Source organism: Polypterus senegalus, chromosome 13 (genome assembly GCF_016835505.1).
Source record: "Polypterus senegalus isolate Bchr_013 chromosome 13, ASM1683550v1, whole genome shotgun sequence".
In the NCBI taxonomy this organism is placed as follows: domain Eukaryota; kingdom Metazoa; phylum Chordata; class Cladistia; order Polypteriformes; family Polypteridae; genus Polypterus; species Polypterus senegalus.
Window position 1 is genome coordinate 11,721,337 of NC_053166.1, and position 58,101 is coordinate 11,779,437.

At 40.1% G+C, this 58,101-nt stretch overlaps 1 protein-coding gene across 1 annotated transcript; it reads right to left on the reverse strand.

The window, feature by feature from the left end:
* Positions 1 to 28,628: 28,628 nt before the first annotated feature.
* On the reverse strand, positions 28,629 to 49,880 carry LOC120542769 (protein Wnt-8-like). The gene is made up of 6 exons (XM_039775424.1): positions 49,813 to 49,880; positions 49,599 to 49,632; positions 49,282 to 49,420; positions 48,204 to 48,329; positions 31,326 to 31,468; positions 28,629 to 29,572 (listed from the first exon to the last, which is right to left on the reverse strand). The coding sequence occupies exons 1-6, from the start codon at positions 49,878 to 49,880 to the stop codon at positions 29,006 to 29,008; spliced, it is 1,077 nt and encodes a 358-aa protein (XP_039631358.1). The 3' UTR covers positions 28,629 to 29,005.
* Positions 49,881 to 58,101: the final 8,221 nt, after the last annotated feature.

Sequence of the window (58,101 nt, forward strand, 5' to 3'; positions counted from 1 at the left end):
ACCCAGTCCCCTCTGGGCAATCTACCTAACATAACCTTCAGTCTGGTAATTTCTCAACAATGAGCTCCCTCACCACTGGATCGGCCTTAAAGGAGCACACGATTTGGCACTTCACTTGAGCTCCCAAGATTACCAGGTCTCACACCATGTGACTTTTTTGTGGGGACTCTGTTTATGTGCCACCCTCCCAACAACACTGGATGATCTCTGAAATCTCATAGACAGAGCCGTGAGTACAGTGACACCAGACATGCTCGATCGAGTATGGGATGAATTTGACTATCGCGTTGATGTTGTCCGAACAGCTGGAGGAGGTCATACTGAGCACATAATAAACTTTATGCTTAAACCATTTACAATGTACCGCATTGCTCTGTGATGATTTACAAGTGCAAAATCAAATAATTTTGAAGTCGGTTGAATCTTTTTGAATCACCAATATAATAACTAAGATTCTCTGTTCTGAGTGAAACTAAGACTGAACTGTTTGGTCTTTTGTTCTTAGCCATGTCTGGAGGAAACCAAGCAGTTTTCATCACCTGTGCAATGCCATTCTAGTGGTGAAGCATGGTGGTGGCAACCTCAAGCTGTGGGATTGTTCTTCAATGGTAGGGACCAAGAGATTAGACAGAGCAGAATACAAAAATATTTACCTCTGTCTGGACCAAGGTTCACCTTCCAACAGGGCAATGACCTAAGCACAAATAAAAGACAATTCAGGACTGGCAGGCAGGATTGGCACTCCAGCCACTGTAGAAAAAAAAAAAAACCTCATACTGTTCCATTCCATTCAAACTACAGTAGTGTGGTGCTGAGGTGTCACCCATTGCACAGTCCTAACTGGGATCTCTCTTCTTCCTGTTATCTCTAGTCATCGTTGCGATGCGGACTCATTTTTCAAGCTACCTGGAATGTTTTGACTACATTCAGTGGTTTTGACTACGTTCAGTTTATTCTCGACAGTAATAATAAATTATAAATCTAACAATCAACAATAAACAATTAACTCAAACAATAAATACTAACACTAATGTCCAAAACAGTCTAGATTAGCAAGAGAGTTGATGACGGATATGTGAATGAAAAAACCCCGTGAACAGCCTTCCAATGCAATGTAAAGTTTCATCCTACCAGGATCCTGATGCGATGCGGGGTTTGAGATGATTGGGAGATGAATCCCTCTGATGAAGATGTAGCTAATCAGTTCGAGCTCACACAGCGTTCACTCCAGCCAGAAAACTGTAACCCAATCGTGGGTTTGAGATGTATTCACAAAGTGACAGATAATCACGACCCCCACAGCATTATTAAGGTTCCTTTTAAAGATCCTGCCTTTTCAGTTTCTTCCCAGAGGCCTTGTGCCCTCCGAAGCTGTCCAATAGCGTTATACGTGGGGCTGATAAATAGTGCTACTACAACTAGGGCTGGTTTACACTGCAAGGTCAGAACACTTATATGCATGCATCATGGCTGCCATTGCACATTGTAATGGGCTGCCGAGTCCCATGCCCGGCCGGGCCCTGCTGCATATGTTCGGGGGGAAGCCATGGGCCCCCAGCACCTTCGCTGGGATGCTTGGTGGTACCCTCCTGGATGACGTTTTGGTGCCTCAGGTTCGCAGGGTCCATGGGAGATGGAGTTCTCCACAACCCTGTGGGGATCTGGGGTGGCGCCGGGGTGCTGCATGAAGCGGAGCCTTTGGACACCTCTGCACCCGCCCAGAAGTGCAATTAACCACAGGTGATCAAGCACCTGGAGCACTTCCGGTGGGCCATAAAAGGGCCAGCATCCACCACTCAAGGCTAGAATCGGAGGAAGAGGACGAGGTTGCCTGGGAGAAGGGTGGTGCAAGAGGAAGATTGGTTTTGTGGTAAAGTGCTTTGGGATGTGTTGGGCCTTTGGGGCACGGGGGCGTGCCCCAGGGTGAAGAGAAAATAAAAAGTCCGTTCATTTGAAATGTTCCTCTGCGCCAGTCTGTGCCAGGTCAGGCGCAATATAGTGCCTTTTCAGCGTCTCCTGAGTACATTGTTGCACAGTCAAACAGTCCTCTTTGTATTTAGGGTTTTCATGGAAGGACCTGATGATGATGGTCACGTAGACTTCTGGCTTTCAGTCCATCAATATATATATTTAATCAATATATATATATAATATATGGAGATGAGAGAAACTTCTGGAAGGAAAACCACCACTGCAAAACTCCACTAATCTGAACTGTATAGCAGTGTGGCCAGACGACACAGTAAAGCCTGCTTGAAGTTTGCAAAACAGCACCCAAAGGACTCTCAAAGTACAGGGTGATTCAAAAAGATTGCCATATTTTTTACAACCATGAGGTGCCTAGGAACCAATCACATACCAATTGAAAGAGGGGGTCATAGAGTTTCTGATTGTCATCCCTTCAGTCTGGTAATTTCTCAACAATGAGCTCCCTCACCACTGGATCGGCCTTAAAGGAGCACACGATTTGGCACTTCACTTGAGCTCCCCAAGATTACCAGGTCTCACACCATGTGACTTTTTTTGTGGGGGACTCTGTTTATGTGCCACCTCTCCCAACAACACTGGATGATCTCTGAAATCTCATAGACAGAGCCGTGAGTACAGTGACACCAGACATGCTCGATCGAGTATGGGATGAATTTGACTATCGCGTTGATGTTGTCCGAACAGCTGGAGGAGGTCATACTGAGCACATAATAAACTTTATGCTTAAACCATTTACAATGTACCGCATTGCTCTGTGATGATTTACAAGTGCAAAATCAAATAATTTTGAAGTCGGTTGAATCTTTTTGAATCACCACGTATAATAACTAAGATTCTCTGTTCTGATGAAACTTAAGACTGAACTGTTTGGTCTTTGTTCTTAGCGTCATGTCTGGAGGAAACCAAGCAGTTTTCATCACCTGTGCAATGCCATTCTAGTGGTGAAGCATGGTGGTGGCAACCTCAAGCTGTGGGATTGTTCTTCAATGGTAGGGACCAAGAGATTAGACAGATTAGAATACAAAAATATCTTTACCTCTTTCTGGACCAAAGGTTCACCTTCCAACAGGGCAATGACCCTAAGCACAAATAAAAGACAATTCAGGACTGGCAGGCAGGATTGGCACTCCAGCCACTGTAAAAAAAAAAAACCTCATACTGTTCCATTCCATTCAAACTACAGTAGTGTGGTGCTGAGGTGTCACCCATTGCACAGTCCTAACTGGGATCCTCTCTTCTTCCTGTTATCTCTAGTCATCGTTGCCGTATGCCGTGACTCATTTATTTCAAGCTACCTGGAATGTTTTTGACTACATTCAGTGGTTTTGACTACGTTCAGTTTATTCTCGACAGTAATAATAAATTATAAATCTAACAATCAACAATAAACAATTAACTCAAACAATAAATACTAACACTAATGTCCAAAACAGTCTAGATTAGCAAGAGCAGTTGATGACGGATATGTGAATGAAAAACCCTGTGAACAGCCTTCCGAATGCAATGTAAAGTTTCATCCTACCAGGATCCTGATGCGATGCGGGGTTTGAGATGATTGGGAGATGAATCCCTCTGATGAAGATGTAGCTAATCAGTTCGAGCTCACACAGAGTTCACTCCAGCCAGAAAACTGTAACCCAATTGTGGGTATGAGGTGTATTCACAAAGTGACAGATAATCACGACCCCCACAGCATTATTAAGGTTCCTTTTTAAAGATCCTGCCTTCTCAGTTTTCTTCCCAGCAGGCCTTGTGCCCTCCGAAGCTGTCCAATAGCGTTATAACGGTGGGGCTGATAAATAGTGCTACTACAACTTAAGGACTGGTTTACACTGCAAGGTCAGAACACTTATATGCATGCATCATGGCTGCCATTGCACATTGTAATGGGCTGCCGAGTCCCATGCCCGGCCGGACGCCCCTGCTGCATATGTTCCGGGGGAGAAGCCATGGGCTCCTCAGTACCTTCGCTGGGATGCTTGGTGGTACCCTCCCTGGATGACGTTGGTGCCTCAGGTTCCCGCAGGGCTCCATGGGAGATGGAGTTCTCCACAACCCTGTGGGGATCTGGGGTGGCCGCCAGGGGGTGCTGCATGAAGCCCGGAGCCTTTTTGGACACCTCTGCAGCCCCGCCCAGAAGTGCAATTAACCACAGGTGATCAAGCACCTGGAGCACTTCCGGGTGGGCTATAAAAAGGGCCAGCATCCACCACTCAAGGCTAGAATCGGGAGGAAGAGGACGAGGTTGCCTGGGAGAAGGGGTGGTGCAAGAGGAAGGATTGGTTTTTGTGGTAAAGTGCTTTGGGACTGTGTTGGGCCTGTGGGACACGGGGAAGGCGTGCCCCACGGCTGAAGAGAAAAATAAAAAAGTCCGTTCATTTGAAATGTTCCTCTGCGTCAGTCTGTGCCAGGTCAGGCGCAATATAGTGCCTTTTTCACAGCGTCTCCTGAGTACATTGTTGCATGCGTAAGTTGCATTACTAGAAAAAATATGGGTGGCGTGTGTTCAAGCTTTGGTACATGATATCAGCATCATTGTGTATTATTAACATGTGATGGCAAGCTGTAATGCAGCTCCAATCTGTGTGCTTCGATGTTTGATGAATGATTCGATGTGGTGAGGCAAATCATCAAATTCAAATGCTGATGTGTGAATGTAATCACGATTGGAAAGAATCCAATTCTCATTTGGAGGATCTGTTCAAAACGTTTTTAAAACCTGACAGAATCTAATCAATAACATTTTAAAATAAGCATTTACATTGGGGAGAAAGAGTACTTTCTCTCTTTACTACTGTCAGAAGTTTTGCTCAGGCTGTCGGCCTTCCTCTCTTTCCCACGGGTGAATGTTGAATTGAATTTAGTTTTGATAAAATTGACTTCATTGTATGGAATCTTGCTTGCTTTTAATAAATTAAATAAAAGATAAAAAAAATATCATGGTGCTTTCCTTCATCCATTTCCCACACAGGCCATACAAGCCTTGCATATTCCCCATCGTAATGATGCGATACATTTAAAGGTCTCACACACCATCTTCTGTGTCACTGTTGCTTTTTTGCACCCTTCACAACAGAATCAGGATGCAAATCATTTCCATCTTTCTTCCTTCTTCTCACAACACAGCGGAACTGGATGGTGTTTTCTAACCGTGACGATTTCTCGGTGGAATCCTAAAGATTTGCTTAAAGTACGAGTGCAAGTATAGTCAGGATACTTGGAAAAATTAAATCAAAGTAAGTGAAAATTATTTATGTCATTGCATTAAATCTCTGTGTGCAGAGAGAGTGTCGACCTCGTCGAGAGGTTTACTTACCTTGGCAGTGACATTCATGACTGAGGTGACTCTTCCTGTGAAGTCAGTAGACGGATTGGGAGAGCATGGGGGGTCGTGAGGTCGCTGGTAAGGGTTGTGTGGCGCTCTCGATATCTCTGCAAAAGGACGAAGGTCCAAGTCTTCAGAGTCCTGGTGCTCCCTGTCTTGCTATATGGTTGTTAGACATGGACGCTATCCAGTGACCTGAGACAAAGACTGGACTCCTTTGGTACTGTGTCTCACTGGAAAATCCTTGGGTACCGTTGGTTTGACTTTGTGTTGAATGAGCGGTTGCTCATGAAGTCTCAAATGAGGCACATTACCTGCATTGTGAGGGAGCGTCAGGTACGGCACTACGGCCATGTCGCGCTTTTCCTTGGAGGTGATCCGGCTCGTAGGAACCTCATTGTTGGGGACCCAATTGGCTTGCCCAGGCCAAGGGGTAGCCCACGTAACACTTGGCTGCGGCAGATAAAGGGTCATTTCCAGGGGGTGAGATTGGACCACGTGTCTGCCTGGGGAGTTGCCAACTGGGATCCCGAGTTGTTTCGTTGTGTAGTGGGTGCAGCAACGAACTGTACCAGTGCATGCTCCCCAACTTGACTTGACTTGATTAAGTCTTGTTTTTCTTATTGTAAGACTTATTGACTTCTCAAAAAATTTATATTTACAATTTTTAGCTTACTTTAAGAAATCTTGTAAAGTAAATTTTGCTTACCCCATTGGCAGATATTTTTGCTAAATAAAAACCAAACCTTTGAAGCTGGGTGGCATGGTGGCGCAGTGGGTAGCACTGCTGCCTTGCAGTCAAGAGACCCGGGTTCGCTTGCTGGCACCTCCCTGCATGGAGTTTGCATGTTCTCCCCATGTCTGTGTGGGTTTCCTCACATGTCCAAAGACATGCAGGTTTAGGTGTGTGTGTGTGCCTTATGGTGGGCTGGTGCCCTGCCCGTGATTTGTTTCCTGCCTTGGGCCCTGTGTTGGCTGGGATTGGCTCCCGTGACCCTGTAGTTAGGATATAGTGGGTTGGATAATGGATGGATGGACATTTGAAGCTTTTTTTGTCTAGTTTTTGTACATGCACTTTTTGCAATGTGGCGGCACGGTGGTGCAGTGGGTAGCACTGCTGCCTCACAGTTACGAGACCTGGGTTCCTATACCGGGTCTTCCCTGTGTGAAGTTTGCATGTTCTCCCCGTGTTCCTCCAGGTACTCCGGTTTCCTCCCACAGTCCAAAGACATGCAGGTTAGGCACATTGGTGATCCTAAATTGTCCCTAGTGTGAGCTTGGTGTGTGTGTACACCCTGTGGTGGGCTGGCGCCCTGCCCAGGGTTTGTTTTCTGCCTTGCGCCCTGTGCTGGCTGGGATTGGCTCCTGCAGACCCCCGTGACCCTTTGTTAGGATATAGCGGGTTGGATAATGACTGACTGACTTTTTGCAATGTACACTGATTGTGTAGCAGCAGCATTTTCAGATACACTTCACATAGCAAGTATATCCACGGCCTAAGGGTCTTGTTTGAATACATTGTGACAGGCTGCCACTGCCATTACCCGGCTGGGATGGCAACTGTACGGAAGGACTGAGGGAGAGAGCATCAGCAAGGCAATACCTTCCCTGGGACGCTAGAGGGCAGCCCTCCTGGGGAGCTGTGGCACCACCGATTCCCGCTGGGCATGCCAGGTCTTGGAGTTTGGTGCAGCCCTGTTGGTTTCCGTGGTGGCCACCAGGGGGAGCTGCAGAGCCCTCTAATGGAATTCCATCGCACCTGAAAGTGATTCCAGGTAATTCTAATGAGCCACCTGGAGGCCTCCCAGGAGTAGAATAAAAGGAGCCGCCTCACTCCAATCGAGGAGCCAGAGCCGGGAGGTGGAGGACAAAGCTTGCTGGGAGAGAAGTGGAGGCGAGAGAGAAAGAGAGAAGAAGAAGAAGAAGACAAGAAGAAGAAGAAGAAGAAGGGGCTGAGCATTACCGCTGGTGCTTTTGTAATGTGCTTTGTAGTAGGGAGCGGGGAATAGTGCTGCCCCATGAGAAATAAACGTGTGTTACCTTGGACTTGTGTCTCTGTGCCCGTCTGTGTCCAGGTTTGGGGAGCTGTACGCCCCCAGTATTCCATATACAAGTCCATCTTGCATCCAGATCGCCTTGCAACCATTTTGGTCAGAAACAAACTTGATCGTAAGTCGACGATTATCTGTGGTATGTTCTGATATGTTTTGTTATATGACACAATTTTTGAAAACACGTTCATAAACAAATTAAACATTTTTACAATAGTAAGGTGATGTACCGTGTTAGCAGTTATGGATGCAATGTGAATAGAAGCAAAATGACACCTCTTATTAGCTAGCTGAACAGATTACAACATGAAAGCTTTCATGGCAGCTCAGGCCCCTTTTTCAGGCAAGTTGTAGTTTTGTAATTTTTTACGATACTACATATGTACTGTATAACACGTCTTATTGACATATTTTGCATTTTGGCCCTCAAACTCTGCCTATCACTGCAACATAAAGAAATGTGAAGAAGTGAAGGGGGTCTAAATACTTTCTGAAGGCACTATACAATGGATAACTTGGGCAGACCTCCTGAAATGTATCCTTACGTGTATTAGAGATTAGTAATCTCTAGAATGTATTTTGCTATAAAAATGAGATGATCATTTTTGTTATGCTATTTGTAACTTGCAGAGACCACACTCATTAATTCTGTACTGATGTTTTTTGAAGGCTTTTGAATTGTTAAACTTTCCTTAAATATCTGAGCTTTTACTTGGCCCACATAATTCAACAAATTTCAGAGTCCACGCTGATTCATCTTTAAAAGAGTCCATTCAGCTCTCTCGCTTGTTAACAATGCCACCGCTAGGTTTCACAGATCTGTCACAATGCCAGGAAGGCATGAATGTTCTCCCCTTCCTAAACTGTCCAGTCCTGAAAGCAGGGATGACATAATTAAGAGATAAGAGTGACTGCTCTCTGGCCTGCTGCTGAGCCAGATAAATTGGCTAATGTGCGTTAGAAGCTAAGTACAGCCATCACTCATCCATCTGCCATGTGCCTGCCTCAAGCCCTATCAGTTCCAGTGGTCTGCTCAGCAGGGAACCAAGGACTGGTCCTGACCACTGTCTGCGATGCAAGGAATCCTTATCAGTGGGTGGAATTGCACCAAGGAGTCGGCCAGCAGGAGACCTCAATAAAGTTCCTCCCACAAACCGGCCTACACTGAGTGACCACACCAGTGTCACAGTATGCATGGCATGGGGCCATCTGCTCAAACATTTTTGTGTTGTATAAATTTAGTGCCTGACTGATCCAAGTAATAATCTTCACTCTTGTCATTTTATGTTCTAGAAGGAGAGGGTGATATACTGGAAACCTCCTCCGTCACAGCGCTTACTGTTTTACGACTGGTAGAGGATTGCACAGGCCTTAACAGCAGATTATGATAAATATGGCACATATGTCGTGAAAATAAAAGTGCTGAGCTAATTTAAACTCATCCCTGTGACATGTTAGGGACTTTTCAAGTTCTGAAATTATCAGCAGTTGGCTTATTCTGCAGATTTGGGCCCAGCCAGCACTTGGTTTGGAGACCATCTAAGAAAAACTTGGGTTGCTGCTGGAAGAGGTGCTGGTGAGACCAGCAGGGGGCGCTTACTCTGTGGTCTGTGAGTGGATGCCAATACCCCAGTGCAGTGACGGTGACACTGTGCAGTACAAATGGCACCCGTCCTTCGGATAAGACTTGAAACTGAGGTCTTGACTTCTCTGTTGTCATTAAAGGTCCCTGGACATCTTTTGAAAACAGTACGGTATATTCTGATGTCCTGGATGGATGGATGGATAGATAGATAGATAGATAGATAGATAGATAGATAGATAGGAGAGACTTCAGCCCATCGGTGGCTTTCTGGTCAGGAAACTATAATGAGCTTTTCATCCTCATTGTTTTCATACAGGCCTACATTCCACAGAATAGTTCATTAAAAGAATTGGAGTTTGAGATAGATATGAAAGGCACTATATAATAGATAGATAGATATGAAAGCTACTATATGATAGATAGATAGATAGATAGATAGATAGATAGATAGATAGATAGAAATGAAAGGCACTATATGATAGATAGATAGATAGATCATCCTTATCTTTGTTTTATTAATTGTTATATTGTTAAAGAAGGTTGTTTATTATGAGTTAATCGATTGTATGCAAAGGGCATGAAAAATCCAGTGTGAGAACCATAGAAGAATCAGCTTATCAGTTACTTAAACAGTCAGTCAATTTATTAAGGAAACATACTGTATGTACAAATGAACCAATGAAACCATTAATCAATGAATAATTGGTTAATGATCCAGCCATTCAATCAAGTGCTTTAATGTATTTATCAGTTGTAGATGCAATGAAAACTGAAAAGCATAAAGGGTCAGAGAGCCCATTGGAAAATGCAAACAATTAGCCACTGGCACGGTGACAAAAATAAAAATAAGGAGTATTTTTGCTTAAAAACACTTCAGCCCATCGGTGGTGAACACTTAGCTTTCTGGTCAGGAAGTATAATGAGTTTTATAATGAGATAGATAGATAGATAGATAGATAGATATGAAAGGCACTATATAATAGATAGATAGATAGATAGATAGATAGATAGATAGATAGATAGATAGATAGATAGATAGATAGATAGATATGAAAGGCACTATATAATAGATAGATAGATAGATAGATATGAAAGGCACTATATAATAGATAGATAGATAGATAGATAGATATGAAAGGCACTATATTATAGATAGATAGATAGATAGATAGATAGATAAAATATGAAAGGCACTATATTATAGATACAGAACAATTCAAAATGATACAATTAACTTCAAAGCAGAATAAGCACTGAGCCAAACCATAAAATAATTCAAAACTGCAATAATTACTACACTGGCACCCGCCATTTGCTTTGTTTGGCTCCAGCTTCCTTCAGCTCTGCTTGGAATAAGCAGGTTTACAAAATGAATGGGTCATTTTAGAGCACTAAAGGAAGTTTGCAAGATTAGTATAGACCAATATAATTATTAATTGGAAAGAGTAAGCATATATATATTCTCAGACCTATTTAATACAATTTTTCAATTATTAACGCAGTTTTCGGAATTAACAAAATGAAAACTACCTGAGGTAAAAGTTAATTCAGTTCTGGAAAATGAAAAGAAGCTTCAAAAACAGCATTTTAATAATCAGAGCCTTTGTCGAACTGAAATTTGCAATTAATGTCAATGACAAAAAAACTCTTCAGAAAAGAAAAGTATAAAAATGACTTTCCCTTTACCTTTACGAAGGGAAAAACAATTTGATGTTGTATCTGCTGTAATTGCTTTTAAAAGGGTTTATGTTCAGTCATTACCTTAATAATGGAATTTAATCTGGCAAAGCCTTCTTTTAAGTGTTATCAAGAGAAACGCATGCACACCTTATCTCCTAAGTGACGACTTTACAATAGGTGTGCTGGTGGAACGCATCATTACTTTCAAGACGTTTTTATTACTTTTACACTTCGGTGCAACCAAACTTCATGCTCTGTGAAATTTACATCTGGATGTGAAATTATCAGTAATGTTCCATATCAAATGCTTGACTATTGACCAACCCCTGGTTTCAGTCGATGGGAAATCCCTCACTTGGAGTCTTCAATCCCTCAATTAAGTCTTCAAAAGGTCATCAGTGTGCTTGCAGTTTTCTTGGAAAAACATTTTACTGCCATTACAGGGTTAAGCAGTGATGTCTGAGTTGGCTCTGCTGACTTTTTTCACTTTATCTATTATTATTTTTTGAAGCTATACAGTGTTCCAATGTCTGGGACAAGGAAACATTTGTTCCTTGATTCCCCCTTTCTGTTTCCCAGTTTACAAAATTACAAATCAAACAAGTCAGATGTGATTAAAGTGCACATTGCAGACTTTCATTTAAGGAGATTTGCAGACATTTCGGTCACACCATGTAACACTTTTCCTACATGCCAATCCATTTCAGGACACCCTAATGATTGGAGCACAGCAATGGCAGGTCTATTAAAGCAGTTGTCATATTTAGCTTAGCATGTAGAATGACTGCTTTTTCTAACTTGACCAACCCCCCCAAATACAGGGGATGTGCCCTGATGTTTGGCACACAGCAATGGCAGGTCAATAAAAGCCTTCGTATTCAGTTCTTTGTCGCATATCCATGGCATGCAATGACTGCTTGACATCTGCGATTCATAGACACTACCAGGTGCTGAGGATCTTCTCTGGTGATCAGGGCGATCTTAATAGCATTATAGGCCCCTGGGCAAAGCAGGGCACTGGAGCCCATACTTACACAACCACTTAGCAAGTCACAACATACATAGATTGGCATGGGGCCCCCTATGCTTGTGGGGTCCAGAATGCCCATGCATTAAGACAGCCCTGCTGGTGATGCTCTACCAAGCCTCTAATGCAGCCATCTTCAGCTCCTGCTTGTTTTGGGGGCTTGTCCTCTTACGTTTTCTCTTTAGCATATGGACGACCTGCTTAATTTGATTTCAACTGAGTGACTGGCTTGGCCATTCAGGTATGTTCCATTTTTTAGCTTTGAAAAGCTCCTGTGTTATCTTAGCAGTATGTTTGGGGTCATCATCTTTTTGTAGGATGAAGCATCGTCCAATGAGTTTGGAGCCATTTATTGGAACTTGAGCAGATGAGATGTTTCTGTACACTGCGAAATTCATTAAAAAAGTAAAAAATATGCACTATATAATAGATAGATAGATAGATAGATAGATAGATAGATAGATAGATAGATAGATAGATAGATAGATAGATTAGAAAGACACTCTATAATAGATAGATAGATAGATAGATAGATAGATAGATAGATAGATAGATAGATAGATAGATAGATAGATAGATTTGAAAGGCACTACATAATAGATAGATAGATAGATAGATAGATAGATAGATAGATAGATAGATAGATAGATAGATAGATAGATAGATAGATAGATCTTTATTGTTCCTGGGGGAAATTTAGATTTTCTTTACAGAAGCTCTTTACATTATACACTTGTTGTTTGATCATTTAGTGGATCCTATTTTTCCCAGGATGAGATTCTTCACTATGACATCCTGTATTCTCATTATCTGGCCAAATGTATTTTAACATTTCTTTGACAATGAAGCCTGCCAATTAGCAATCTGGTTGTATTTCTTCATAAATAGATAATAATAATAATAATAATAATAATAATAATAATAATAATAATAATATATTTTATTTATATAGCGCCTTTCCCATGTTCATTGCACTTACAGAATATAAGAAAGAATGGCAGGGTATACAGTATATAGCATTGTACAAACCAAATAAATAAATAAAGAAGATTAAGACAGTAAATTCAGAGAAAGCCTAACAGACAACAGAATTGATGATCTAACACACACACAAACATACAGGTTACATGAGCATCTCAACATAGAGGTAAACTGAGAGAAGGGGAATGAAGTCAAGTAGAGCTAAAAGCCTTCTTGAACAGATGAGTTTTGAGTTGTTTTTTAAAAGAATTCATGGAGTCAGCTGACCTGATTAATTTCGTTAGGTCATTCCAGAGTCTGGGCGCTATACATGTAGACAGATAGATAGATATGAAAGGCACCATATTATAGATAGATAGATAGATAGATAGAAAAGGCACTATAGGGTGGTCCAGATCTAATTATGCAATTTTCATTACACTATAACATATTAAGTTTATTATCAATCAATCAATCAACATTTATTTATATAGCACATATTCATACAAAAAATGTAGCTCAAAGTGCTTTACAAAATGAATAGAGAAATAGAAGACACAATAAAAGATAAACATAAGTCAACATTAATTAACATAGAATAAGAGTAAGGTCCGATGGCCAGGGTGGACAGAAAAAACAAAAAAAAACTCCAAAGGCTGGAGAAAAAAATAAAATCTGTAGGAGTTCCAGACCAAGAGACCACCCAGTCCCCTCTGGGCAATCTACCTAACATAAGTCAAACAGTCCTCTTTGGATTTAGGGTTTTCATGGAAGGACCTGATGATGATGGTCACGTAGACTTCTGGCTTTCAGTCCATCAATGTTGGTGCATCATGATGCTTTGAGTAGGTGGTGGTGCAGGCCGCCACCACAAAGAAACCGAAAAAGAAACAGAAGAGAGAGTAGAGGTCAGTACGGATTTTGGAGCCACCATGAATAATTATTATGATGAATTGAACATACAGAGTATCAGTATTAAGTTAAAGTGAAGTTATAAAAAGGTCATGTTAAAGTAATGTGTCTTCAGCAGTTTTTTAAAGTGCTCTACTGTATCAGCCTGGTGAATTCCTATTAGCAGGCTATTCTAGATTTTAGGTGCATAACAGCAGAAGGCCGCCTGCCTCACCACTTCTTTTAAGTTTTGCTTTTGGAATTCTAAGGAGACACTCATTTGAAGATCTAAGGTTACGATTTGGAATATAACATGTCAGGCATTCCGATATATAAGATGGAGCAGATTATTTAAGGCTTTATAAACCATAAACAGTATTTTAAAGTCAATCCTGAATGACACAGGTAACCAGTGTAGTGACATCAAAACTGGAGAAATGTGTTCGGATTTTTTTTTCCCAGTTAGGATTCTAGCAGCTGCATTCTGCACTCGCTGCAAGTGATTTATGTCTTTTTTAGGTAGTCCTGAGAGGAGTGCGTTACAGTAATCTAGTCGACTGAAAACAAAAGCGTGAATTAATTTCTCCGCATCTTTCAATGATATAAGAGGTCTAACTTTTGTTATGTTTCTTAAGTGAAAAAATGCTGTCCTAGTGGTCTGATGAATATGCGATTTAAAATTCAGATTACAGTCAACGGTTACCCCTAAATTTTTTACTTCCGTCTTAACTTTCAATCCTAGTGCATCAAGTTTATTTCTGATAACCTCATTGAATCCATTATTACCAATTGCTAAAATTTCAGTTTTCTCTTTATTTAGTTTGAGAAAATTACTATTCATCCATTCAGAAATACCAGTAAGACATTGTGTTAGTGTATCGAGAGAGTCGGAGTCATCAGGTGCTATTGATAAGTACATAGAAAATCACCTGGAAAATCCTGGACCATCGAGAAGTGTGCGAACTGAGGACATGAAGAATTGTCCCCACATAAATCAAAGTCATCCAGACGATCTGGATCTGCATAATTAGATTTGGACCACCCTGTATATTATAGATAGATAGATAGATAAGGCACTATATAGTAAGCATATGGCCAAGAGATTTAAAAGTTTTTAGTTAAACAACACTTATCTGATCACAAAAAAGAAATTCCCTTGTTCCAGCAACAGCATTTAATATAAAATGCATTATGCATAAAAGTGTAAACTTTTAAGTATAGCAAGACAACAATAACTGTATAAGGCCATACCACCTGCAGCCAAGCATGTCCAGGCCCGGCCAGTACTTGGATGGGAGACCATCTAGGAAAAGCTTGGTTTGCTGCTGTAAGAGGTGCCAGTGAGGCCAGCAGGGGGTGCTTATCCTGTGGTCTGAATGTGGATACTAATGCCACCAGCACAGTGACAGGGGGACACTGTGCTGTAAAAATGGCACCGTCCTTCAGATGAGACATAATATCAAGGTCCTGACTCTCTGTGCTCATTTAAAGATCCCTGGGCATCGTTTGTAAAGTGTAGGGTTTATTTGGCCACTATGGCCTAGACCTTCTGGCCCCCTAATCATCCCCTGTCTCTCATTGGCTATCTCTCTCTCTCTCTCTCTCTCTCTCTCTCATCTCATCACTTCACCTAACAGCTAATGTGTGGTGAGCGTACTTGCACTAAAATGACAGCCTTCACAACATCCAGGTGGATACTGCACATTCGTGGTGGTTGAGGTGGCTCCCCACTCACTGAATTACTTTCAATAATGAGAAAAGCGCTCTATAAATGTAAAGAATTCTTATTAGTACCACAAGATACATCCAGTAACTGTATATAAAATATCATAATGAGTTAAAAAAATGAAATAAATATTGCCATTTTGCCAATTATACCTGGCTAGGGTGAACACAGGCATGATGGGAGGACTCAGTATGAAGTGTGATGGTCATCTGGTTCTGTGTAAGCATTTGGTTAGTAGAACATGTGTTCTCATTCATTTGGTTACTTATGCAGCAAGTGGACAGTCCTAAGAGTTTGAAACAGCTGACAATGTCCGGTGGAATCCGAAGCAAAAAAAGAAGCTACGCTAATTCATCTGAACTGACAGGTGAAGTGAATAACATTGATTATCTCAATCAAATGGCACTTGATATACCAGAGAGCAAGTGAACAGTCAGTTCTTAAGGGTGATGTGTTGGAAGCAGGGACAATGGGTCAGTGTAAGGATCTGAGTGACTTTGACAAATTGTGATGGCTGGACGACGGACCCATCCATCCATTCATGAAACCTTTTATTATTATTATTATTATTATTACACTACATACTTACTCTCTTTCACTTAAGCACCCCTCAATGACTTCAGATTTTCTAACCCACGTATCTAATTCAGGGTGGCAGGAATATGGTGGCTGTCCCAGCAAGACTGATTGTGAGGCAGACACCTCGCCGGACACAGTGTACCTTAGTATAGTTTGCATTTTATTACACTTCATATGCATTCAGTGCAACTCAAAGTACCCATAAGGTTACATTTAAATTTCAGGCTATATCATTTATTTGAATTACTCATACATGATGGAGATAGGTGGCTTAGTCTTTTCCTGTTTGCTTTAGATTGAGCACAACATGGAACTGAGTCATGAAAACCAAATAACATTGCAGATAAGTGTTGTTTATTCAAAATGCACTTCAAAAGCCCAGCAGTGTGTACATTTTGTGTATTAAACTTACACTTCAAGAGAATTAAGAGTGTGACGGCTGTGGATTATCAATCGTATTAACCCCCAGTCAAAGGAAAGTGTAGCCACCTAATTGACTTAAACTTGATTGGGTTGTGTTTTCAGTGGTGTTAACAAGGGTTTCACTTCATTGTGTTAGTTTGTTTTGGTTTCAAGCTTATGTTATTTCCACAAGACAATCGATTATTCGGCAGTTCAGCAGCCTCACCTCAGTTCTCACTTCTCACTATCCAAATTCAAATTAATAGATAGAAGTTTGTTTGTCCTCATGGTGAAATTTAGCTTTTCACAGAAGCTCTTTAAATAAATAAATATATAATTAGGTAGAGAAGTAAATACATAAATAAATAAATACTAGCCGTTTCCCGGGGTTCCACCCGTATAATAGTGAAACAGGAGAAACTTTAAAAATCAATAAGCAAACAGCTATCACTACCTAAGCGGAGGCAAAGTACGCTCCAAAACGCAGAGGCAGACCAACTCCCCACTCCTGACGTCACGCATCCCTCTCATCTCTGCCGACGTCTTCTGTCTCAGATTAGCACGGATCTATCGCTCCTGCAAGAGAACTATGATTCTTACCTTGATGAGAGAAGTCTCAAAATGTTCAAACAAATTCTAGAATTAAACCCGAGCTAAATCCGTTAAGTAGTTCTCATGTTTGCTAGCTAAGCGTAGTAAAGATGCGCCCTGAGGCTGGCCCACTGCACCTCTCTTGGATCCATGCAAACAAATCGGTACCACAAGCGAACTATGATACTTAGTGCGATGAGAGAAGTCACATAATCAACTGGAACGTTCAAGCAAATTATAGAAAAAATGCCCATCAAAATCCATTAAGTAGTTCTCTGGTGAAAAGCACACAGACATACAGACAGACAGACATTAGATTTTATATATATATATATTGCAATAAGAACACTATATATATATACTGTATATATATATACAGTATATACTGTATATATATATATATAAAGTTTTTACTGTCAAATAATGCAAAGCGTACTCTTTGCATTATTTGACAGTAAAAACTATTTCAACCATTCTATGATCTGCTTCTCGCAACTGAAAGAGGGCACCGTGGTGGACGTTAGCCGACTTGCTGACCAACCACAAGCATTACCTGGAAGGTAACCACCCACACAATTAGATTGTGATTCAGACTATGAATGCCTTGAATATATATATATATATATATATATATATATATATATATACATATATATATATATATATATATATATATATATATACACATATATATATACACTCACCTAAAGGATTATTAGGACCACCATACTAATACGGTGTTTGACCCCCTTTCGCCTTCAGAACTGCCTTAATTCTACGTGGCATTGATTCAACAAGGTGCTGAAAGCATTCTTTAGAAATGTTGGCCCATATTGATAGGATAGCATCTTGCAGTTGATGGAGATTTGTGGGATGCACATCCAGGGCACGAAGCTCCGTTCCACCACATCCCAAAGATGCTCTATTGGGTTGAGATCTGGTGACTGTGGGGCCATTTTAGTACAGTGAACTCATTGTCATGTTCAAGAAACCAATTTGAAATGATTCGAGCTTTGTGACATGGTGCATTATCCTGCTGGAAGTAGCCATCAGAGGATGGGTACATGGTGGTCATGAAGGAATGGACATGGTCAGAAACAATGCTCAGGTAGCCCGTGGCTACTAAGGGGCCTAAAGTGTGCCAAGAAAACATCCCCCACACCATTACACCACCACCACCACCAGCCTGCACAGTGGTGACAAGGCATGATGGATCCATGTTCTCATTCTGTTTACGCCAAATTCTGACTCTACCATTTGAATGTCTCAACAGAAATCGAGACTCATCAGACCAGGCAACATTTTTCCAGTCTTCAGCTGTCCAATTTTGGTGAGCTCGTGCAAATTGTAGCCTCTTTTTTCTATTTTTAGTGGAGATGAGTGGTACCCGGTGGGGTCTTCTGCTGTTGTAACCCATCCGCCTCAAGGTTGTGCGTGTTGTGGCTTCACAAATGCTTTGCTGCATACCTCGGTTGTAACGAGTGGTTATTTCAGTCAAAGTTGCTCTTCTATCAGCTTGAATCAGTCGGCCCATTCATTCTCCTCTGACCTCTAGCATCAACAAGGCATTTTCGCCCACAGGACTGCCGCATACTGGATGTTTTTCCCTTTTCACACCATTCTTTGTAAACCCTAGAAATGGTTGTGCGTGAAAATCCCAGTAACTGAGCAGATTGTGAAATATTCAGACCGGCCCGTCTGGCACCAACAACCATGCCACGCTCAGGTTCGCTTCCCAGGTCCTCCCGACCAGGAGGGGGGATGGTTTCTTACCCAGGTGGGAGCCTCCAACAGGACAGACAGACATCGCTAACAAGAGGGAGAAAGGTGCCAGAGCCAAAAAGGACTTCTTGGGAGGATGGATGGATATCCCGACCAGGAAAAAAGATTCGGGCGGTACAGGGGCGCAGTGGGTAGTGCTGCTGCCTCGCAGTTAGGAGACCCGGGTTCACTTTCCTAGTCCTCTCTGCATGGAGTTTGCATGTTCTCCCCGTGTCTGTGTGATTTTCCTCCCACAATCCAAAGACATGCAGATTAGGTGAATTGGCGACCCTAAATTGTCCCTAGTGTGTGAATGGCAGACCCCATCACCCTGTAGTTAGGTTACAGCAGGTTGGATGATGGATGGCTGGAAAAAAGATTCCTTGCCCATGTCACAATTCTTCCTAATCCACTAACAGCTGTGTTTGGTGTTCTTCCAGATGGGCTTAAAGTGGAGAAGGACAAGCAATTTTTTTTTCTTCTCCATTTATCTTTATTCACTTATTAATTCATCTATTTAATTAATTTTACTAGCTTTAAGTTTTACTCTGCTGGCCTAACTCTCTTTCTTAGTGGTGGCGGTGGGTTTGTTTTTGTTCCTATGTTTGTAAAAATGGATTTATTTGTATGGAATGTTGTGTGATTTCAATAAAATCAATAAAATAAAAAAAAAAATATATAAAGCTTGCTTCTCATGCTGCATTCCATTTGAAGTGGTACTCCCCCTTAAGTTGTTTTTGTATCTCAGAAACTCGGGGCTGGTCTGTCAAGCCTGGGTTTGTGTGACTTCAAGTCATGATGTCTACCCAAAGTGGTGACATACACCACAAACATCAGTGAAAGCTGTTGTGTTATACTGTTTATTAGCACTTCTGTCTATTTGTGTTTCATTAAATCAGATGTTCACACAGTACCTTCTGACCTCTGTCTATGGACATTTTGGTATGATAACTAGATGTAAATAATACCGCCTAATGTGTTGTTATTGACTGATGTTTATTCTGATGGAGTAAGCACAAGAAAGGTTTTTCTGAACATGCTTATATTGGTTTTCCCGGAACACAGTCAACTTGCGTATGATTTCATTCCCAGCTCCGAAATCCAACTTCTGAGGTAAATGAACACAGCATCAGATTCTGTCCTTGCTTTTATAAGGAGACTTTCTTGTATTCTGTATGTTTCCATACTTCCCATCTTTGAAGGCTATGTACTACACAGCTTTACTCTTCCTCGTGTGCCTAACACTCCCATTTCCTCTTTAAATTGTCTCACCAAAGCCAAACTGACCAATCAGATTGCTCTGAGGGACCGGATATTTATTAAATAGATACAGTATATAATTAATCATATATTTGTAGGTAATGAAATAAATATAAATTAACAAGCAATAATATTTGTATATTTATATAGACATATACAGTCATATGAAAAAGTTTGGGAACCCCTCTTAATTCTTTGGATTTTTGTTTCTCATTGTCTGAGCTTTCAAAGTAGCAACTTCCTTTTAATAGATGACATGCCTTATGGAAACAGTAGGATTTCAGCAGTGACATTAAGTTTATTGGATTAACAGAAAATATGCATCATAACAAAATTAGACAGGTGCATAAATATGGGCACCCCAACAGAGATATGACATCAATACTTAGCTGAGCCTCCTTTTGTTAATCTAACAGCCTCTAGACGCTGTCCTCCTATTTCTGACCGTTCTTCCACACAAAATCTCTCCAGTTTAGTTCAATTTGATGGACAGCCTGGTTCAAATCATCCCATAGATTTTCGAGGATATTCAAGTCAGGGGACTGTGACGGCCATTCCAGAACATTGTACTTCTCCCTCTGCATGAATGCCTTTGTAGATTTCAAGCTGTGTTTTGGGTCATTGTCTTGCTGGAATATCCAACCCCTGCGTAACTTCAACTTTGTGACTGATGCTTGAACATTTGTTGATATTGGATTGAATTCATCCGACCCTCGACTTTACCAAGGGCCCCAGTCCCTGAACTGGCCACACAGCCCCACAGCATGATGGGACCTCTAACACATTTGACGGTAGGTAGCAGGTGTTTTTCTTGGAATGCGGTGTTCTTCATCCGCCATACAAACTGCTTTTTGTTCTGACCAAATAACTCCATTTCTGTCTCATCACTCCAAAGCTCTTTGTTCCAAAATGAATCTGGCTTGTCTAAATGAGCATTTGATACAACAAGCGACTCTGTTTTTGGCGTGAGTGCAGAAAGGGCTTCTTTCTCATCGCCCTGCCATACAGATGTTCTTTGTGTAAATTGCACTGAATTGTATAACGATGTACAGATACACCATCTGCAGTGAGATGTTCTTGCAGGTCTTTGGAGGTGATCTGTGGGTTGTCTGTCACCATTCTCACAATCCTGCTCATATGCTGCTCCTGTATTTTTCTTGGCCTGCCAGACCTGCTGTGTTGGTTTAACAGTAACTGTGCCTGTGGCCTTCCATTTTCTGATTACAACCTTACAGTTGAAACTGACAGTTTAAACCTCTGAGATGGCTTTTTGTAGCCTTCCCCTAAACCAGGAGACTCAACAATCTTTGTTTTCAGATCTTTTGAGAGTTGCTTTGAGGATCCCATGCTGTCTGTCACTCTTCAGAGGAGAGTCAAAGGGAAGGAAGCACAACTTGCGATTGACCACCTTAAATACCTTTGACCACTCATGATTGGACACTCCTGTCTATGAAGGTCAAGGCTTAACGAGCTCATCCAACCAAGTAATCAGCACTGAGCTGTGACAGGCATTCAAATCAGCACAATGACAAGGGGTCCCACATTTGTTCACAGCCAGTTTTTCATATTTGATTTAATTTCTTCTTCTTGCATTCTTCATCATGCAAGTACAATAAAGTAACAAAACATTTACATTACAATGCTAGTTTTTTATATTGAACATATATCATTCTGGATTATTATATTATTTAATTAATTACTAGGGGTCTCCGCCCCCTGCTCACTTCGCTCACCCACCCCAGTGTTTGGTTAACCGAATATACAATTTAAAGAGATTCCTATTTTCATTGGAATTGTTACATTTGCATTATTTTCACTTTTACTTTAAAACTTTAGTAAAAACAATATTTTGAATGAACTTTTCTTCAAGATCGCATTGAATTTTGATTCCGTGTTAGATAGATAGATAGATAGATAGATAGATAGATAGATAGATAGATAGATAGATAGATATGAAAGGCACTATATGATAGATAGATAGATAGATGAAAGCATAGATAGATAGATAGATAGATAGATAGATAGATAGATAGATAGATAGATAGATAGATAGATAGATAGATAGATAGACTGTTAAAATGAATGTTCTAAAATTGACTTTTACTGGGCTGTTTTGTTCCTCAATGCTTGACAAAGAACCATTTCATTCTGTGAAAGTTTCTTTTTGTATGAAATTTGGGCTTTTTTAAGCATCCTAATTTATAGAGAAAACAGACATCTTTAATTTGTAGAAGGCTACCTAGCAGGATACTAACAGACTGAGGAAATCTGAGTTTAGTGTGCGTTGCTGTAAGCAGCAGGATTCTTTTTAAAAACCCAGAATCTACTGGTTTTTTATAACTATGCTATTATCTGTTTTTGGTTACTGATCTAAACAAATGAAATATCTTTCTAGAACCCTCATGTCGATGGTTCTTAAGGGTACCGGAGCTGGCACTGCACTTTTATTTGTACGAGTGTAGACAGACAGACAGACAGAGAGACAGACAGAGAGTCCACACTGAGGTCAGGAGTTGTGGTCGCTGTCTCTCTCAGGACAGTGCGCTCCTCCCACATTTGCAATTCACAAGTCTAAAAGCAGAATGAAACAGCATATCTAAAAAGGCCTAAAAGAAGGTTTTGGGGGCAATGGATGAGAATGACTCAACAGCTGTGACTGCAAAATGTTGCTTAAAGCTTGAATACCAACAGCTCGAGCTAATTAAAGGCCCATAAAGCAGCGCCTCTTTTCTTTCTCTCCCTGACGCGACTATACAATGTCGATGTGTTGAGCTTCAATCCATCACCCCTCCGACAGTAGGCCATTGACGTTTGTGGTGATATTCACATCCATTATTTCTCTTAAGCAGATTTGGGCTTTTCTTTTGACAGTGAAAGACTACAAACCTTAAGTGGCAGGGGATGTTGCTGCCTACAGACACGCTGCTCCTTTGCACTTTATTACTGAAGGGAATGTCTTCTGCTTCACTTAGCCTGCTGTTTAAATATTTAATTGCTCTGAAATGGCAGTAAGAGGACACACAGACAGTAACGGGTGTATCTATCCTCAAAGTGACAGTTTGGTTTAAGCAACGGAAAATTCTGTTAAAGTAACACATGATGATTGTCTGCCATTTCTTTTAGGAAGTCACATTGGGCCCATTTCACTATAAATATTAAAAATATTTTCACTTGAAGCTGTTCCTTCAGGTTACCTCATTTAATTGTGTTAAGCAATGGATTTCAATTCACTCTCCTTTGCCCTGGCTGCTAATTGAGATACAATCTACTTGGTACAATCACAAACAGCCTGTGGCTTCTACACTTTTAATAATAAAGTTATTATTTTATGAAAGTTACTGAAAGAAATTTTATTTTACTCCATATCAGGTTCCAGAAATAACCACGGACAGCTAATAGATTTGTGAAGTACCAATGGGTTCATGATTTTAAACAGACTCTGGCTGCATACGATAACACAGGCGATGTCCAGGACTCTGTTTCTGTATATCCTCCAAGCTGCCCTACTAAACTAAGAAAGATTTCTGTTTAGACCACAAATTAGGAAATTCTTCAAAGTCCCAAAGAACCAACTGCATTTACAAAAAACCCTAAATAAGTGAAACGGGTCGTTTTCAAGGAATGGCTCAACGGGGAACCACACAACCCAGGAAACAGCCATTTTAGAACCGCAAGAGCGTAGATGGATCAATAAGAATTTAGTGATCTACAAAATGTATTTATGAAAATGCACATTAAAGCGTCTGTCATGCAAAGTGGAAAAGAGTGCCCGGTGTTTCTTATACGGCAGCCAAATAATCTGGAAATGGCCGGTGGATCAGCTGATTTGTCCTGTCATGTGGCCAATTTAAAGACACTCGAGCACAAAGGAAAGACACAAGACAACAAAGTGTCACAATTCTTATGAATGTGTGCTAAAAAAATTAATGTCTTATTAGATACAAGTTTGATTTTTTTTCACTTTTTTTTTTACAGTCTTTATAGTAAAGCTTTTGATATGCAGTCCATCTGAGCAATTACACTTACAAGCCATTCAGCTCTGGGCTTTGATGAAATTTCAACTTCTGCTCTTGTCTGCAATAAGAAACAAAAGACTCATTTCCTTTTCATTTTTAAAGCACTTAGTTATCATGACAAAGATGCAACTTTTATCAGGAATTGCGGGAAAGGAATTGTGTACCTCAACAGTATAACAATTGTAACCTAAAAAGAGTTTACCGCAGGTATCTGGTTTGCCATTTTACTGTTAGGTATTTAACATGTTTATCATGTATTCATTATATACTTTTGTTGATTGTAGCATTTAAAACATAAAGATAGAAAAACAAAACCTCTTAAAATAGAGGCAGCGAGAACATCTTGTTAACTGTATAAAATATTCTAAAGATTAGCTTAAATAAAGAAAAAACATGCATTTTCTGAATCTATAATAAATTTTTAATAATAATAATCAATAATAAATAGTCTTCTTCTACAATAGATAGAAAATTTAAGGCACTATAAGATAGATAGATAGATAGATAGATAGATAGATAGAAATGAAAGGCACTATATAATAGATAGATAGATAGATAGATAGATAGATAGATAGATAGATAGATAGATAGATAGATAGATAGAAATGAAAGGCACTATATAATACATAGATAGATTGTCCAACCTTCCTTGGCTTTGTTTTGTTAATTGTTTTATTGTTGAAGAAGGTTGCTTATTATGAGTTAATCAGTTATATGCAATGGGCCTGAAAAAGCCAATGAGACAACCATAAAAGAATCAGCTGATCAATTAGTTAATCAGTCAGTCAATTTGCTAAGGAAACATAAGTACAAATTAACCAATAAAGCAATTGATCAATGAATAATCAGTTAATGAGCCAGGCATTAATTATTTATCAATTGTTAATGCAAATAAAACATAAAGGGTTGATGTGTTCATAGGAAAGCCCCATGAGATAGCTGTTGGCAGGGTGAAAAAATGAAAGTAAGATGAAGCTGTGCAAGAAAAATCACTTCAGCCACTCAGCAGTGATCGGGAGCTGACAAACATTTTTCTTCATTGTTTTCATAAAGGCCTACATCCCTAAACCATTGGAGTTTGAGATGAGATAGATAGATAGATAGATAGATAGATAGATAGATAGATAGATAGATAGATAGATAGATGAAAGGCACTATATGATAGATAGATAGATAGATAGATAGATAGATAGATAGATAGATAGATAGATAGATAGATAGATAAAATGCACTATATGATAGATAGATAGATAGATAGATAGATAGATAGATAGATAGATAGATAGATAGATGAAAGGCACTATATGATAGATAGATAGATAGATAGATAGATAGATAGATAGATAGATAGATAGATAGATAGATAGATAGATAGATAGATAGATAGATAGATAGATGAAAGGCACTATATGATAGATAGATAGATAGATAGATAGATAGATAGATAGATAGATAGATAGATAGATGAAAGGCACTATATAATAGATAGATAGATAGATAGATAGATAGATAGATAGATAGATAGATAGATAGATAGATAGATGAAAGGCACTACTGTATATGATAGATAGATAGATAGATAGCTAGATATGAAAGACACTATATGATAGATAAATAGATAGATAGATGAAAGGCACTTTACGACAGATAGATGGATAGATAGATAGATAGATAGATAGATAGATAGATAGATAGATAGATAGATAGATAGATAGATTTATAGCTTTGATTGGGTCAGTCATTCCTACTTATGGGATGTGATGAGGGCTTTTGGTTTTGGGGAGAAATTGGTTAAATATATTCAGTTACTCTATAGTGACATTTCTAGTGTAGTGAAAGTCAATGGTGGCTTGTGCGCGCCTTTCACAGTTCAAAGAGGAGTTCGTCAGGGCTGCTCTCTTTCTGGAATGCTGTACGCACTGGCATTGGATCCATTTTTAAAGGAGTTGTGTAGAGTGCTGAGTGGATTGTCTATCCCAGAATATACAGTGGAGCCATTTAAATTTACGGCTTATGCGGATGACATTGTGGTTATCATCAAGAATCAGGAGGATGTGGATAAGCTGACAGCCTGTCAAAGGACTTATGAGAAAATGTCATCAGCAAGAATAAACTGGGCCAAAAGCAGTGCTCTGCTAGTGGGAGACTGGGCCGGATTGAGTCCACCCCAGCATGAGGGTCGTCTTGCAGTGGAGCACTGGAGGATTATTGTACCTGGGAGTCTACCTTGGCAATTGACAATTTGTATGTAAGAACTGGGAGGGATTGCTCCAAAAGGTTCATGATCGACTGGCAAAATGGCACTGGATCCTCTCCCAGATGTCCTATAGGGGCAGGATGCTGGTTGTTAATAACTTGGTGACCTCCAGCCTGTGGCATAAATGCATCTGTTTGGAGCCCCCATCACAGCTGATCAAGCAGGTACAAGAGGCCATTGTGAACTTCTTTTGGTACGGTATGCACTGGCTGAGACGGAGTGTGCTGTACTTACCACTGGATGAAGGCGGTCAAGGACTTATGGATGTTGGGAGTCGAGTGGCTGCTTTCCATTTACAAACAGTACACAAACTGTTATATTCACAGGAGCAGCACCCATGGACTTTTTTAGCTCGGTTTTTCCTTGACCAGTTTGGACAGATGAGACTGTGGAAGAACATAGTGCTGTGTGAAATGGACAAGATTAATACCTCACAGTTACTGGCCTTTTAAAAAAGTTTAGTAAGTGCTTGGTCTCTACTGAGGGTCACAAGGGATTTTGAAAGTACTTCCTTATTTTGGGTACTGGAGGAACCGCTGCTATTTAACCATCATGTCAGCTGCTCTTGGGAATTATCACATTTTGCTCACAATTTTGTAAGGTGCCATGTTACTAAACTTCGTCATTTAATTGATTGGGACAGATTTGTTTGGAAGGATACAACAACAATAGCAGAGGAGACAGGCGTGCACTCTCTGTGATTATTAGGAAAATTCTTAAATAGACTGAGAACATCATTGCTCAAGAGCTATGTAACACAAATAGAAGACCTGTTTGTTACACAGATTTGCCCTTCCAGTGACTGAGGTTTTCCTACACTTGTGGTGTCCCCGGCAGGTGAGTGGACAGACAATAAAACAAATGGCTTACTGTCCATAAGTAACCTGCTGGACTTGCCACTGCAGTGTGTGACTGGAAAACAGCTTTACAGAATGTGTGTGACAGTCAACCATCAAACTCAGCTGAAGACGCCTCCTGACACACCGTGGAGAGACAAACTTACTGTTCTGGAGGGAGCAAAGCCGGCCTGGAGGTCGCTGTACAGGCCACCATTGGCTCATCGGGTGGGAGATCTGCAGTGGAGGCTGCTGCGTGGCATTTTAGCGGTGAACTCCTTTTTAGCAATAATTAGTCCTGCGGTTACTGATACTTGTCCCTTTTGTGGTGAAAGAGAAACTGTGTTTCATTGTTTTATGTTTTGTATGAGGCTTCAACCTCTTTTTACTGTCCTCAGAAATCTGATTGTTAGATTGGGTTTTGTTTATAACGAGGTGGGCTTCTTGTTTGGGTGGAAGACAACAAAACGAACAGCTAATAACGTGAACCTGGTGAACTTCATCATAGGGCGAGCAAAACTAACAATATGGAGAACCCGCAAAAATAAGATCAATGGGGCTGGGCTTCAGGATACCATTGGGTTCTTCAAACAGTTAAGTAAGAGCAGAATCTTAGTGGAGTTTAATTTTTATAAATGTACAAAGAATTTGGAAAGGTTTAGAGATGTTTGGTGTGTAAATAGCGTGCTCTGTGAATGTGAAGACGATGAGTTAATCTTGATGTTATAATTTTTCCCCATATATGCTTAATTAGAGTGTGTTAGGACAGCTTTTTTTGGAAATGTTTTCTTCATTTGTTATATTGAATAAGATTATTTTTATTTTTCTGTATATATGTGTTTTTTTGTCTGTTGGGTGATGTTATATACTGTTCTTTAACAATTATATCAATAAACGTTTTTTTTTTTAAAAAAATATCTATCTATCTATCTATCTATCTGTTATATGATGCCTTTCTTCTATCTATCTATCTATCTATAGTGCCTTTCATCTATCTATCTATCTATCTATCTATCTATCTATCTATCTATCTATCTATCTATCTATCTATCTATCTATCTATCTGTTATATAGTGCCTTTCATCTATCTATCTATCTATCTATCTATCTATCTATCTATCTATCTATCTATCTATCTATCTATCTATCTATCCTATTTCATTCCAAAAAATTGCATTAGATAATTGATTTTTGTGTAAAAGCTTACTCATTATTAGAAAATATATAATGGCTGTGTCTTATTTCTTAGAAATGAAGTGCATTTAACACTGTTGGCTTCGCGCGCCCTTTTAATTATACACAGAACACGCTGCCCGTGGAGTCGTTAAAGGACACTTTAATGTCGTGTGTTTTTGATACTTGTGCTAACATAGACAAATTCCACAGCTTGTTTCTTTTCAAGTGAAAAGAGATTTGAAACAAAGTGCTGCTCGAAGGCAAATATGCTAATCCAGGGCTTCTTTGTCCTTCTCATTCGCAAGTACTTGTCAGAGCATTATCTACGACCTGAGAGCAGCGGCAGATTAGAATATTATCCATACAAAACATACACAAGAGTAATTGACACATTTCCTTTATTTAAGTTCAAAGAAACGTCGCCCTGGAATAATCAAACAACAGATTAGTACTTCAAAGCAGATTTAAATCAATCGTGTCCTGTAAGCATCTGCATTACCACCTAGGATTGTAGTTTAAAAACGTTTCCAGTACAGGTCAAAATATGAAATTGTGTATTTGAGGTGTGCTTCATTGCTATAACCGTTTACACTTTGAGCACATTATTTTAAAAAACACGTCAAACTTCGGAAGTTATAATTATGTCACGAACACAAACGTCTCACTTTAAACAGATTTTTTTTTTTATCATTCATTCACCCCGCTACAAAAACATGAATGCAAGTGCATGTATTTAAAATGTTTAGGAAGGAAAAAAAATACCCACAATATACAGATTAGTCTCTTTCACAGAAAGTGACAAATTCATGACAGCCTCGTCACGCTATTAAGGGCAAATCGAAGTCGCTGAAATAAATTATGAGGGAGGCAGTCCACAAGTCAGGGAGGCCCTTTCAGTCTCGGTGTCCCCGGTTTTTGCGCTTGACGTTGTGGAACGGACCCCCGTTCCGGTCTCTCTTCGAGCAGAAGTGCTTGGTGACGACCTGCGTGCACTGCTCACACTTCACCGTGCAGCACCAGTGGAACTTACAGTTGCAGCTGCTGACAATTTCAGTCTTTCGTTCTTCGACTTTGAGGCCGCACTCGTGGCAGAGCCTCTTGCAGCTCCGCTTCTCCCACTGCGACAGGTTTTTGCCGCTTTGCAGACACTCTCGGCCCTCCGTGCCGTGCAGACCCAGACTCGTGTTCTTGACGCAGTAGTCCGGAGAGTCCTCCAGGTAGATGAGCTCTGTCCGCCCGATGGTGCTGAAAGCGTCCGCGATCGCTCCTCGGTTGTCTGCGCTGTTTCCAGCGCGCATTCTCCTCTTGTCCAGCTCCAGTTTCTGGGCCTGGCCGTGTTTCACTTTTAAGTAGTTGCCAATCTCTCGGAAATCCGACAGCTGCAACCAGCAAGTCTGAATGTTGCAGCTTCCAGAGACTCCATGACACTTGCAGCTTCTCCTCATAGTCGCCTTGACTGCCTACATGATTAAAAATGCCATGTTTTACAGAGATCAGCATTAAAATTGGTCATAAACAGTATGCAGTGGGTACGGAAAGTATTCAGACTCCCTTCAATTTTTCACTCTTTGTTATATTGCAGCCATTTGCTAAAATCATTTAAATTAATTTTTTCCCTCATTAATGTACACACAGCACCCCATGTTGACAGACAAAAAAAAGAATTTTTGAAATTGTTGCAGATTTATTAAAAAAGAAAAACTGAAATATCACATGGTCCTAAGTATTCAGACCCTTTGCTCAGTATTTAGTAGAAGCACCCTTTTGAGCTCATACATCCATGAGTCTTCTTGGGAAAAATGCAACAAGTTTTTCACACCTGGATTTGGGGATCCTCTGCCATTCCTCCTTGCAGATCCTCTCCAGTTCTGTCAGGTTGGATGGTAAACGTTGGTGGACGGCCATTTTTAGGTCTCTCCAGAGATGCTCAATTGGGTTTAAGTCAGGGCTCTGGCTGGGCCATTCAAGAACAGTCACAGAGTTGTTGTGAAGCCACTCCTTCGTTATTTTAGCTGTGTGCTTAGGGTCTTTGTCTTGTTGGAAGGTCAACCTTCGGCCCAGTCTGAGGTCCTTAGCACTCTGGAGAAGGTTTTTGTCCAGGATATCCCTGTACTTGGCCGCATTCATCTTTCCCTCGATTGCAACCAGTCGTCCTGTCCCTGCAGCTGAAAAACACTCCCACAGCATGATGCTGCCACCGCCATGCTTCACTGTGGGGACTGTATTGGACAAGTGATGAGCAGTGCCTGGTTGTCTCCACACACTGAGGAGAGGCAAGACACATGACAGCCTGCATGGAGTTTGCTAAAAGACACCTGAAGGACTCTGAGATGGTGAAAAATAAGATTCTCTGGTCTGATGAGACCAAGATAGAACTTTTTGGCCTTAATTCTAAGCGGTATGTGTGGAGACAACCAGGCACTGCTCATCACTTGTCCAATACAGTCCCCACAGTGAAGCATGGCGGTGGCAGCATCATGCTGTGGGGGTGTTTTTCAGCTGCAGGGACAGGACGACTGGTTGCAATCGAGTAAAAGATGAATGCGGCCAAGAACAGGGATATCCTGGACAAAAACCTTCTCCAGAGTTCTAAGGACCTCAGACTGGGCCGAAGGTTGACCTTCCAACAAGACAAAGACCCTAAGCACACAGCTAAAATAACTAAGGAGTGGCTTCACAACAACTCTGTGACTGTTCTTGAATGGCCCAGCCAGAGCCCTGACTTAAACCCAATTGAGCATCTCTGGAGAGACCTAAAAATGGCCGTCCACCAACGTTTACCATCCAACCTGACAGAACTGGAGAGGATCTGCAAGGAGGAATGGCAGAGGATCCCCAAATCCAGGTGTGAAAAACTTGTTGCATCTTTCCCAAGAAGACTCCTGGCTGTATGAGCTCAAAAGGGGGCTTCTACTAAATACTGAGCAAAGGGTCTGAATACTTAGGACCATGTGATATTTCAGTTTTTCTTTTTTAATAAATCTGCAACAATTTCAAAAATTCTTTTTTTGTCTGTCAACATGGGGTGCTGTGTGTACATTAATGAGGGAAAAAAAATAATTTAAATGATTTTAGCAAATGGCTGCAATATAACAAAGAGTGAAAAATTGAAGGGGGTCTGAATACTTTCCATACCCACTGTAAGTCACGTTTAAAGGAAACAAACAAATAAACAAACAAACAAAGAAATGAGCACAAGACAAAGAGATTTACCATCCGCCCTGCTTCATTGTTATGCAAGTTCATGGCAGCTCTGGAGTCCTGTCCAGTTTCCAGCGCGTCGACGTACTGCTTTGAAACCCTTTGCCCAAATTCCGCGTTGTCGCTGCAGCCTCCCCAGATCCACCCTTTACCTCCTACAGGAAAAATGGAAAGATGGACAAGGAAGCTGAAATCACGCTTAAAGGCAGTTTCAGTTAAAATGCAAAAAATGACCTGAAATGGTGAAAAGGTATGCAGCAAAATGCCAGAGGTTTAAATGAAAAGTTTAGGTTAGCAAAAAACGGAAAAAAAGTAACTTTCAGAATATTACAAATTGTCCCTCTTCAGGAAACTACTAACAGGTTACAATCTCTAGATGTTCTGCAGCAATTAAAGTAAATGAAGCCTTATAAATTGAAGCGAACAATTTGCACAGGTGTCCCAACCTCTGTTGATTACTTAATAACCTCTGTGTCTTAAACAGAGGGGACTTGGCGGTCTCATGGTCTGGAATCCCTGCAGATTTTATTTTTTTTCTCCAGCCGTCTGGAGTTTTTTTTCGTTTTTTCTGTCCACCCTGGCCATTGGACTTTACTCTTATTCTATGTTGACTTATTTTCTTTTCTTACTGTGTCTTTTATTTTTCTATTCTTCATTATGTAAAGCACTTTGAGCTACTGTTTGTATGAAAATGTGCTATAGAAATAAATGTTGTTGTTGTTGTTGTTAAAGCAGAGTTGGAACAGACTGTGTTACTATACCCTCTGAAGTACAACTTGGACAATTTTACACTGCATAATGGCAAGAAATAAAGCAAGTAACAAATGAAATGAGACAGAGCATTAGTGCCCTTACAAGTGTAGGCTTTTCAGATAGAAAAACTGAAAAAGATCAAAGTATCAGTGAGTCCAGTGGTGTCCTACACAATCCAAAGGAAACTGGGAAAAGCTCTGATAGGAAAAGATCTGGCAGAGCGGAGGTCATCATCCAATCAGAAGATAAAGTTCTGAAAGTCACCGGCTTATGTGATCACAGGCACCTCACAGCACAACAGCTTAACAGTGCAGGTCAACAAAAGCAAATTTCAGTTTCTACTGTGAAGAAGAGACTTTGTGCTGCCATTTTGACAGGGTGAGTGGCAGGAAGAAAAGCCATCGCTTAAAGAACAAAATAGGGCCTTGAAATACCAGCTGCAGACTGGAAGAAAGTCTTATGGAGCGATGAATCCAAATTTGAAATCTTGGGTTCATCACATATGGTGTCTGTATGCCATCGAGTTGGTGAAAAGATGTTTTCTTGTTGTGTGATACCAACTGTCAAACATGGAGGAGGAAGTGTGATGGTCTGGGGTTCTTTTGGTGGAGGCAGAGTTGATGACTTACTCAGAGTGATTGGCATTCTGAAATAAAAGGCTTACCACAGCATTTTGAGAGCACCAATTAATACCTTGTGGTCTGGGTCTAGTAGGTCAGGGGCGCATCCGACAGCAAGATAATGACGTACAACATACCTCCAAGCTATGTCAGGACTAGACATTAAACTCTGTGCATTTCCATAAAAACTGGAAAAACTGAGGTTTTCTAAAACTAAATCTATCTATCTATCTATCTATCTATCTATCTATCTATCTATCTATCTATCTATCTATCTATCTATCTATCTATCTATCTATCTATCTATCTATCAATCAATCAACATTTATTTATATAGCACATATGCATACAAAAAAATGTAGCTCAAAGTGCTTTACAAAATGAATAGAAAAATAGAAGACACAATAAAAAATAAACATAAGTCAACATTAATTAACATAGAATAAGAGTAAGGTCCGATGGCCAGGGTGGACAGAAAAAACAAAAAAAAACTCCAAAGGCTGGAGAAAAAAAAAAAAAATATAATAAAAAAATATCTATCTATCTATCTATCTATCTATCTATCTATCTATCTATCTATCTATCTATCTATCTATCTATTATATAGTGCCTTTCATATCTATCTATCTATCTATCTATTCTATCTGCCTATCATATCTATCTATCTATTATATAGTGCCTTTTTATATAGTGCCTTTCATATCTATCTATCTATCTATCTATCTATCTATCTATCTATCTATCTATCTATTATATAGTATCTATCTATCTATCTATCTATCTATCTATCTATCTATCTATCTATCTATTATATAGTGCCTTTCATATCTATCTATCTATCTATCTATCTATCTATCTATCTATCTATCTATCTATCTATCTATTATATAGTGCCTTTATATCTATCTATCTATCTATCTATCTATCTATCTATCTATCTATCTATCTATCTATCTATCTATCTATCTATCTATCTATCTATCTATCTATCTATCCATTTTGTCAAACAGCTTTTCCCAGCTTACAAAGAGTTGGAACCAAAAGCAACAAGGTTGACATTCCAAATAGGATGCCAGTCCATGAGTGGGCTCAAATAGGCATCAACCAAGTCTTGACTAACTTAAAGTAACTGCTCAACTGAAGACCTGAGTCTTCAGAGAATTTACACAGCCTTAAAGTGTATTTAGGTTTTCGAATAAGAGGACATAAATAAAAGGGTACTGCTGATGCAACAGCCTCTTCTCTAAGAAAGCATCCTTCTTCTATAGGTAAGGAAGGGTATTTAAGCATGCAGCATTTCTAAGCACTTTATTGAAAAAACAAAACTGCAGTACAGTATCAAGCTAACAAGTTTAGGGGCAGATCAAGTTAGAAGGGTAATGTAGGTAGAAAGTAGAAAACCATCTCCAGGGCTTACAAATATCACACGTTAAGGTGAGGCCCACACTACTATGTTTTGATTTAAAGATAAATTATCTCCATCCACAAACATTTTCACCTTGTTTATGAAAGTACTCCCGTCCATACTAAATGACCAAAAATACACACACACACACACACATATATATATATACTATAGTCCTGCAGTGGGCTGGCACCCTGCCCGGGGTTTATTTCCTGCCTTGCACCCTGTGTTGGCTGGGATTGGCTCCAGCAGACCCCCATGACCCTGTAGTTAGGCTATAGCGGGTTGGATAATGGACGGATGGATAGATGGATGGATATACTATAGTCAGAATGCACTCCAGAATGATTAAAAAAGAATGAAAGAATTAAAATGAAAGAAATTCTTATTGGCAGTCGCAGCTAGGCATTATTCACAAGAATTGACTTTTGGTTTAAAGGACCCCCAGTCACATTTCTTTACATAATTGTGCTGAAATATTAATTGGTCTGTGGTGGGTTGGCACCCTGCCCAGGATTGGCTCCTGCCTTGTGCCCTGTGTTGGCTGGGATTGGCTCCAGCAGACCCCCGTGACCCTGTATTTGGATTCAGCGGGTTAGAAAATGGATGGATGGATATTAAGTGTTTGAAAGTCCTCAGTGTTGGTGTGTCAGAGAGAGGGTGTGCAGGATTGTTCATAACGGCCCTCAGTTTTGTCTTCATTCTCTCCTCCTGTTCTACCTTCAGGGCTTTCAATCTGTGTCCCATAACTAAGCCTGCCCTTTTAATCAGCTTGTTATTTCAGTGGTCCTCTCTTGCAGTGATATGACCGGCCCAGCACACCACACTGGCCATCACAGACTACAAGATGCCAGGAATGTCAATTCCCACTAGATAAAGGACCACAGTCTCCTAAGAAAGAAGCGCCCCAAACTTTCTTTTCAATATTATTACAAAAAAGGCGGACCCTTAATGCAAATGAATTAGCCTTATGCAAATGAGACACAGTGCCAAGGAAAGTAACTGAAACACTAAACAAATATTCTTGAAAATATTCCTTGATAAAACAGCACTCTACACAAACCCTTTCCCCCCTAACAAAATGATATCAAATGTATTAGGAACAGTCATTATGTAAACCGTTCAGAAATGGTTCCTTATATTTAAATCAATTTAAAGATGCTGTGCAATGACAAATATTCTCCAAAGTATTTAAAAACATGTAACTTTTGAGTGAAGTAACCCAAAGGCACTATAATTGGGCAATGGCAAGATCTTATTTTTGTGATCAGTGCTGGTAATTAAATTATTGAAATCCATTATGTGGTTTCTACATAAATTATCTTTTTTTATCTGAAGAAAATAAGATTGCAAACAATCAAGTCGAACTTATATAACAAATGACTTCATAGAGAGCACATGGACACAAAAAAAGCTAAAACTGGAAAAGCAAAAATTGAAAAAAAAAATCAGAAAGTTATAAAAAAGGAAAGTAATTACGCCGAATTCAACACCCACCAGAGAGAAAGAGATGAGACACAGCAGCATGGGCAAAAATAGTTAGGAAAATTAAAAGACAAAAAAAACAAAAAAAAAAAGAAGAGGAAATGCCCCCCCCCAGATATGAATGCTTATTAAAATTGTATTAATTAGATCTTGCCTTATTCTAGGAAAGTTTTGAACAGATCCTCTAATTTAATTGAATGCCTGAAATCAGATTAAATCAGATCACTAGGACAGCATTTTTTCACTTAAGAAACATAAGTAAAGTTAGACCTCTTATATCACTGAAAGATGCTGAGAAATTAGTTCACGCTTTTGTTTTCAGTCGACTAGATTACTGTAACGCACTCCTCTCTGGACCACCAAAAAAAGACATAAATCGACTACAACGAGTGCAGAATGCAGCTGCTAGAATCCTAACTAGGAAAAGAAAATCAGAACACATCACACCAGTCTTAGTGTCACTACACTGGTTACCTGTGTCATTTAGGATTGACTTTAAAATACTGCTGATGGTTTATAAAGCCTTAAATAATCTCGCCCGATCTTATATATCGGAATGTCTGACACCTTATATTCCAAATTGTAACCTTAGATCCTCAAATGAGTGTCTCCTTAGAATTCCAAGAACAAAACTTAATAGAAGTGGTGAGGCGGGCGGCCTTCTGCTGTTATGCACCTAAAATCTGGAATAGCCTGCCAATAGGAATTCGCCAGGCTGATAAAGTAGAGCACTTTAAAACACGGCTGAAAACACATTACTTTAACATGGCCTTCTCATAACTTCACTTTAACTTAATACTGATACTCTGTATGTTCAATTCATCATAATAACTATTCACAGTGGCTCTAAAATCCGTACTGACCCCTACTCTCTTTTCTGTTTCTTTTTCCGGTTTCTTTGTGGTGGCGGCCTGCGCCACCTCCACCTACTCAAAGCTTCATGATGCTCCAACAATGATGGATGGATTAAAAGGCAGAAGTCTACGTGACCATCATCATCATCAAGCCCTTCCGTGAGAATCCTAAATCCAAAGAGGACTGTTTCGTTGATGTTAGGTAGAATGCCCAGAGGGGACTGGTCAGGCGGTCTCATGGTCTGGAATCCCTACAGATTTTATTTTTTCTCCAGCCGTCTGGAGTTTTTTTGTTTTTTCTGTCCCCCCTGGCCATTGAACTTTACTCTTATTCGATGTTAATGTTGATTTATTTTGTTTTTTAATTGTGTCTTTTATTTTTCTATTCTTTAATATGTAAAGCACTTTGAGCTACTGTTTGTATGAAAATGTGCTATATAAATTAATGTTGTTGTTGATGTTGTTGCTGTGACACCCAAGGAATTCATTTCATTTGTACTACAAAAGAATTAACAATAATAATATTAGCAATTCTTTAAGTTTATATAGTGCTTTTATCACTGCTCAAAGCGTTTTAAAGAGTGGGGAGCCACTTCCAGCACCACTAATGTGCAGCACCCACCTGGGTGACGTGACAGCAGCCATTTTTCAGCCAGTATGCTTACCACACATGAGCCGTTAGGTGGTGAAGGGGTGAGAGAGCTAGCCAATTAGAGACTGGGGATGATTAGGGGGCCAGAATGATGAGGTCATGGTGGGCAATTTAGCCAGGACATCCCTACTCTTTACAAAAGATGCCCAGGGTTCTTTTTTTTTTTACCACAGAGGGTCAGGACCCCAGTTATACATCATATCTAACAGCGTTTGTACAGGTCAGTGTCCCCGTCACTTCACTGAGGCATTGGGATACAGACACCACAAGGTAAGTGACCCCTGCTGCCCTCGCCAACACCTCTTCCTGAAGCAAATCAAGCTTTTTCCTAGGTAGTCTCCTATCCCACTACTGCCTGGGCCCGAACAGGCTTAGAGCCCCAGGTGGATGTCCAGTTCTGAACTGCATGTGGTATGGCTGCCTAAAGACATCCACTTTTTAAGTAAAGTTACCTGTGTAACAGCAACATATGCAAAGAATCATTTTTCAGAGCATATCCTGCCACCTTTATTTTTTTAGAGTGTATGGAGAGACTGAATAATGTTATATGAAGTAATACACCAATGCCCTTTTAATAATTATACTGGTTCTAAAATGGCACTTGACTGGGGTGTGTTGCTCCTTACATTAAAGTTCTGCTCAATTCATTAGGCGACATTGGTGGACACTGCCAACAGTGGGGCACTCTTTGTGAAAGTTAAGGGGCCTGCACTGTGGACTGCTCTGAAACCCTGGCTATGGTTACTAAAGGGGCACACACTCGTTTGGGCTCAGAGTGGATGGTCAGCGCAGACCCCACCACAGAAAACAAATGAGAGGGTAGGCAGCCAGTTGGCCGAGGTCTCCAGGATGGTGACTTTGTTTTTTCTTACTCTTTTACGATGTTAATGCCCTCTGTTGTCAACTGAACATAGTTTTTCAATAAATTAATGAGCAGATGCTGCCGTTTTCCATTTATGTTTAATCTGTTTCCACCTCGTTCTCTGTGTATTTTAACACATCAGCATTTATTTGTGTACCAATTCTGCATTTAACTATATTTGTATTTTATATTTGTGTTTTAACTGAGAATTGTTCACAGCACTCAGTGAAGCGAGCCATACAAAAAAATAAATTATATTGTACGTATATGGGCTGTCATAGCCATTCAACTTTTTCTGCTTTTGGCTGCTCCCATCAGGGGTTGCCACAGCAGATCATCTTGTTCCATCTCTTCCTGTACTCATCATCTTGCTCTGTCACACCCATCACTTTTATGTCCTCTCACACCAGATCCATAAAGCTTCTCTTAGGTCTTCCTCTGTTTCTCTTCCCTGGCAGCTCTATCCTTAGCATCCTTTTCCCAATATTCCCAGCATCTCTCCTCTGCACACGTTCAAACCAACGTCATGTCGCTTCTCTCTGACTTTGTCTCCAAACCATCCAACTTGAGCTGACCCTCTAATGTCCTCATTTCAAATCCTGTCACACCCAGTGCAAATCCTATCATCTTTAACTCTGCCACCTCCAGCTCTGTCTCCTGCAGTGCCACCGTCGCCAACCCATATAATATAGCTGGTCTCACTACCATCCTGTAGATCTTCCCTTTCACTCTTGCTCATATCCGTCTGTCACAAATCACTCCTGACACTCTTCTCCATCCATTCCACGCTGTCTGCACTCTCTACTTCACTTCTCTTCCACAGTCCCCATTACTCTGTACTCTTGATCCCAAGTATTTAAACTCATCCACCTTCACCAACTCTACTCCCTTCATCCTCACCATTCCACTGACCTCCCTCTCATTCACACACATGTATTCAGTCTTGGTGGTCCTACTGACCTTCATTCCTCTCCTCTCATATCTCCACCTCTCCAGGGTCTCCCCAACCTGCTCCCTACTCTCACTACACTCCACAATGTCATCAGCAAACATCACAGTCCACGGAGACTCCTGTCTAATCTCGTCTGTCAGCCTGTCCATCAACTCAGCAAATAAGAAAGGGCTCAGAGCCGATCCCTGATGTAATCCCACCTCCATCACTCCTACTGCAGACCTGCACCACGGTCACACTTCCTTCATACATATCCTGTACAATTCTGATGTACTTCTCTGCCACTCCCGACTTCCTCATACAATACTACAGTTCCTCTCGAGGCTCCCCGTCATTTGCTTTCTCCAGGTCCACAAAGACGCAATGCAGCTCCTTCTGGCCTTCTCTCTACTTCTCCATCAACACCCTCAGAGCAAACATCACATCTGTGGTTCTCTTTCCTGGCATGAAACCATCCTGCTGCTCACTGATTCATCACCTCCCTTCTTCCACTACTCTTTCCCATAACTTTCTATCAATTTTATCCCCCTGTAGTCATTACAGTCCTGCACATCCCCCTTATTCTTAAATATCGGCACCAGTCCACTTCTTCTCCACTCCTCAGGCATCCTCTCACTTTCCAAGATTCCATTAAACAATCTGGTTAAAAACTCCACTGCCATCTCTCCTAAACATCTCCATGCTTCCACATGTATGTCTTCAGGACCAACGGCCTTTCTATTCTTCATACTCTTCATAGCTGTCCTTACTTCCTCCTTGCTAATCCTTGCCAATGGCTGTTATAGCCATTACTTGACAAAATTAAAAAACATTTCATTCTGGGCAGGGTTCAGCGGTAGAACAAAAAATTGATCTGTTAAAAAGGACGATAAGAGTGATGTTTGACCTTCAGCCCCACCCTCAAAATTATGATTTATGGCCTGAATATGAATTTTTGACTTTTCAAGAAAAATTAAGAAAGGATTAAGAGTTTTTAAAAGGTACATACTTGCTTGACTATGTATTACAAACAGGAGGGTCTCTCCTATTATTTTTATATTTTTGTAATATTATTCATTTTAAGTCTAGTGTCTTTTAACTTTCAAATGGAGTCACGTGTTCTCTGATTGATGTTCGAAGGGGGGAGTGGGGCTTAAAAGTCATAAATCATGACAGCTGTCTCCCCCTCCCCCCACAATGGGTGGGGTTTAGAAGTCATTAATCATATTCAGCATCATAAATTATAATTTGTGGGTGGAGCTTAAGGGTCATAAGTCACTCTTATTATGCTTTTGACAGAACGATTTGTTTCTACTACTGGGTTCTTTGTATATGAAATCAGTTGTTTCAGCTTTTGAAAAGATTCCAGATACTGTATGTGGAAAAAACAGAAATTGTTTAAAGTCTCATAGGATGCACACTTAAAAAATCTGGTACTAAATGGTTCTTTACTGGGTTGTGTGGTTCCTCGTAGAGCTATTGCTCGGCCAAGCACCATTTCATTCGGGGAAGAGTTCTTTGCATGCAAAGTTGGTTCTTTGTGCTTTGAAAATCTTCCTAATTTATTGAAATATATACGTAAATCTATAATGTATGGTGGGCTACATAGTAGTGATGGGAAGTTCGGATCATTTTACCGACTCGGACCTTTGAGTCTCGTTCAGCAAAATGAACGAATCAATTTTCTGAGTCATTTCGAACTCAATTCTGTTTCCGGCTCAGACTGAGTTGGTTAAGCGTATGGGGCTGTCACGTGATGAACGAACGACTCGAAAAACCCGAAGGTTCGAAACAAGTGAATCAATTCCAATACAGAAACTATAGGAAGTTGCAAATGCATCTTGCGACTGAACGAATCACTCCTACGAGACGACTTGTTCTTCCCGAGTCACATTAAAGATTTGTTCAAAATGAACGAATCGTTCAATAACGACCTATCATTACTACCTAGCAGGACACTAGCAAATTAGGAAATCCTGAACTTAGCCTCAGCGAGGGTCAATCATAGCCCTTTGATTTTTCATAAATCTGCTACCATCTAGTCACGGTTATTTACAACAAGGACCCATTTATCATACAGTAGTCAGGAACCCAGCAGTATTCTATTCATGGATATTTATTGCACATCTAAATAAAGGTTCTTTCTGTAACCATGTGGATCATTCTTTAAGGAACTAAAAGTGTGGCATTACTCTGAAGAACCACTTTAGCGACTTTACATTTAAGAGTGCAGTACATTTGATAAAAAACCAAAGTAGCAAGGGCGGCATGGTGGCGCGGTGGGTTCGCTTCCCGGGTCCTCCCTTAATGGAGTTTGCATGTTCTCCCCGTGTCTGCGTGGGTTTCCTCCCACAATCCAAAGACATGCAGGTTAGGTGCATTGGTGATTCTAAATTGTCCCTACTGTGTGCTTGGTGTGTGTGCCCTGCGGTGGGCTGGCGCCCTGCCCGGGGTTTGTTTCCTGCCTTGCACCCTGTGTTGGCTGGGATTGGCTCCAGCAGACCCCCTTGACCCTGTAGTTAGGATATAGCGGGTTGGATAATGAATGGATGGAAGTAGCAAGGTACAAAGAAGACTCTTCAGACCCTACCGCCAACCGACTGTGTAATCCTGGAAACCGTGTAATCCTAAACCCTTCAAAAGGTTCTTTCCGGAACCTTCACGTGGATGGGTCTTTTGGGAACCAAAATGAATTCCTCCATGGCATTGCTCTGAAGAGCTGCTCTGGCACCTTTATTTGTGAGAGGGTACCTGGCAGGACCCTAGCAGAACACCTGAACATATCCTCTTGGAATGCTGCAAGACTCTTTCTAAAAACCAGGAGCACATCTGCTATCATCTATTCATGGCTAATATGGAACCTGTTATGGGTCTAAATAACCGAATATTATTTCTGAATCCTTCATGTGGATGGGTCATTCAGGAGTTAAAAATGTTTCCACATTGGAAAGTCTGTCCAACTTTGATCCTGGAGAGCAGCAGGAGTGGCTGGAGCTTTTCATTCTAACCATGTTCTTAATTAGTGACCTTTTTTTTCCGATAATTACATTCTTTTGTCTTTGACTTGTTTTTTTTTTAAAGACTCAGGCCCCTTAATTGTTTCATTAATTAAGAGTTAAGCAATAATGAGGCACAGAAGGACCCAATGCATAACCACCTAACCTGTGTCCATCATACAATTTCTGGAAATAAAGAAAGGTGAAGGTCTCAGTGATATGGATCTGCGCAGGTCCACAAGTGCTCTTAGAAAAAGGAAAATCAGTTTTGGAAATGTCCGCTGTGGTAGAATGAGAGCAGCGACAAGCCATGGAAATTAAAACAAGAGTTTAATTAACAACACGAATCTTCTTCTAATTAGGAAAGTGAGTGGCGTGAAAGTGCTTGGAGTTTGAGGTTCCAACTTAGCTGCTGATCTGTTGGCTTGCATGACTTCTTAACCCATTAATGCCTCGTGTTCCATTATTGGAACGACAGTCAGGTAATTTTATACTTTATGTATAATGTAAGAAGTGGATTTGCCTGGTGTTCCAATTTTGGAACGCCACATAGCTCAACAAAGGAATGTAATAAATGTTTTTTCTCTTCAAATTCTTGTTCCTTAAATTTTTATACACAATATATGTGAATTTCATGCACAAACTCCTTAGGCATAAATGGGTTAATTTTGTTTGACGTTTATGGAAAAAAAAAAAATAATGAAGCAATTCAGAGCACTAAGTCTTGAAAAAAATGATTTGAAAAGAAGTCGATTATCGGCAAAAATGGCTACTGAGGAAGGAAAACCTGCAGCCACTGCAGCTCTCCAGGGGTTGGTACTGGGCATCTGTGCCCTTTGGCACATTGGCACATTTATTTTTGAGAGGATGATAGTCACGCTCTTATAAAGAATGGTTCCTTAATGGCACTTTACTGGGTGGTGTGGTTCCTTGCTAGAACCATTGCTTGATCGAGGACCATTTCATTCTGAGAAGGGTTGTTTGTGTATGACGTCGGTTCTTTGGGTTTTGTGAAAGATCCTAATATCTGGAAAAAACATCTTGCAGGCTAGCAGGACACCACAGACTTGAAAACCTGAACTGGGCCTTTGTTTAGGGTAAGCAGCAAAGTCAGGAACCCAGCGGGATTTCACAAATCTGTTGTCATCTATTCATGGATATTTATTGCACGTCTAAATAAAGGTTCTTTCTGTAGCCACGTGGAAACAAAAGTGTGGCATCCCTCCGAAGAGTCACTTTAGCAACTTTACGTCTAAGAGTGCAGTGCATTTGATAAAGCCAAAGTGCAAGGCACAAAGAAGACTCTTCAAACCCCACCGCCATCTGACTGTGTAATCCTAAACCCTTCAGTTCAGCTCCGGCGGCTCTAACTGCGCACTTGTGGTAACAGTGCTTTTGAATTCCATAGGCCTTCTTCACACACAAAACATTTCCTTGGTTTGATGGCCATGTTTGGAATAAGCCTGCAGCGCATTAATGGATTCATAGTTAAGTGATGTTCTTCAAGACATGCAGAAAATGAAGAACTCTTGGCTCAGAGTTTACATTTAATTCATTTAACAAAGCAAGTCCTGTCATTCTCTAATCTGCTTAATCTAGAGCAGGGTTGTCAGGAGGCTGGAGCCTGTCTCAGCTAGCATAAGGTGCCAGGCAGGAAGAAACCTTAGAGAGAGCACCAGTTCATCACACACACACCAAACACACACCCGGGCCAAATTAGCACCACCAGTTTACATAACCTGCATGTCTTTGGACAGTGCAAGGGGGTTTGGGGGGGCACTGAAGCATCCAAGGAAACTCACCCAGACGCGGGGAGAACATGTGAACTCCAGGCAGGGAGGACCCAGAAATCAAACCTCAGTCTATTTAGTGCAAGGCAACAGCACCACCACTGCACCACCACACCACCCTAACCAGTCACCATCATCCATTATCTAACCCACTTAATCCAGCTCTGGACCTCTTGGGTCGCAAGGCAGCATACCTGAAAGCACCTTTTGATTTAATAAGTGTCTTCCTAAATTATAGATTAGCCTGCACATTTCTTGAATTTGCTTACTTATCAGATCACAAGACAAACGGAAATGAAAGTAGTTAGCAGTGCAATAAGGACATAAGGCTCAGTTATAATTACCAGTGAGTCGGTGCTTAAACTGTCATGGCCTACAAAGCAGCAGATGGTTTAACTGAAAGCATCTATTGGCTTGATAACAAGGCATTCATAAATAATAATAATAATAATAATAATAATAATAATAATAATAATAATAATAATAATAATAATCCATTTTCTAACCTGCTGAATCCGAACACAGGGTCACGGGGTCTGCTGGAGCCAATCCCAGCCAACACAGGGCACAAGGCAGGAACCAATCCCAGGCAGGGTGCCAACCCACCGCAGATAATAATAATAATAATAATAATAATAATAATAATAATAATAATAATAATAATAAGCATTATTATTATTTGATTTCATTTTATTATGCCTTTCCCATGCATAAAGCACTCCACAGAAATTCAAAATGCAAAACAGGAAAAAAAAAAAACTAAAAACAAAGATCAAATATGCAATTTTCATACACTTTCTAACCCACTCACTGAGGGGCTGCAGCCTATCAGCACAGGAACAAACCCTGGACAGGGTGCCATCCCATCATGGAGCAAATATACAACAGTCAGTCAGTCATTATCCAACCTGCTATATCCTAACTACAGGGTCATGGGGGTCTGCTGGAGCTAATCCCAGCCAACACAGGGCACTGGGCAGGAAACAAACCCTGGGCAGGGTGCCAGCCATCGCAGGGCACACACACACACACACACACCAGGGACAATTTAGGATCACCAATGCACCTAACCTGCATGTCTTTGGACTGTGGCAGGAAACCGGAGCACCTGGAGGAACACGGGGAGAACATGCAAACTCCATGCAGGGAGGACCTGGGAAGCGAACCTGGGTCTCCTTACTGCGAGGCAGCAGTGCTACCACGGTGCCACTGTGCCGCCCATTGAATACAAAATAATATCTGCATAAAATACTAAATACTCTTAGAAAAAATAAATATATGTGAAATGTATTTTTTAAAAATGTATTAATATGAATATATTTTACAGTATTTTATAAGAAACTTCAAGGATAAATATTTTACAATATCTAGCAGTAGCTGTCATATATTGTAAAATATGTAAATTACTGTCATTTTTGTATATTGCAATATATTTTTAAAAAATATAAAGAAATATTTCTTAATATATTTTAAAAATTAAGAATAATCTATTATAAAATATACAAAAACTATAACAAAATACTTAACAAATATAGCAAAAGACTTTAAGGACAAACATATTACAGTATGCTGGCATGTATTTCTAATATATGTAAATTATTGCAGTTGTTGTAGTTCCCAATATATCCTCCAAAATACAACAATGCAACACACTACAAAAAAGCTGAACAAATAACGTAATTTGTGACATCTGCTGGGACAAAGTGCGGAAAGAGAACGAAGGCTCAGAATGTCAGAGTAAGTTAAACGCCTTCAGAACGAATGAGTTTTAAGTCATGAATTGAATCGGCAGATCTCGTAGCTGGTGTGTGGTGAGCGGACCGGCGCAAAAATGGCTGCCATCGCTTCTTCCAGGTGAATGCTGCACATTGATGATGGCTGAAGTGGCTCCCCACTCACTGTATAAAGAGCTTCCAGTAGTGAGAAAAGCCTTATATAATAATAATAATAATAATAATAATAATAATAATAATAATAATAATAATAATAATAATAATAATAATAATGGTGAGTCAGCCCCAGTCTTGAACAGGGTCGCGGGGGTCTACTGGAGACTATCCGAACTACCACAGGGTGCCAGCCCATCGCAAAATAATAATAATAATAATAATAATAATAATAATAATAATAATAATAATAATAATAATAATAATTTAACAAGGTCGTTCCAAAGTCTGAGCGCCAGACATGAAGGCTCTGTCGCCCATAGAGCGCAGGTTAGTTAGCCGGCAGGTTAGAACGACGAGACCGATTCAGTGGACCTTGGTGAACGGACAGGAGCCGAGTGATGGCGGAGGTTACTGATGCAGTCCGGTGAAAAGACATTTAAAGTTTTATAGGTCAGTTATAGAATTTTATATTCTATTCTATAAGACAGTTCAAGTTCTCAAACGTCTTGGTCTTGGGATACAGTTTTTATCTTTTTTACAGGGATGCTCCATAATCAGTAATTTTAATGTACACTCAGTATTTTCCTCTGTCATTCATTGGGAAATAATGGTAAAAACATATTCAATATCTAAATACCGTGTACAGTACAATATATTAAATATACGCACGGCACACATCCAAAAATAACTCGACACAAGTATATAGCCTACTGAAAACAAATTTAGCGTCCATTTGTCTTTTTAAATAATAACCTGCGCGTGTCTGATTTTCGCTGGGTTGTCGAAGTCAGGGGTTAGTGACGAGTGGGGTGGTCTGTTTTAGTTTGTAGGTGGCTGACTCGTCTAGGATTTCGATGCCCACGATGTACAAAGCATGGCGAGATGTTCCGCTGTTGGGTGAGCTTCCTTATATCTGGCAGTTCATTGTGCAGCGCGGCGATCGATGGCCGGAGTGCCTACCGGCTTGTTGTACAGACACAATAGATGGTCTTTTTTTTGAAGCCTCGAGATTTTCATTCAAAAACGTCGAGTGATTTAATTCTGTAAGTAACATGCTTCAAAAAACCATGAATAGAAGATAACAGATTTGTAAAATACCAATGGGTCATGAAATTCTTGGTGCATATAATAACACAGTCAAGGTTTTCTTAATCTGTTAATGTCCTGATATAGCCTAAACAATAAAGATTTAATTTTTCCCCACATATTACAAAATATTTATTAAAACACAAAGAACCAACTTCACGTGCAAGGAACCCTTCACAGAATTAAATGGTGCTTTGTCAAGCAATACTTTATACGCGGACAGTACAAAACCATAAAGTGCCATTAAAGAACACCGATTTTCAAGAATGTATGGAGCCTTTTACGAATCTAAATCACTGATGGTTCTTTCTGGAATCTTCACGTGGATGGGTCTTTTGGGAACCAAAAAAGGATCCTTCACAGCATTACTCGGAAGACCCTGGCACCTTGATTTTTAAAAGTGTAAAATAGGTGGTCTTCTGCTCGTGGCTGGACTAACGTCAGTCGTTTCAATTCCTCAGTATGCTGGAGAAACGTTTCCTTTTATGTGGGTGCAGATATTAAATCTGCAATCAGTGGCCCCCAAAAACATTAAAGCTACGGCTCATTTATTTATTTATTAAACCTAAGCTGACGACCCATCTGCATCTTAAAACTAGGCGTTCTTTAATGACATTTTATGGTGCTTGATTGAGGTGTGCGGTTCCACATAGAGCTATTGCTTAACCAAGCACCATTGGCCATTCCGTCCCGCAGGTCTTTGCATATGAAGTTGGTTCTTTGTGCTTTGAAAAACTGCCTATACGTAGAAAAAAAATAAGGGACAGGACACTATCCATTCCGCTGTAACTACAGGGTCACGGGGGTCTTCTGGATGCCAATCCCAGCCAACACAGGGCGCAAGGCAGGAAACAAACCCGGGAAGGGTGCCGCATACATACACAATTTAGAAACACAGACACGAGGAGAACATGCAAACTCCACGCAGGGAGGACCCGGGAAGCGAACCCGGGTTTTCTAACTGCGAGGCAGCAACGCTACCCACTGCGCCACCATGCCGCCCACAGGACTCTAACAGATTAAAAAAATAAATAAACTTAGAATGTGTCATTGAATGCAGCACTAGTCCATTTAAAATCAGAACCCATTAGTATTTCACAAATCTGTCTCCACATGTTTATTTAAAGTATGGAGCCAGTTATGAATCTAAATAAATAAAAGGCTCTTTCTGGAACCTTCATGTGGATGGGCCTTTTGGAAACCAAAACGGATACCTCTGTGGCATCGCTATAAAGAACCACTAAGTGTGTAAAAGGCGTCAAGTGACCCTCATTTGGGACTGTAGACCCAGGGGTCGAGAAGCAAAGGGAGTCGGTGAACACAGCCGGGTGGGTTGGATATGCTCGCTTTTGACGGTCTGCCATAGAGCGCAGTTTTGAATCAACACATTAGAAGGGGCACCTGCCGGTGTATCGGGATGTCGATGCGGAAAAAGGATGCGAAAAATAAAACGGTCGGTTACAATTATTAGTTAACCCATTTAACCCATAAATATGTACATTTCTTTTTTTTTTTACCGAACGCAGCTGACGGAACGAGAACGATGTTATTACTAAATTATAATTACCAGTTTGCCCATTCCTTGAATCATCACATCCACAGTTGTCGAAATCTCCCATGCTGCAGTTTCGGGTTAAAATGTACATGACTCCAGCTGAGCTGATAGCGTGGACGAAAGACGTTTCTCTTGTAGCTTATAAAAAAAGAAAACATTGTATAACCTTCTTATAATTCTTTAAAACCTATATTTTTTTACAAATTAATAAGAACTACTTTTTCTTCATTATTCAAACACATCTTACATGTATTTCTTTTAATAATGATCAGCCCTTTATTCTGTTATAAAACATAAGTAAGAAAAGAACAAACAATGGAGAACATTCAGTTTTATTTGTCGTTCGTTGCTTTTATTTACCTGGGCTGTCCCAAGATCTCATCCGCGTGCACTCTTCAAAATACTGGTTCTTTAATTATTCTTTTCTGGGATTTATGGTTTCTCATTGCCCCACAAAGAGACATTTCATTTTGGGAAGGGCTCTTTGAACATAAAGTTAGTTCAGTGGACTTCGGACTTTAAAGGTTCCTAATGTGCTGGGGAAAAATAAAGTTCTATCTATCTATCTATCTATCTATCTATCTATCTATCTATCTATCTATCTATCTATCTATCAATAAAATGCATTATTATTATTATTATTATTATTATTATTATTATTATCTATTATTATTATTATTATTATCTATATATCTATTATATGGTGACTTTTCTATCTATCTATCTATCTATGACAGAGCAGACATCTTAGGGTATCTGAAGAAGAAAATCTGATTTACTGTACTTTTAAAATTATAAACCCATTGGCATTTCACAAACCCGTCATCATGTATAACTGGTTATTTATGGAATCTTTCACAAATAAAATAACTAAAGGTCAGGTTCGTTGAGGACAGTTCTTTTGGGAACAAAACCCGCTTCCGCTATTGCACATCTATAAAGAACTACTCTAGCACCTTTTACTTTTAAGAGCGTAACCCTCATTCCATTTTTAAAAGAACGACAAAAACATATTCAAAAATCAAGCATTTAAACGCGTGCCAAGTGCGTTTTTTATTCGAGAGGCGCTTTTCTAAAAGTCAAATCTTACCACTTCGGAGCCCGTTGTGCGTGGACAACTGGAGGGCGCTTTCCGGACAGTTCCAGCGATCCCATGCAAACTGATATTTACACTCCTCGACCCCAAGCTGGGCACCCACTTGCACGCTGCTGGAGTAGGTGAGATATGCCTAAATGTGCACAAAACGGATATTAAAGAAGTACTCGCTAGAAGTACAGGTAAATACTTTGTTACATTAAAATAAAGCACTTTTGTTCAGATTAAAATCCATGGCAATATCCTTGTAAATATAATACACTGTATATGGCTCTTAAAATACTTAATGTGTCTTAAAATAAATGTCATACCTTAGATCCACTCATTAGGAAGTTGTTAACAGACCTATATTAAAAAGATGTACATAAATAAATACATTTGTTAGAGTAAAATAACGCAATATTTACGTTTTACCTAAATACATACATACATATATACATACATAAATTACATAAATTAATAAATAAAATAAAACAAACAAACAAATAAATAAATAAATAACTCAGTTGTACACAAAATCCGTACCAAGACGATGATTTGAAGATGCTGCAACTCCAAAGGAATAACGACATTAAAAGACGAGGGTAATCCATTGGAGAAATCCCACTTTTGTTCAGCGATTGTAATCCTAGTCACGGCACGATGGACTAAAGAGCCCAAAACAATGAGAGAAAAGAGTTTTGTCGATCATTTATACCAACGACATAAGGAGCCATGAGAAAGTTTTCGTTTCGTTGCGAATTGGCTCAAGCGCGATTATTGGGCAGAGGGCAATGAGTTACGGAAAGGAAACGCCTAAGATGAGACTTCAAAGCGCGCAGCAACACTTCATTGGGCTACAGTTAATGTAATAATCATTACAATAAACAGGTAAAAGGAGCAATAACAAAAAAACGCCCATATTTATAACATGACTTTCTCAAATCTGTATACTTTAGCGCGTGGTCACGAGGATTGGCCATTATATTAAGATTTACTATATAAAAAAAAGAGAAACTCAGAGGAATTAAAGTAGCAGAAAAATGTTGAATGTTTTCACGTTATTAAGGAAAAACTGCACCTGATCTGTCGTACTTGTGCACCTTTAACTCTTTAAAATTCATAATATGACGTCATCCTCAAACCGCACACTTTCCACAACTCCATTCTTTTTAATTAATGTCAGCTTCTGGATATCCGGTGGATTAAATACATCCTTATAAATGAAGCTACCAGAGTGGACCTTCAGAGCGATGCCCCATTTTAGTGCTCAAAATAACCATCCACAGGTAGCTTCGGAGAACAACTTCTACATACTGCTCTGTTTATCTTTAGCAGGCCAGGAGTTGGATAACATAGTTTTGTTTTCTTTTTACTCAATTTGATGTGCATTTATGTATTTATTTATTTATTTATTTATTGTGATTCCAAAAAAAGATGTATCTATTTCATAGCACCTTTCTATCTATCTATCTATCTATCTATCTATTATATAGTTCCTTTCATATCTATCTATCTATCTATCTATTATATAGTGCCTTTCATATCTATCTATCTATCTATCTATCTATCTATCTATCTATCTATTATATAGTTCCTTTCTATATCTATCTATCTATCTATCTATCTATCTATCTATCTATCTATCTATCTATCTATCTATTATATAGTGCCTTTCACTCTATCTATCTATCTATCTATCTATCTATCTATCTATCTATCTATCTATCTATCTATCTATCTATCTATCTATCTATCTATCTATCTAGATCTCTACAGGTAACATAATGATAACAGATTTGTGAAACACCAGCTAACTGCACAAACAGGCTAATTTCTGATTTTCTGGATTGGTTGTATCCTCCAAGATCATCTAAATAGTTTTGTTTTGTCCACATGTTATGAACTTATCTAATGCACAAAGAATCATCATTGTATGCAAAGAACCCTTTTAGGATAGAAATGCTTCTTTGTCAAGCAAGGGTTCAACAAGTAACCATACAGCCCAGTAAAATGCCATTAAGGAACCATTATTTTTAAAAGCATACACACATTTATCAATTCTCTTTATTCATTCCTTGAGATTGCATCATCCCAATTTGATCACCAGCCATACATTCAACCATTTCCTGAATACACTTCTTTTTGCCTCTAGGGTCATAGGAAACTGAAACTTAATGAAGATATTATTATTATTATTATTATTATTATTATTATTATTATTATTATTATTATCTAATTAATTTATTTATTTAGCAGATGCCTTTAATCAAGATGACTTACAATACAAGCCAAAGCAACAGAGAACAACATAAGAAAGTCAGGGAGCAGAATTACCACATAATTATCCCTACAAGTAGTCTAAGACAAATATCCGTATCATAAAGTCTTTGTCCAAACACCAGCAGCTATCCTGTAGAAGAGAAGCTAAGCAGTTCTTTAGGCCTGTGATTGACCAACTCTGTGGTGTCCTCTGTCACCTGCTCAGTCTGTCCCAAACTCTCTACAAAGTGTCACTGCTGTGGAAAACCTCCTGCATTGTTTCTGTTCCAAAGAAGGCAGGCGCCTCTTCACCTAATGGCTTCAGACCAGCAGCACTGACATCTCACATCATTGAGACCTTTGAGAGGCCTAGACTATATGTGTCCTCTTGTGGTAGACCACCTGGACCCACGACAGTTTCCCTATCGGACAAAGATTGGAATGGAGGATACAATTATCTATCTGCTATCACCCGGCAAAGCTGGCAGTACTGTGAGGATTCTGTTTTTTGATTTCTCCAGGGCCTTCAGTACCATCCAACCATCCCCATTAAGGGGTAAACTCAGAGATCTGCAGATGGATGAGCCTGTGGTGTCCTGATGATGGACTATATGTTAGGGAGACAGCAGTGTGTGAGACTCAAGGACTGTGTGGACAACACTGGAACACCACAAAGAACAGGCCTGACTTACTTTATTCATCATTCTGCACACCTCTGACTAGAAATATAACAGCAGGTCAGGTCACTTGCAGAATTCCTCAGATGATTCTGACTCTTATGGGATGTATTGATATGGAGGATGAGACAAAGGAGAGGAGTCGGGGGAGGACTTTGTGTCTCTGTACAAAGAGAATTGTTTGAATCTTAACATCAGCAAAACTAGGGTTAGGGTTAGCAAATCCTCAGTAAACTTCAGCCAAGGAACTGTGCATGTACTTTCACTGCACCAAAAATCCTCTATGCCTGGTCACTATTCATTGAGTGGATGTCAAGGTGGTCCACTCCTACAAGTACTTGGGGGTCCACATCAGTGATAAGTTGGGTTGGTCTTGGAACACAGAGGAACTATATAAAAAGGGGCAGAGTGGACTCTTCTTCCTTAGGTGACTGTGTTCCTTGAATTTGTTTAATGACATCCTCCACATCTCTACAAAACTTGTGATGGAAAGTGTGGTGTGCTGGGCTTGTAACGTCACTTCAAAAGAGGACAGATAAATCAACAAGCTAATTAAAAGGGCAGGATCAGTTATGGGACACACTCTTGACCCCCAGGAGGGAGCAGCTAAGAGGAGAGATTGAAAACAAAACTGATTGTCATTATGAACAATGCTGCACATTTTCTATCTGACACACCAACACTAACAGAAGCGTGTCAAGAAACACAACTGGGGCCACCAACAGCAATATGCAAGGATAGCACCTCACTGGGGCTGCCAAGTCAGAGGTTTTCTGTCTTTATAGTCATTCTGGTGTGTTTTATATATATTTCTATATAATAAACCAACATGTGGCGAATTTTCAGCGATAATAGTTTTGGAAAAGACGTAGATATCAAAGACAGAGTTGATATCCAAAAGCACATCATGATTCATCACAAGCAGCAGATCCAGGAAATGACTAGCGCATAGGGCCCACATGGGGGCTGGCAAGCGAAGCGAGAAGGGGCCAGAGCCCCCTAGTATATATACATTTACAGTCATATGAAAACGTTTGGGAACCCCACTTAAATCTTTGGATTTTTCAAAGTAGCAACTTCCTTTTAATGTATGACATGCCTTATGGGAACAGAAGGGTTTCAGCAGTGACATTAAGTTTATTGGATTAACAGAAAATTTACAATATGCATCATAACAAAATTAGACAGGTGCATAAATGTGGGCACCCGAACAGGGATATGACATCAATAGTTAGTTGCGCAACTTTTTGGCCTCTAGACGCTGTCCTCCTATAGCCTGTGATGAGTGTCTGGAGGTATTTCTGACCATTCTTCATACAAAATCTCTCCAGTTTAGTTCAATTTGATGGCTGCCGAGCATGGACAGCCTGCTTCAAATCATCCCATAGATTTTCAATGATATTCAAGTCAGGGGACTGTGACGGCCATTCCAGAACATTGTACTTCTCCCTCTGCATGAATGCCTTTGTAGATTTCAATCTGTGTTTTGGGTCATTTTGTTGTTGGAATATCCAACCCCTGCGTAACTTCAATTTTGTGACTGATGGATGAACCTTATCCTGAAGAATATGTTGATATTGGGTTGAATTCATGCAACCCTCGACTTTAACAAGAACCTCAGTCCCTGAACTGGCCACACAGCCCCACAGCATGATGGAACCTCCACCAAATGTGACAGTAGGTAGCAGGTGTTTTTCTTAGAATGCGGTGTTCTTCTTCAACCATGCAAAGCGCTTTTTGTTCTGAGCAACTCAATTTTTGTCTGATCAGTCCAAAGCACAATGACTGTGACTTGTCTAAATGAGCATTTGATACAACAAGCGACTCTGTTTGTGACGTGAGTGCAGAAAGGGCTTCATTCTCATCACCCTGCCATACAGATGTTCTATATATAACTGACAGTGTGTGAAATTAGGCATTTTGTAGAATGCCTAGTAAATCTATTGAATGCTGAAAATGAAGCATCAAAGTACAAAAAAAAATTATTAAAATTTCAGATATTTCCTAGGCATTCAATACAGTGCCAAAAAGGTAAACTGGCTTGTCATTCTGTATAACACCTAGGCATTATATACAATACCTAGGGAAGTATATAGCATATTAAAGTTACACAGACATTTTCTACTTTACCTAAAATTATCATGTGTTCTACAGATTTCCTAGATTTGCTATCCAGTACATGCTTTTCACACATTGCCGGTAACATACATATATATATATATATATATATATATATATATATATATATATATATATATATATATATATATATATATATATATATATATATATATATATATATATATATATATATATATATATATATATATATATATATATAATGAGAGTAAAGCACCAAGTCAATGAAACCTCTGGGTTATTAATCTGGTCAGTTAAGTAGCAGAGGGGCTTGTTAATCAGTTTCAGCTGCTTTGTCAGTCAGTCAATCATTTTCCAAACCACTATATCCTAACACAGGGTCACGGGGGTCTGCTGGAGTCAATCCCAGCCAACACAGGGTACAAGGCAGGAACAAATCCCGGGCAGGGCACCATCCCACTGCATGACACACACACACCCACACACCAAGCACACACTAGGGACAATTTAGGATCACTAATGCACCTAACCTGCATGTGTTACTGAAATTAACAACAGGTGCACTAGAGGGGCAACAATGAGACGCCAGTGGGAATAAAAACTGGAGCACATGGAGGAAACGCGTACAGGAGAACATGTAAACTCCACACAGGGAGGACCCGGGATGCAATCCTAGGTCTCCTTACTGCGAGGCAGCAGCACTACCGCTGCACCAGCCTCATCTCTAAGATGTTTTTTTCCAGATTCCCACAACTCTTACTGTAAATAGTGCTTCCTGACATCACTCCTGAATGTGTGTCTCCTTAATTTCCATTGGTGTCCTTGAGTAGATGATTCACTGTTAAACTGAAATAATTCTACCAGAACCATTTTATTGATGCCGTTGAGTATTTTGAAGACTGCGATGAGGTCCCCATGCATTCTCTTCTGCTTGAGACTTCCATCCATCCATCCATCATCCAACCCGCTATATCTTAACTACAGGGTCACGGGGGTCTGCTGGAGCCAATCCCAGCCAACACAGGGCGCGAGACAGGAAAAAAACCCTGGGCAAGGTGCCAGCCCACTGCAGTGCTTCAGACTTACCAGCATTTATTCTCTGCGTCTGTCATAGTAAGACATGTCCTTTAATCCCAGGATGCACTTGGTTGTTCTCCTCTGCACAGCTTCAGGTTCTGTTATGTCTTTCTAGTAGTGTGGTGACCAGAACTGCACACACTTTTAAAAATAATGGTTCTGTAATTGGACTGTACTGGTTTGTGTTGCTGCTCTAATAATTATTGCTTGATGAAGAACCATTTTATTTAAGGGTTTCTTGCACATGAGGTTGGTTCGTTTTGGCTCTGAAAATGTTCCTGGCCAGTACGGCAGAGACAACTGGATTGGCTGAGGTCTCCAGGACTCTTATTACGTCTGGCTTGTCTCGGACTCCTTTTCTACAATCCTGCCGTGGTTTTACAATGAGCTTTTAGACAGATGTTGTCGTTTTCATTTTTGTTTCTTAGTTTCTCTTTGTATTTGATGTATTTGAACAAATTGGGATCCTCGTACAGTCACATGAAAAAGTTTGGGAACCCCTCTCAGCCTGCATAATAATCGATTTTCCTTTCAACACAAAAGATAACAGTGGTATGTCTTTCATTTCCTATGAACAACCGAGTACTGTGGTGTTTTCCGAACAAAGATTTTTAGTGACGCAGTATTTATTTGTATGAAATTAAATTAAATGTGAAAAACTGGCTATGCAAAAATGTGGGTCCCCTTGTCATTTTACTAATTTGAATGCCTGTCACTGCTCAATGCTGATTACTTGGTTGGATGAGGTCGTTAAGCCTTGAACTTCATAGACAGGAGTGTCCAGTCATGAGTGATAAAAGGTATTTAAGGTGGTCAATTTGTGCTACCTTCCCTTTGACTCTCTTCTGAAGAGTGACAGACAGCATGGGATCCTCAAAGCAACTCAAAAGATTTAGGGGAAGGCTACAAAAAGCCATCTCAGAGGTTTAAACTGTCAGTTTCAAGTGTAAGGAATAGAATCAGGAAATGGAAGGCCACAGGCACAGTTGCTGTTAACCCAACCCAGCAGGTCTGGCAGGCCAAGAAAAATACAGGAGTGGCATATGAGCAGGATTGTGAGAATGGTTAGAGACAACACACAGATCATCTCCAAAGACCTGCAAGAACATCTCGCTGCAGATGGTGTATCTGTACATCTTTCTACAATTCAGCAGAATTTGCACAAAGAACATCTGTATGGCAGGATGATGAGAAAGAAGCCCTTTCTGCACTCACGCCACAAACAGAGTCGCTGGTTGTATCAAATGCTCATTTAGACAAGCCAGATTAATTTTGCTTTGGACTGATCAGGCAAAAATTGAGTTATTTGCTCAGAACAAAAAGCGCTTTGCATGGTTGAAGAAGAACAACACATTCCAAGAAAAACACCTGCTACCTACTGTCACATTTGGTGGAGGTTCCATCATGCTGTGTGGCTGTGTGGCCAGTTCAGGGACTGGGGCCCTTGTTAAAGTCGAGGGTCTGATGAATTCAACCCAATATCAACATATTCTTCAGGATAATGTTCAAGCATCAGTCACAAAGTTGAAGTTACGCAGGGGTTGGATATTTCAACAAGACAATGACCCAAAACACAGCTTGAAATCTACAAAGGCATTCATGCAGAGGGAGAAGTACAATGTTCTGGAATGGCCGTCACAGTCCCCTGACGTGAATATCATCAAAAATCTATGGGATGATTTGAAGCAGGCTGTCCATGCTCGGCAGCCATCAAATGTAACTGAACTGGAGAGATTTTGTATGAAGAATGGTCAGAAATACCTCCATCCAGACTCCAGACACTCATCAGAGGCTATAGGAGGACAGCGTCTAGAGGCCAAAAGGAGGCTCAGCTAATTATTGATGTCATATCTCTGTTGTGGTGCCCACATTTATGCACCTAATTTTGTTATGATGCATATTGCATATTTTCTGTTAATCCAGTAAACTTAATGTCACTGCTGAAATCCTACTGTTTCCATAAGGCATGTCAGATATTAAAAGGAAGTTGCTACTTTGAAAGTTCAGCCAATGAGAAACGAAAATCCAAAGAATTACGAGGGGTTCCCAAACTTTTCCATTTGACTGTATGTGTCAGTTCAGTGTTCAGTGAGTGGTGTCATCTGTCCTCGCCTTGTGCCTTGTTGTTTGTATGGTTGTGTTGTATTTGTAAGGTGGTCGTGATAGACTGGCCATCTTGCTCTGCGATGAGGTTTTACTTGTGTTCTATTTTGTGTATTTTATTGACCCCGTTTTTTGACACCACCTAGAGTGGGTCTCTTTCTCTCTCTCTCTCTTGCCCTACAAGGGTTTTTTTTCCCCTTGTCTTCTTAGGGAGTCAAAGCTGGGGGGCTGTCAAAAAACAAGGCCTCATAAAGCCCGTTGGGGCATTTCTTGTGTGATTTTGGGCTATACAAGCCAACAATGGGTGTTGTTACTGTTGTTATTCCTAATATGAGAGCAAAACAGAAATCTTTAATGGATAGCAGGCAACCTAGCAGGATAGAAGAGATCACGTAAACTTGAACTTAGCCTGTGTTGTGGTATGCAGCATGTGCCACCCTGGCTGCACTCTTAAAAATGAATGTTCTAAAATGTCACTTTACTGGGTTGTGTGGTTTTCTTGCAGCTCGATGTCTTGACTAAGGATGGTTTCGTTCCTTTAAGGGTCTTTTGCATGTGAAGTTGGGTGTTTGGGCTTTAAAAAGGTTCCCGAATGTACAGTGGATGTAATAAGTCT

Bases quoted from the DNA above. Each gene is read 5' to 3' on its own strand.
- LOC120542769 (XM_039775424.1), bottom strand. From the start codon at position 49,880: ATGGATTACCCTCGTCTTTTAATGTCGTTATTCCTTTGGAGTTGCAGC. The intron at 49,633-49,812 runs GTACGGATTTTG...TTTTTAATATAG, and splicing joins ATCTTCAAATCATCGTCTTG to GTCTGTTAACAACTTCCTAA. The intron at 31,469-48,203 runs GTAATTATAATT...TTTTTCCTGTAG, and splicing joins TTCAAGGAATGGGCAAACTG to GAGGTAAAGGGTGGATCTGG.